The sequence below is a fragment of the Bidens hawaiensis genome, unplaced genomic scaffold, assembly GCF_021521415.1.
Source record: "Bidens hawaiensis isolate Kalapana, Puna unplaced genomic scaffold, B.hawaiensis_p1.1 tig00014899_1, whole genome shotgun sequence".
Lineage (NCBI taxonomy): Eukaryota > Viridiplantae > Streptophyta > Magnoliopsida > Asterales > Asteraceae > Bidens > Bidens hawaiensis.
In genome coordinates this window covers 1-57934 of record NW_027492318.1, presented here as the reverse complement: position 1 = coordinate 57934, position 57934 = coordinate 1, and the positions used below count along the sequence as shown (strand labels likewise).

The 57934-nt window shown below is 43.0% G+C and overlaps 1 protein-coding gene and 2 pseudogenes across 2 annotated transcripts; all 3 read left to right on the top strand.

Moving 5' to 3' along the window:
* Positions 1 to 20649: 20649 nt before the first annotated feature.
* On the top strand, positions 20650 to 22646 carry LOC143547987 (trehalose-phosphate phosphatase A-like). Its single transcript, XM_077039265.1, has 11 exons — positions 20650 to 20949; positions 21040 to 21180; positions 21250 to 21321; positions 21463 to 21561; positions 21640 to 21696; positions 21780 to 21881; positions 21971 to 22048; positions 22117 to 22186; positions 22275 to 22345; positions 22439 to 22535; positions 22612 to 22646. The coding sequence occupies exons 1-11, from the start codon at positions 20686 to 20688 to the stop codon at positions 22644 to 22646; spliced, it is 1086 nt and encodes a 361-aa protein (XP_076895380.1). The 5' UTR covers positions 20650 to 20685.
* A 2252-nt stretch (positions 22647 to 24898) lies between these two features.
* LOC143548011 (trehalose-phosphate phosphatase A-like) lies at positions 24899 to 26625 on the top strand (annotated as a pseudogene). Its single transcript, XR_013137874.1, has 10 exons — positions 24899 to 25051; positions 25161 to 25301; positions 25369 to 25440; positions 25513 to 25668; positions 25752 to 25853; positions 25922 to 25999; positions 26082 to 26151; positions 26226 to 26296; positions 26390 to 26482; positions 26566 to 26625. The product of XR_013137874.1 is annotated as a trehalose-phosphate phosphatase A-like (transcript).
* A 12781-nt stretch (positions 26626 to 39406) lies between these two features.
* On the top strand, positions 39407 to 52872 carry LOC143547975 (beta-fructofuranosidase, soluble isoenzyme I-like; annotated as a pseudogene).
* The last annotated feature ends 5062 nt before the right edge of the window (positions 52873 to 57934 follow it).

Sequence of the window (57934 nt, the reverse complement as noted above, 5' to 3'; positions counted from 1 at the left end):
CCTTGGCAACCAGAGCTTCTTGGAGGGCGGCTTGAGCTTCGCTTTTGTTAAGGTTGGCAAGTAGCACTTCCTTTGCAGCAGCCTCTTCAACACCTAGCTTCCGCTCGGTGTGATCAAGCACGCCCCTCTGGTCCAGGATCTCTTGGAGCTTCTTGGCATCTTCCATCGCCAAGGCATCATGAGCACGTTGGAGAGCCTCTAATTTGGCCTTGAGCTCCTCGTTCTCCACGCGTAAAGGCTCAGCAACGGCTTCAGCCTTGGTGGCCCTCTCGGTTGCGTTCCTCGCAGTCTCCTTAGCCAGCCGAAGCTGTTCGTTAACAGCTTGGGCAGCCTTGGAGCGGGCCTCGAGTCGCGCTTGAACCTCAACCTCGAGGGCCTTGAAGGCCTTCTCCTTCTCCGCAGCAACTGCGGCCAACTTTTGGTTCTCCTCCCGAAGAGCCCGCGCTTGAGATACTTCCTTGGCGCGAGCTGCTTTTAACTTGTCGTTTTCACGACAAAGCAGCTCGACACGCGGCTGCATCCGGGCCTGGAGAACCCGAAGCTCATTGGTTAGCCTACCCTCCTGGTAGCTAGCCATGGCTTCCCCCAACGCACCATGGGGAGCAGCGTGGCGAGCCCATTCCACGCACTCCACAGGGGTACGAAGGGTTGTTCCTCGGCATATGTTCCATTGCGGAACATACACTTCATTGGAATCCGACACTGCAAAAAACAAAAAAGCAGTTAGGAAAAAGATGAAAAATAAAAGTGAAAAAGGGCCAAAGGAACCCTACGCACCTGTAGGGTCTATAACAGGCCGATAGCCGCCGAACCCATCACCTGAACCCAAAGGAAACCCATCAAAAAGGTCAGGCAGATGGGAAGGTGGCAAAGATTGGCGAGTACTCCCATGCGTACCTGATGGGCCGGTTGTCGGTGCCGGTGGCGGGGGCATGGTGGCAGCCGCCGCAATCGCTGCCGCAGAATCCGCAGCAATCGTAACCGCCGGCTCGGTGAAGGATGCTGTAAAAATCGCACTCACGGCCGGCGGTGACGTCAACTCGGCTGGAACAGTCGGCTCAGAGTGAGCAACTGAACCAGCGGGAGCAGGCGCAGGCGCCTGGGTCGACGCCTCAGGTAGGCTGACCAAGCCTACCGTCATCGGCGGAGAGGTACTACTCGGCACTCCACCCTGGAATGCGTCAACATCCACGCCTGCACAGGAAGATAAGTGTTACAATAAATTTATAGTGATAAATCTACAAGAAGATAAGGATGTTTGTACTTACGGGTTTTCTTGAGCCTGAACGTACGTACGGGCGGGGATGAACCCGATGGAGCCGGTCTCTTGATGCCGGTCACCGTCGTCGTCGTTGGTTCTCCGGAGGTAACAGTCGTAGCCTCCGGAGCAGTGGTCTTCTCACCACCGGGGTTCCCCGCCACCTCTTCACTATCTGACTCGGTGTCAGATAGAAGCACCGGATCAGCTGTGGAGGTCACCTTCTCCTTCCCTTTCCCGCCGGCAGCCTTCTTCTTCCGCACCAGCGGAGGACCATCTGCGGATTCCTCAGAAGAAGACAGGATGTAAGGAATTCCAGCAGCGGGTACAGCATTGAGGGGTTGAGGATAGAATATCGCCTTACCTGGCCGCCGGTGGCTCAGGATCTCGTGGCCCAGCGGATAGACCTCCACAAACCGATCCGCCGTTTGCTCCAGGATGGGCAACTCATTCTCGTCTAGAGCACGAGTGCCCACCCGCACGGGACCGTCAGCTTCCCGCGGGTACAGGAGCGACTCCAAATCGTTCCCCTCTAAAAGAAAAGAAACAGTTAGAAGACAAACTCATATCAGCAAGAAAGACAAGACATACCATAAGGAATAGAGTTCAAACCGTATTCGAGAAGGATGGGAAACCGAGACGCCTCCTTCCATACCCGGCTCATCCCCAGCATCACCATCCCGGACTCCGCAAACCGGTAAACCGGAGATTGGACCCGGGATATCTTCGCGAACCATTCCGCCTCCTGGTAGCTGGAAGCGTGAAGGCTCGGAAGAGCTTGCCCCTTCTTAAACTTCATGGCAATGGGAATGGCGCGGGCAGAAATGTAGAAGAACTCCCGCTTCCACGATCGGAGACTGCGCTCGGTCACGCAAATCTTCAAACCCTTAATACGGGTTGTCAGGGTGTACCACCCCTGGATGCACCTCCAAGTATAGAAGGTCATCAGGCGGTCCACATAGGGCTCAATACCCAGAATCCGGCACACCCACTCGAAGTGCCGGATCTTGGCAATCGCCATCGGATGTACCTCGGTCAGGTGCACACCGTGCCTCTCCAGGACACGGTACACAAACTTTGTCAATGGGAACCTAAGGTTCCCATAAACAAAGAATGCAGCATATACCCCGATCTTGCCACTGGGGGCATCGTACACAGTCTGGTGGGGTTCAGGAAACTCAGGCTCAAGAGACTCAAGCATGAACTTCCTGACGACATACTGGTACTGATCGACAGGTAGAGCACACTGGCACTCGCCAGCAGTACTCCTATCGTCGGCTACAGCTTCAGCATCATGGGAAGACATTTTGCAGAAAGAAGAAAGCGATTTCGGGAAAATACTTGCCTGAAAAGGGGAGTATTTGCCGGAAATCGCTAAGAAGAAGAAGAGAGGTGAAAATGTGGATTACAAAGAGGCCTCTCCCCCATTATATACTAATCGCAATTAATGCGATGAATTTAATGCGGAGGAGAGAGAAATCGAAGGTGCAATGAAACTATGACACGTGGCAAAAAGCAGGCTGGCAACAGCTGTTGACAGGACGTGTGCCAGTAATTTCGCGGCCACGCGCCCGAAAAATCGCACCCACGCGCCGTAAAAAGCGTCTGGAATGACCATATAATGTCACGTCACCATAACTTCCTGCACGTCCTGACACAGTCAGAAGAAACCGTCGCACGACGTTTCAGAGGTTTGGACTGTTCCTATCTTTCCACCAACCTTTCGAATTTCAAAATTCAAAATTTAAAAATTTTTAAAAAGTAAGCGGGAAAACACCCCTTACCTTGGCAAACAAGTAACCGTAAGACGGATGCGGGTACAGTGTAAAGGCAAAACCCTTCACATACCTAGCACCCGCAGGGAATTGAAGCCAAGTAAACCTTAGCGAACAAGTAACCGTAAGACGGATGCGGGTACAGTGTAAAGGCAAAACCCTTCACATACCTAGCACCCGCAGAGAATTGAAGCCAAATATTCCTCGGCAACCAAGTAACTATAAGACGGGTGCGGGTACAGTGTAAAGGCAAAACCCTTCACATACCTAGCACCCACAGGGAATTGACGCCAGGAATACCTTGGAAGTAAAGTAACCGTAAGACGAGCGCTGGTACAGTGTTAAGGCAAAACCCTTCACATACCTAGCGCTCCGCTGGGAATTGAAACCAAGAAGGATCTTCTGGGCAATGCTTGCGGAAACGGAAATAACATCCCCGCATAGCGGGAACGTCGAGAACTACGTCGTTTGAAGCTCCAGGATGGAATTGGTGGTTTTAACATAATTGATCACTATGTTCAAAACTACCAAAACCTCATGGAGAGTCTACACAAGTGGGACTCAACGCTCCTGACTTGCGAGGAGGTTACAGACCTACCCGCATCATACCCAAAGACCAAGCAGGAAACTCGGGAATTTCTGCAAGTGACAAGGACTTCCGCGGGAAGAATCCCCATGGAAAACCTTAAAAAACCCTTTTCAAAACCCTTTGCTAAAGTCCAAAAGTTCACCTCACTTTATTAAACACGCATGAGAAGAACATTGGACTGGGGGGACTTGAAGAGGTAGGTCCCAGCAGAGCCCAGTTGGACCCGCAAGACTCACATTAAACAGGGACGTCTGCGCATAAACCAACTGGATCCGCAGGACCAACCATGCTCAGAGACGTGACGTCCTTACGCGCAGTACGCAAGCTGGTCCCGCAGGAAATGCCTCCCAATGGTGAAGGACTCCGCCTGTCCCCGCAGCCTCGGATACAAGCCATTAGGGAAGGCCACCCGCGCAGCAAGGCTACACGCACAAGGCACTTAGCTCTCAATCATTCAGTGTCACCTGAAGGAATGAGCGAAGCCGGGAACAATCCCGCACAAGGGCGGGAGGGGGAATACTCCCGCCCAAATAAGCCAGTCCGTACGATACGGGAAGATCTTCTGTACTGTACCTGACGAGGTATGGGAAAAAGATATGACTAAAGATACGACAGCTTATGGACAACAGTATGGCGAGCAGCATGCTCCTACACTGTATGTCACTATTAGCCGCTGCCTACTCACCAACTCTTGTCATACCACGTGCGTAGCCGGCAGTTGGTGGAAAAGGAATAGTATACAGCAGGCCTGGTCTCTATCAGCCGCTACCTACCCACCAACTACCAGCAGGGCACGTGCGTAGGCTACTGTTGGTGGAACAGGAACACTGTTGCAGCCGGCCATACCTCCTTGGAAACCTACCTTCGGCTATAAATACCACAAATGGTATGACCATCTCATCTTATCACATTATCATCATATCTTATCTTATATCATCATATTATACCTGATATCTGCCCTAGCAATCTCTTAATATACTTTTATATTTAAAGAGAAATCTAGTCTGATTCTCACGCCGGAGGGTGGTCACAAGGAGGAACCCCCCCCCCCTTCTCAGTGACGAGCTCACGGTGTCTGTTTTGCAGGTTATCAGAGGAACCATCTTCTAAGGGTCTAACCCCTCGTGGGAAACATCTATCTAACCCCCAGGTTACCAGTAATCTGTCCGGGGTCCGGTTAGTGTTTCTTCAATATGTGATAAACTATTTCATACTTATTAAATACTATACTTTGCTATTCCTTAAAAACATGATATGTGAATTTAATTAAATATTACATACAAACATGTTATGTTAATTTAATTAAACTTTTGATATTTTATGAAGTAGCATAGGAACCACTACTTTAAAATATTTCATACTTATTAATCACCTTTGTTAGATTCGTTCGTGAAAATGGTAATCACCTTTGCTTTATTTATATAAAAAGCCGACAATTAAGCAAAGCAAGACAACAAATAGTCTTTGTGGAGTGGAAAAGGAAAGAAAAAAAAAAGGAGATTCATTTTTTTCACCTCAAAGTCCAACTTTTACTCTTGTTTTTTCAAGCTTTACCATTTCGCATTTACACAACATCTAACAATATTATAGCAACTACATTTTTATTAAGTATACATAATGAAGAAACGTAATGTATGAGATCATGTAAGCCCGGTAAAAAGGACAGGACGTTGGGTAAAGTGCCAAAATGGTTTCGGGTTAGCTGTGGCGTTTAGAAAAAGGAATTTGGTTGATTAAAAACTAGAAACAAAGTGAGTTTAAGTTGAAATGAGTCGCTTTATCAAGCATAAAGTATCGAAATTATTTTAGCTACTACACTTGTTGTTATGGTGGTGACATGTGAAGGCGGTAGTGGTGGAGATGACGGAGGTAGCAACTATTATGGTGGCGGTTGTGGCAACACGTTAGGTGGCGGTAGCATATAGTGGCATTGTTGGTAATGGCCTGTTTGAATTCGTTTTAGGTTAATAGGTTTCATAAGAGTTAAGTATATTAATTAATACTGATTGCCAAGGGGCATTCTAATGGTTAAGTGGTACAACTTATAGTCAAAAGATCGGGGGTTTAAATCTTGAAAGACAGAGATAGTGGTGAATTTATACGTAGTAGAATTTGTAATCATTGATTAGTTTTATGATTAAAAATAGATATTTTTATTGACAATGATTCTTAAAATATTCATAACTTGTTCAATGTTTGAAAAATAAATTGAACACTTTCATTCATTTCAGTTTGTTCTTTAACCAAAAAGGCAAAAACACGTACGCAAATATGAAGATATTAATATAGAGGCTCTTTCGTGTAGAATACTTAATCAAAACTACATCAAAACGATATTTAACTGAATCTTAACACAATCACCTATTTATCTTCTAGTATTGTGTTGGGAAACATGAAAGAGGTTGATAAAACGGTTTTTTCAAGAATAGATTGCGAGTTTGCTCAACAAAGTCAAGAACCGGGTCAGGTAGGAACCAGTTTCAATATAATCGGGTTTTGACCGGTTTTCATTGGGTTTTGGCCGGTGGGTCCGGTCGGTTCCATGTAAGGATACAATTTCTCTAAGAAACTAAAATTGATTCGTGCCCACGGGTTTTATGCCTACCTACATGAAATGATGAAAATACAAAATTGGTAATTCTATTGGGCCTTTATGCTGCTGCCCTTAGCCCGTGTACTTTGTGGGTTCTAAAAGGGCTTCACTCAGACCCAAAAGTGAGGTCCAGTTAAGAATGGTTTAGTGTTGGAGTGTACTATTTTGGCAGGGTGTTGTAGTGTTGTACTATACCTAATTTACAATTTTAATTGGTAACTAAAGTTTTACATGATTCTTTCATTTTGTTTCAATATTTATTGTCTAATATTGCTTAAATTTTTTATGTACATCAGTTATTTATACATTCAGCATGTTTTTGTTAATCTCAAGCCTAGCTTAAAAGATAATAAAACAAACAAATAGCTTTATACTCATTAAAAACTTGGTTGTATTTGTTTTGAGGTTGTAGCTTTATAATCACTGCATTTGATTTTATGTTTAAACACAAGAAATATAATTCTAAAAATAGCATGGTCCTTTGTTCCTTCTGGTTTCTCTTTCTTGTATTTTTATTTTAAAACATTAAATTGTTAATTAAACTAGTGTTTATATATAGGTGTAACTTAGATAATACTACTCATCATTCATCACACAACCATCGGTACCACCATCGATGTCACCAGTCACCACCTCCGACACCGACACCACCACTAGCCCCACCTTGATGCTACCATCGGCCCACCATCACAGTTGCCCCAACAATTGCCACATTGCCGTCGTTGTCAAAATAAAATATAACATAGACACTTATATTCTAAAACCACTAATTTCATCTCAAGTTCATTTTGTTCGGAACCGGTTGTTTTAATTTGTACCAATTTTGCTCAAAGCCCGTCCTGACCCCAGTCTGTTTCTAATTTCATCTAAGTTTTTTTATTTCTTTATTAACTTATAAAATAATTTTTTTAACATAGCATTAAAAAACATATTCCCCACTTGTAGCCTAATGGTAAGAGGCGTGGATTCTCTAATGAAGACCCAAGTTCGATACCCACATGTGCCACTTTGGGTGAATATTGACAACGAAGGAATTGAGATGGACCTTGTGAGATTGTCAGTTCGAATCCCGAGCCAACCCGGGCTTTAGTCTCGTCATGTGTTACGTCAGAGAGTTTTGCTCTTGTGGTGGCACAACGCCCGCCAAGTGGCAGCCGGCGGTATGGTTTTTGAGGGAACGCCCAAGCAAAACTTTGAAGACAATGTGAGTCTGGTTAAGACAACATAATCTAGCAAAAATAGGACAACGAGACTCTCCAGATTAAAGAATGTAAGTGACCTAACACACAAAAAAATCCCCATTCTAAAAAAACATATGTTAAGTTCTATCATCTATGTTAAACATATACGTCAATTTATACACGAGTGACACCTTGTTAGTAAATAATACGATGAGACTATGTTAGTTGATTATTATCCGTCAAGTAGGACCAAGTCATACTCCTTTGCAAAGAAAAACAAAAACATTTTGTCAAAAACTGTGGGACCCTTTATTTTCCAAAAAATTTGGTAATGTTTGTTTTTTTGTTTTTTTGTTTTTTTATTGTTCGCGCGTCATCTCACACCCACCTCTGAATTTGGTATTACACAGATAAATGAATTATAATAATTTTACCATGTGAAGCTTTAATAATATTTTAAAAAACACGTTAATGACGAGCATGTTTTATATTAGGTCAAGGGTGGAAAGAACTAGAGGTGGACAACAAAACCGGTTCCTGGAACCGGTTCGGTCGGAACCGAACCGGTTCCTACCCGTTTTTCGTAGGAACCGGTTCGGTTCCGTTTCAACCCGACGATCCGGGACCGGTTTGACATTTTTGGAGGTGGACCGGGTAGGAACCGGAACCGAACCGGAAACGGTTCTGGAACCGGTTCGACCGGAACCGGTTCGGAACCGGTTCTAGCCGTTGGAGTAGTTCTAGCCGTTGGGAAACGGTTTTATGGCCGTTTTTTGACCGTTGGAGTCAAAAATGGCCGTTTTTTGGCTCCCCAAACACCCCACTACTAGTATAAATAGGTATTTGGTGTAATGGGTTCATCACAACACTCAAAACGCAAACCCGAACGCAAAAAAATACAAAAAAAACGCTATTACAACGTTCTGAGTTCTCTAATCTCTTGTTTTCTCTTCTTCTATATTCATATTTGTTGTTATGGCTGCCTCACAATCATCGGTTGGTCAAGGTTCCACCGCCGGACAAAGTTTCGTTCGTATTGTACCTCATAATCGTAATCAAGAGATTTGGTGCAATTGGGATTTGGTTGAATTGAGTGACCATTCATTGAAGGCTCGGTGCAAGTTTTGTGGGATTTATTTAAACCCACTTTCGAATTCAAATTTGAATAAACACATCGAAAGACCGTATTGCAGGGCGTTGAAACAGAACGTCGAGTCGCAACAAACGCAAATGGATAGTGAAGGCGGAATATTTACATACCAAATTGATTGAGTTCAAGATCGTATGGCGAAGTTTGTGATTCAAGAAGCTTTGCCGTTTAGCCACTTCGACAACCCTCGCTTAACCGCCATGATTCGAGATACGCTTCAACCACAATACACTCACGTAAGTCGTCATACTCTTAAACGTTATTGTTTAAAATTGTGGAAGAAGGCCAAAGAGGTACTAATTGCATATTTTGAAAATATAAATACGGGAATAAACTTAACTAGTGATGTTTGGTCGGCTCCACATGGTCTACCCGAATCTTATCTTTGTGTCACCGCTCATTGGGTAGACCCGTCATCGTGGGAAATGATGAAACGCACCATTGCTTTCGAACTCTTTGAGTATCCACATACAGGAGATAATTTGTTTGAAATTTTAGATTATATTATAAAAACTTATAAACTAGAAAATAAAATATTTTCAATTGCATTTGATAACGCGTCGAATAATACATCGGCGGTTGATAAATTAAAATTAAAATATACGCCGATTTGCAGTGGTGTATTTTTTCACTCAAGGTGTGTTGCACATATCATTAATTTAATCGTGCAAGACGGACTTGCTTCGGATGAGGTTACATCGGTTATAAACGATTTTAGAGTAATGCTACATTAAGTTTTTAAGAAAAGTAAAAAAAGACAAATGGATTATATAAAATTTTGTAAAGATACGGGAAGAAAAGTTTTGGGAGCTAATTGGGATGTACCTCGTCGACGGAATTCCACTTGCATAATGTTTCAAAGTGCTTTGAAACAAAGATAAACTTTACAAATGTTTCATTCTAGTCTTGCCGATAATGATTTGGCAATCCCCTTTTCAAATGAGAAATGGGAAATTATCAATGACTTATCGACTTTTTTTGAAGTTTTTAAAACATCAACTACGAAACTATCGGGAACGTATTATCCGACAAGTCCCTTGGTTCTTTCGGAGTTATTTTTAATCGTTAACAATCTTAAAGAATTTGAAAAAAGTCCAATGTTTTCAAACATCATATTACCAATGAAGTTTAAATTAAAAAAATACTTTCTTGAATTTCCACCGATTTTTACTTGCGCCGCCGCTTTAAACCCAATGTTAAATGTTACGGGGGTTGAATGTGTGATAGACGAAATTTTTTCAGCCTTAGATATGCATGAAGTTGACCCAAACTTTTCAACAGAGGCACAAAATGATTTTAACTTGAATTTTAAATTTATGTATGACTTTTATATAAATAAATACGGGTCAAAAATACACATGCCTACGCCGGGGGGGTCTTCATCAAGTTCAAGCGCTACTAGAGTACGAGACCCCATGATTAGCCTTATGAACACCGTTCGCAACGTAACGGCTAAAAAACAAAGGGGTAACACCACTTCAAGCGAACTAGGAAGGTATAGTGCATATGATTTCTCTACCGGTTTATCCGAAGAGGAATATGGCACTTTTGATGTTTTGGCTTGGTGGAAGGTAAATGAAACCGAGTTTCCGATTCTTGCCACCATGGCCCGTGATTTACTAACCGCCCAAGCTTCTACGGTAGCTTCGGAATCTGCCTTTTCTCTTAGTGGCAGGGTAATATCGGTGAGAAGAACAAGACTGAATTCGGAGTCGGTGGAGATGTGCATTTGCTTGAAGGATCACTTTGACTCAATCGATCGTGTTCAACACGTAACCACTCTGGAAGACGAAACACCACTTGATGTTCGAGTGCACGACGAACAAGAAGGCGTTTCTACAAGTAATTCTGATGAATAAGTCGCCACTCAATAATTACGACTAACAAGAAGGCTTTTCTATAAATAATATGTCACAACTTTATATTTATAAGTTTAATGTTTTGTTAGTTTGTTTTTGAATATTTTAAAACATGTAACCTTTTTTTTTTGAACTTCTTAAAGTAAATAAAATGAATTTTATGTTAATTGTTTTTTTTATTTAACATGTTATAAAAATACGAATCGTATAACACCGCTCTTGATTATAATTCAGCATTTGACTTGCGTAAGCCAAAAGACTATAATACATAGCAAACTCAACAAATGTAACACGATACAGATTTAAGTTCACCATTACACGATACACGATACAGACTAATCAATTCAAACACGCTGACACTCATAACATTAAGTTCAATATGTTGTTTACCATTGCTCTGTGGGTGAACAACAAAAGTAGCATGAGCCTCTTCAGAAATCAGAAGAACACAAATCATCACCTACACAAGCAGCGGAAACGAAAAACGAAAAAAAAATAATATTTTACACTGTAACCGGTTGGAACCGGTTACAGTGTAAGAACCGGTTTAGGAACCGGTCAGAACCGGTTCCACCGGTTCCGGGTCCGAGGGTTGGGGAACCGGTTCGGTTCCCTAACCGGTTCGACCATGGAACCGGGTTAAACAGTGATGTTGACTAATGGAACCGGTTCTGAACCGGTTCCGGTTCCTTTGACCAACCCGATTTGATCACCTGTAGAAAGAACATCTAGAATCATGTGTCGCACGACATCATTGGATACGTATGGCTGCTATAGAGATTATTATACACTTATAATAATAAATTAATAAGGAATATTTTGAAAAAAACAAAAAAACCAATGTATATAAGTTAGTTAGGTATATTGGTTTTTATTAATCCCAACTATCGTCTTTTGGTCACTGTTGCTCCTAACTAATGAATTAGTTAATAACAATCCCAACTTTTCACGTATTTGTTCCTAATGGTCCGTAACTAACAGAATCTTAACGTCGTTAGTTTCAGGTTGTCGGAAAAACGTTTTTGGCCGAAAAAGTCAACTTTGTTGCCGGAAAACACCACCTGAACACCGCAACCACCACCAATTGACTCACTGCCAACCAACCGCCACCACGTGAGCACTATCCACCGATTCTGACGATGGTTCTAGGGTTTCCGTCGACCATAATAATTGAGGCTTTTACTAGAAAAAAAGGTTCCTAAAGGTCCGATACAAAGTTACCAAGATGTTTGAGACGAAAATGTTGAGTTTTCGGGAACAAAATTGAGTTTTCCGGCCAAAAACGTTTTTCGGCGACATGAAACTAACGGTGTTAGGATTCTGTTAGTCGCGAACTGTTAGGGACAAATACGTTAAAAGTTAGGACCGTCAGCAACCAATTCGTTAGTTGGGACCGGTAGTGACCAAAAGACGATAGTTGGGATTAATAAAACCAATATACCTATAACTTATAACTATATTATTATAATGGTAGTATGTCACAACTCACAAGCAAAAACAAATGGACGTTTTTATAAAAATGTTGCATAGGATACGTAAAACAAAATATGGTTAGAGCATGACCGTGCGGTTAAGATTGAGATCATATCATTTATCTTGTGACGGTAAGATTTTACGCATGAATTAACGTATTTTTGTTGACCAAAATCATAAAATCTTGAAACTATGATTGAAACTTGTCCAAAGACAACGACATGTTAACATATTTATGAAATTGTCGTCCGGACCATTAGATGTAAACCATGTCAACATTTGTAATTAAGACCCAAGGCATGGTCCTAAGCTTGATGGGTCTACCTTGACGTGGATGTGTTGCATTAGGGGCCAATTATGCCTAATCACGGTTTAGTATATATATATTAACACACTCACTAGTCTCTATAGTGGTATTAGGTGAGATTTTGGTGGTACATTTGTTTACGTATTACAACACAACAAAATATTGATGGATCAAACTTCTTAGTGAGAGGGTCGTTACATAATTCACTCCTATTTTGACTACAATTAAATGGTCAAACGACAAAATACGATGATTACTGGCTAGTCCTCTTTAGTTCTCGCCGTTGATTTAAAATACCATACCTTTAATTTGTTAAAATGTGTTTTTAATGTTTTGCTAAGTTTATGTGTAATTTTGAGATTTAAAGTATTGTGATACGTGTATTTTCGAAGTTTAAGGTATCGTGCTATATATGTAGTTTAAAAGTGTAGTCTCAAGTTCTAGGTTTAACTGAAGACGTAAAATCAGTTTAACAATATTAAGTTTGTTAGACCAATCGTAGTGGCCACTTTATGGTGGCGTTTCGAGTCCAAAACACCGGGGCACACCACCCCCCTTCGGCGTTTTGGGTTAATTTTTTTCTCAAACATTATGTAGGAAACACTAGTTTGTGAGAGAAAAGGAATTAAGTGGTAATGATTGCATGAAAGTTATGAGCATTTTACCATTACACCACTTTTTACAAAACTCTCCAATACTGACCGGACCGTCACGTGTCGTAAAAAAACCTAAATGTGGAGAATTATAACCACGCATAGTCTTATGTCATATTTGTTGCTAATTTAGAACCATGCACATAGTTCACTGGTATAGAAAGTGATAAAAAGTGATTTTGATGTTTTGTAACTATTCATTTTTAAAACACATCAGCATCCTTAATGTTCCTATTAAAAGTTGACTATTAAAAGTTGACAGAATTACAAATTTTGTCCTTTAAAATAAGACGAATTACGGTTCGTGTCCTTTTCTAAGTTTCTTTGCAGGCGGTGTACTTTAAACTTTTTTTTCCTACAAGTTTTGTCCTTTACATTAACTGGGTTAGAAAAACTCAGTTAAGTATGACATGTGCCAGACATGTGATGGGCATAATTGTAATTTTAATAGGGGAATGTATTATATATATTTTCTTTTCTTTCTCTCTTCTTTCTCTCTAAGCCACCACCATCACCATAAATTCCGGCCACCATAAATTCCGTACTACCTCGACGCCATCGCCATCGGAGCTTACGGCGCCTCCGACCACGGCGTTTTTGTTTCTGCTTCTGCCGGAAACGGTGGTCCCGGCGGACTGACTGTTACGAACGTGGCGCCGTGGGTGGCTACTGTCTGCGCGGGAGCGATTGACCGTGACTTCCCCGCCGACGTGAAGTTAGGTAACGGGAAACTGATTCCAGGTGTGAGCGTCTACGGTGGGCCCGCATTGGTGCAACACCGTCTCTATCCGTTGATTTACGCCGGGAACGAAGGCGGAGATGGTTACTCGGCTTCCTTGTGCCTAGAAGGTTCGTTAAACCCGAATTCAGCTTGATCGACAACAGAATTCCACCTTCATCAATCACAAACCGCCTGATTTCATCAACACCGATCAAATTTCTCAACACCCCACACGTCAAACCGACCAACTCACCACCCGAACCAGACACAACAGCATCATCACAACCATTTTCACAAATCTTTAACAACGCAGACACACCACCGTGAGCAGAAACCGACCACGCGTTGTCACAGTTCGCCGTGACTTTCATCAAACACCTGGCAGACAACTCTTTATCCAAATCGCTTTCACTCTCCAAACCCTTAATCAACAAACCAATAACCCCAAATCCTACCAACACACTCTTATAACAATCAAACCCACAAATTACCGCCACCGATTTCAACACACTCTTATCCAAATCACTTTCTCCGTCGCCGGTGCCGGAATAAAATTCCGGCGGGAAGGAGTTGAGAACGTTGAGGATTTGCGTGCCGGGATTCGCGCGAAATGGGTTTCCAAATATGGCTCGATAGGTTCATGTGGGGTTTGGGAAATCGCAGATCGCAGATCTGAAAAATCGAAATCGTAGATCTGAATCCTACGATGGTGGTCACAGTCGGTTTTCCGGCCGCCAGTACGGCAGCATCTACGGCGGGGGTGTTTAGGGGGTGTACAGCAGCAGCTACAGTCGGTTTTCCGGCCACCACTCATGGCTATTGATTCCGGTGGTGGTGGTGGTGAGTCCGGCGGGGAACTCATCGACAGTGATGGATTTTGGCGCGGGCCACGTTCACCCGCAAAAAGCAATGGACCCGGGTTTAGTATATGACATTAGTTCATATGATTACTTTGATTTCCTGTGTAACTCAAATTACACAACCAAAAACATCCAGGTGATTACCAGGAAACACTCGGACTGTAGCCGTGCAAGAAAGGCAGGCTAGAGAGAAAGAAGAGAGAAAGAAAAGAAAATATATATAATACATTCCCCTGTTAAAATTACAATTATGCCCATCACATGTCTGGCACATGTCATACTTAACTGAGTTTTTCTAACTCAGTTAGCGTAAAGGACAAAACTTGTAGGAAAAAAAAGTTTAAAGTACACCGCCTGCAAGGAAACTTAGAAAAGGACACGAATCGTAATTCGTCTTATTTTAAAGGACAAAATTTGTAATTCTGTCTTAAAAGTTATTATCATGTTATTTTACGCAAAAAGAATATATATTTTAAAACTATTTTACACCAAATGATTGTCACTAAGAGCATTATTTTAAATACATTATTTTATAAACACATTATTTTATTTATTAATTTATAAACACGTTTTTGGTTAATTACTTTAAATCATCTGTGACAGTTTTATCATCATAAATGTAAATTGCCTAAAAGGTTGATAACTAAAAGACAACAAATAACTTAACTAAAACTAGAATGGTGGTTGCATTCACAAAAACAAAACCAGACACCAACCAACCCAACATGTACAAGTTGAACCTAAAAAAACCAGCAACTAATACCACGTGCGCTAGCATACTTTGAAGTCAATAAAAACATGTGAGATTATAAATATAGGGGAAGGTCGTGCATTTTAGTCTTAACATGAGAACGTAGGAAATAATACCAATTTATAAAAAAACGAGAACGCAATAAACAATACCAACTACAATACCAATCTACATAAACAATTATTTATAATAACAAAGAAAAAAAACCTAAAAATTACAACAAAAGAATCAAAATCAAGAACAAAATAATAACTGCAAATACCAACAAATACTTATATCAGTAAAAGTAAAAATCTAATAATAGCAACAAAATATAAATAAGCAAATACTTATAACGTCTCATAATCGAAAATTAGCAAATACGAACAAAAAATAATAGCAAACACTTATAAAAATAAACCTAATAATAACAGTAAATTAGTTCTCACTATTTTCATGTTAAGAATAAAATGTATTTGATCATGTTTCTATAAATATATTCATATACTTTTATTCTTTTAAAACTTTTAACTTAAACTTTGAAGTCTAGTGGTTTAACGAAAAGGCGAAAGAAAAAAAACACCGTGTCATGTACTTGGCACGTAGGCATTAGGTCTATCAGCAACTTTTCACTAAAAAGTTTGGTTTAACCGAAATTTAATCTTTTTTTTCTTTTACGTATAAAAATAAATGTGATTGGTTTGGTTAAAAATATGGCCCACCTCTTGAGTCCCTTGCGTGTTAACAGGAAAGGGTCTCCATGCCCTTAGCATAATGGTTTCACAGAGATACATCAAGCAGAGGATGGTCAGGTACCTTGGGGTACCACCCCGCTACAACCAGGCTTATTATGTAATAGTGTAAATAACATATGCAATATTCAAAAATTTCACAAATTGCTGTTACGTGAAAAATTACGACTTTAAGTTATATTGTTTGGTCAAACCGCATACTTGTCGTCCTTGCGATGGATGAACGTTATGGGTTTACATTATTTTTAAAGAATGTTCATTTTATCTCCGTGTTAAGAAACAAAGAGGCCGTGGCGTAGGTTCTCGGTTAAATTACAAAAACTCGTCTCATCTTCGTCACAAAATTGCCAGTTTTTATCTTCTTTTTTATATGAACCAAAGTTTTTTTTTTCTTTTTTGGCAAACCACGTTTTTCCAGCCACCTAATTTTTTTCACAAACAACGAGGCAATAAACCTCACTCCAACTATCTCCACTTCATAACCCTGTTTGGTGACTTTAGAATTGGAAGTTGGAACAAAAGGGCCCACACAAAACCCATATATGTGAAGTCTTTGGAAAATTAAATAGGCGGTGACGTAGGTTCTCGGTGCTTGGTAGAAGACTTGACGGGACAAAGATGCTCTGATACAATGTTAAAAAGGATTTTTCTAGGTAGATAGCGGCTGTTAGAGTTTGCGTGATACAAGGTTAAATTGGGATGTGGATGGCGTGAAGAATAAGATGATGGGGTATGTGGTTATTGTCACTTTGTGTTTTTGTTGCTATTTCTTTAGTCTTTTAGTTTATTGTTCTTACCTTTTGTGTGTTTGCCTTTTGATCTTTTATTTCAAGTGTAGAAATGTAATTTGGCACAAACTTAACTAGACTTTTTAAATACGAAAGATTAAGTTTTTGCATACTAAATAACGCGATCTAATAACACACATGCGTGCACACACGTGCATGAAAGAAGTTTAAGTTCATATAGGTCATATGGCCATATAGATCACTAAAAGATACTGTTTTTCACACAACTAGTTAAACTATTAATAAAAAATAAGTTATGGCCGATAAGAGTGAGGCTCGGTATGGAGAGGGACGAGAGGTGACAATGTTGAGGTGGAAGCTGATGTGGTGCTTCAATACCAACTGAAAAACCATTTCCACCCTTTGCATGATGTGGGACGGATACAATAGCAAGATACCACTTGCAAACAAGAAAACACATTGAAAATGATAGAAAATGAGGAGGTACACCGTGTCCATCTCTTGGGACAACGATGCCATGATGAAGAAGTGGGATAGCACCCTCCATCAAGACTATGTGGGCATTAGCCCCGACCATGTGATAAGTGTTGGTGCCAAACAGTAAACACCATTACACACAAGTGAAAGAGACGTTGCCCTTATGTACATGATCTTCTTCACATGACTAGGTCAGCCCTTTTAGAGGCCTAAACGAAACTTCTAAACTAGGGCCCTTTCCAAATTAAATGTAGTGTTAATAATAACCTTAACCAAATCTACAACTGATGTCACTAGATTAACTATTTCAAGAGAAAAATCTATTGAAATTTAAAAACTTATTCACCTATCTATATAAATCTATTGACAACTTTATTTACTTTTTAAATGATAATGATATCTTTTCACTTGTACCCACTGTTAAATGTAAAGCCCAAATCAACATATGTATATTTTTCTAAAAATCTATTGAAAGTTGAAAACTTATTTACCTATCTATATAAATCTACTGAAAACTTTATTTACCTTTTAAGTGATAACGATATTCTTTCACTTGTACCACTATTTTAAATGCAAAACCTAAATCAACATATGCATAACCTCTCTTTTTAAATAAAATTAAGAGCCTTGAAGACATTTCAAATTTCACCCAATCACGACACAATTTTTGTAATGCCAAATGTGAAATTGAAAACCCCAAATGCCCATGTGATGCTAACACATATTCTACTCCTTTTTACATGCATAATCACCTTTTTTTTATGTTGTCATATACGTACCATACAAGTCATGTAAGAGGCTGTTTGGTAGCCTCTTAACAGTAATTGAGAGGCTAACTATTAATGACTTATAACCTCTTAATGGTTATAAGAGGTAGCCTTAAGTATGGATGGTTAAAAGGCTACATCTTAATTAATTCAGATCTAAGTCTACTTCTTAGCCATTAAAAGATTACAAGCCACTAAAAAATAGTATCTTAATAACTGTTAACAGGCTATCAAACAGACTGGATTGGTATAACTAATGTTTGAATAGGCCAAATAATAATAAATGAAAGGAAGAAGTAGTTGAGAAAACTGTATCGAACCAACGAAAGGTCATGGTTTCCTTTCCTAACCGCCACCGACGTTCGTTTTCACCAATCCCCAATCCAGCTGTAACCGAAAGCGACCACACTTCTTCCAACTCAGATCTGACTGTATCACAGGTGTACTCATCTCCTTCCACGTGTCACCACGTTTGGTCCACTTCCTCCACTCTCTCACGCGCCACCTAACCGCGACTCTTATTCAAATAATAATAATAATAATAATAAATCATCTCTATTTAAACCTCTTCATTAACCCTCCTTTACTCTCCTTTCTTTCTTTCTTTCTTTCTTTATTCATCTTCTTACGTATACGCGTTTTGTACGGATATATATCTTCTTCATTTCTGCTTGTTTTCTAGGGTTTATTTGTTAAAGTTAAAGCTAATTGGACTCCAAGGTAATGCCGTTTCATTCTCTTCATCATCATCATCATCATCATATTATTATTATTATTACTATTGTTATTATTGTTGTTGTTATTGTTAATTAGTTTGTTGACGACTCGTTGTCTGGCATTTGAAGGTTAATTATAATTACACGTTCGATTTAGAGAGTTGAATCGAAGCTTCAGAATATACTGTTTATAGAACGTATGTGAGTATGTGACGTAACGCGGTAACGTTGATCTAATTTGATGTATAATCGTATGAAAAAGAGGTCGAAACGAAGCCGAGATCGAAACGTGTTAGTTAGCTTCGTGTTACGAGAGCTCGAGCTTTAGAAAAAGAGCCTTGAAACGAGCCAAGATTGAGCTCTCGTAAGTTAAAGTGAACTCGAGCTATAAAAAGTCAAAAGGAGCCGAGCTTGAGCTTAATGAAGCTCGGCTCGGCGACGGCTTGGCTAGTTGTCTACGCGTAGGATGAGATCGATACTGTACCGGTAGTGAACCGGAAAATACCGGTAGTCTAGCCTAGTCGAGCTCAAGCTCTTGTAAGTCAAAATGAGCCGAACTCGAGTTTGTGTTTGAACTCTCGAAAGTCGAAACGAGCCGAGCTCAAGCCTAGTCAAGCTCGGCTTGGCTCGGCTTGCCTACACATAGGGATGAGATTTGTGGTACTGTACCGGTAGTGAACCGAAAAACACTGATGCCCTTGCCTAGTCGAGCTCAAGCTCTCGTAAGTCAAAACAAATGGCTCCGTGTTCGAGCTCTCGAAAGTCAAAACTAGCCGAGCTCGGGCATAGGCTAGTTTGGCTCGTCTACACCCTGGGATAAGATCAGTACCATACCTGTAGTGACTGAAAAATAGTGATGGTCTGGTCGAGCTCATGCTTTTGTAAGTCGTAAGTCAAAACGAGCCTAGTCGAGCTTGGGCTCAGCTCGGCTCGGCTCGGCTCAGCTTGTTAACACCTAGGGTCTAGGGATGAGATTGGTACCGAACTGGTACTGAACCAAAAAATACCGATACCGAAAACGATTAAAAAAATATATCGGATACTGTGCTGATTTTTTCGGTTTGGTACCGGTACCATTGGAATACCGATACTGAAAACATGAAAAGACAAATACCTGTACTGATACCAATTGTGTTCTGTTGGTACCGGTATTCGGCAAATGGTCATCCCTATAATAATTTGTTTACAGTTTTGAGTAGGTGTTTTTAGAACTGATTGTGTTGTAAAAGTATTTGATCTTATTTTTGTGGACCTATTCATGGGTTTTTGAATGGTAGGAAATGAATGCTGGGCTAAAATCTGATATTTTGGTACCTATTTTTCTGGTACTGAAAATTTTATAAATGTATGATTGAGATATTGTTTAGGTCTAGCAGTTTATTATTTACCATTGATTCAATGAAATTATGTGTTGTTCTTATTTGTCTATTATTGAAGCTATATGTAGTTCATGATCTGTGTAGTTTTATACTTGTATTTGCATTGCAAAGAAATTTTAGCAATCTGCATGACTAAAAGAAAACTGATCTTTCAATGGTATTTATAAGAAGAATTGCCTATAAGTTTCTTGTATTTTGCAAATGGATTCTATGCTGATTTATTAATATTTGTTTGTTTATTTCACTTTTTTTAGTTTTGAATTTTTGTGATTTTTTTTTGGTTCAGTTCTGTAATTTGTACTCATTTGCTTAGTTCTCTTTCATCATAACTGGAACACTGACTCATTCTTCCTTTTTATTAAAGCACTTACAATGGTTTTTCTTATTGTATTTACTCATTATGGTTGTTGTTATGTTGTTAGTTGTTTGTATGTGTTTTAAATGATACATTAAGTAGTTATGCTTAGAAAGCTAAGTCTACATATGCTTAGTTGTATTAAATATGGGTATGTAGTTGGCAAGCTAATTCATTATAACTTTATAAGTCTATATTCATTTCACTTTTTGTTGGTATATATAATATACTCTTGTGACTTGTCCTATTCAATGCTTCCCAAACATTGGACCATATTATACAGTTCCATATGCTGTTACACCATCTAATTAAATTCTTATACTGAACATCTACAGAACATAATGGATCTTAAGGCTAACCACAGCGCCCCGATACTGACTGACCCCACACCCGTTAACAAACCAAGATTAGGAGTTCATGATTCATTACCGCCATACTCATCCTCTGGAGTCTTTTCTCAAGCTCTGTTACGGAAAAAACCGGGACTGCTTGATGATTTCCGTTCTACTAACTTGTTGGATGCCATGAAATCTTCTTCTCCAAGGAATATTATTAAAAACAGCGGCTCTGATTTGTCAAATGAAGTTGCTTACCGCAACTGGATGGTATATTCCTATTTTCGTTTGTCACTTTCTTTTTAAACATGTAATCCAAATTAGATATTAAGTTTTTTTTATATTGCTTTTGTTTTGCAGCTTAAGTATCCATCTGCACTTATCTCTATTGAACCGATTGCAACTAATGCAATGGGAAAGAGGATAGCATTGTTTCTTGACTATGATGGAACGTTAGCCCCGATTGTTGACAATCCAGATCACGCCTTTATGTCAAATGCTGTGAGAATCTAATATCTAATTTAACTAATGCAATATGGTCCAATGTTTTTAACACCTACTTGTAACCAGATGCGTGCTGCAGTGAGAAATGTGTCAAAATACATTCCAACCGCAATTATTAGTGGCAGAAGTCGTGCTAAGGTACTTTACTGTCGTTAGCTTTACCATTAACTTTTATGAAGTCGTGCTAAGGTACTTTACTGTCGTTAGCTTTACCATTAACTTTTATGAAGAGCTAGGTTGATAATCTGTTATATTTAATATCTTGCTATGTTTTCGCAGGTTCACAAATTTGTAGGCTTGAAAGAACTATATTATGCCGGTAGTCACGGCATGGATATATTGGGGCCCGCTCAGTCTCTAGCTGATCAAACCACTGAGGTAGCAAAAGTTATGACATTTTTGCATAAATAATTATGTGAATCATACATCTAAATCTTGTTACTTTGTTTAACTTAGGTTACAGAAGGAAACTTGTACCAGCCTGCTACCGAATTTCTTCCAATAATCAACGAGGTTAATATTTCTAACTTGCTTTAAGTTCTGTAGCCCTAGATTCCCGTTTTATAATACTTGCAACACTTTCATATTCGAAGCAGGTTTTTGTGTCACTTGTTGAGATAATGAAGAGCATAGAAGGGGCAACAGTTGAAGACAACAAGTTCTGTGTCTCGGTGCACTATCGTAATGTGGACGAAAAGGTAATATTTCAACATTATTTGCTTACATAGATATTTCTTCAATCTTCAATCTTCAATGCCTTACTTTTTTTTTTTGTTTTAAAATACAGGATTGGGAAACGGTAGCACAGCATGTTAATGACACTTTGGAAAAGTATCCACGTCTGAGATTGACGCACGGGCGAATGGTATGAAGCTTATTTCACAGAAAATAAATTTAATAAAATTGAGCTCGCTTAACTTTTGTATTGTTTAGGTTTTAGAGGTCCGCCCCGTGCTTAAGTGGGACAAGGGGAAGGCTGTTGAGTTCGTACTTGAATCACTCGGTTAGTAAAAACTAAAAAGCTCAGTTAACATGAAAAGTTATCGTCTTTAACATAATACCAATACCTAATCGTGACGGTGTTTTTGTAGGCTTAAGTAACTGTGATGACGTGCTCCCTATATATGTAGGGGATGACAGAACCGATGAAGATGCATTCAAGGTAAACTTAATTACTATAATACCGACTAATGGTGACCCGTTTACACAATGCATAAAACTTTCTAAATCATTTTATTAAAAAACATTAAAACAGTATTTAAGAGAGGGTGGTTGCGGTTATGGGATCTTGGTGACTCCTGCTCCGAAAGAAAGCAGTGCATATTATTCTCTTAGGGATCCATCAGAGGTTTGTTTGTTGTCAGCTTGGCATGCCTATAAATATATAAATATTAACTAAATGTATATAAATTTGGTATGCATGTACAGGTGATGGAGTTTATCAACTTACTAGCGATGCATAAGAAGTCCGTTTTATGATCCGCTGACTTGTAATATATTAACAATGTGAACAAAGACGGTTATTATTATTATGAAGAATAAATTTAAGGAATTACGTGAGCCCTTCTTTATCCGCCAATTGTAAATCTTTCAGTTTATATATTGTAAATTTTATTAGTTTACATGGCAATTCTATTTGTCTATGAATTTATCTTGTGTTTTAACTTTTGCTTACTATTTGTGTGTTAGAAAACAAGCATTTTTTTTTATTTCTCCTTTTTATTCATTTATGATTAAATAATTCAGTATAGAACCGTTTTAAAAACTGAATACCTCAAAAGGTATACGTGTTAAATATGTATTTTGATCCATCACTCTTTATGTAATGTTAAAAGACAAGGAAATGGTGTTGTAAACCCGTGTTAAGTAAGTTGGTAAACGAGACGAATTGAGTTTGAGCTTAAGCTAGCTTGTTAAAAGCTAGATATCTTGAAAGGTTCTGCTTTGGGCCAAATACGGGGCCTTGTTTACAGTCCCCAATGAGCCGAGTTTGAGACTTTGAGCTATCATAAGTCAAAATGAGCCGAGTTTGAGACTTGTTGAGCTTGAAACTAATAAGAGCTTAAGCTCTCGTAAGTCAAAATGATCCAGGCTCAATTCTAGTCGAACTTGTGCTTGGCTTGTTTACATGGCACTAGGAATGAGATCGGTACCAAACCGGTACCGTAACAAAAAAATAGCGATACCGAAAAGATGTAAAGTTGTAAACCATATACAAATACCGTATTGATTTTTCCGTTCGGTGCCGATCGACATCGGTACCATTGAAAATACCGAAACTGAATAGTACCGACACCAAAAACATGAAAAGACAAATACCAGTATAGGTACCGACTGTGTTTGGTTGGTACCGGTTTGAGACGTGTTAGCTAGCTTCGAGCTCTCGTATGTCAAAACGAGCCGAGCTCAAGTTTAGTTGACCTCGGCTAAGCTCGTTTACACCTAGGAATGAAATTGATATCTTACTAGTACCAAAAACGAGTAAAACCATATACCAAATAATGTATTGATTTTTTGTTTCGGAATCGATCAGTACCGGTACCATTAAAAATACCTAAATCGAATGGTACCGATACTGAAAACATGAAAAAACAAATACCCATACCACTACCGACCGGCGACCGTGCTCGGTTGGTATTGGTACGGTACCGATATTCGGTAATAAATGCCCATCCCTGTTTACACCCCTAATGCTAATTAACATGATTTCTTTATCGTGTTGACTGTTGAGTATGTTTATCTAGAACTGATTAATATGATATATATTTAGCACATATTGAACTATATCACACGTTATCTCTATTATTAGAACATATTTTGTATATCTTTGTATTTATGTATAATAATTATAATTAGAGATTTATCGAATATCTCCACTAGAATAGGTTGTATCTTTGTATATTTTTCAATGAATAAAATCAACTTTTTGAATATCAATGTTGTAAAAATCGCTAGTTGCTAGTAGGACGGTGAGTTGCGGAATTAATCATATCAGACTTTAATGTATAATTTTCAATTTTATTTATACACGTAAACATTTTTATATGTAATTTTCAGTTTGATACATACACAAACACATTTTGGTCGGAAATTGGCTTGATTTTGCTGGAAATCAATGGTTTTTGCTGAAATCTCGTCAGAAACCGTTGATTTTGGCTGGAATTTCGACCGAAATTGCCAATTTTGGCCAGAACCTCACCAGAAAAAGCCGATTAATCCTGATTTTGGCCGTATTTGACCATTGACCGGTTAATTGACCGACTAGCCAAAAATTAATCAGTAAAGTGGGGAATAGCAATTAATCGAGGATTAATCGACGCATAGTCGGGATTTTTGCAACACTGGTGAATACCATAGACTTTCACTTTCTTTCATGCTATATGCAAATTATATTTAAATTTAAAATTTACCATTTTGCACTAAAAAAAATATATTTAAAATCATAATTACCTATTTCGAGATAGTAAATCAATAATTATAAGGTAATAAATATATGCTAAATATAAAATGTTTGATCTTATATATGTTGAGCTATTCCTGAATTTTTTAATTGTTACAAACGAAAGCTGTGTTAGAATCTGATTATATTGGTACCTATTTTTCCATTATTTGTGCTGTTATATGTTCTTATTTTTCTATGTTATATTGTTGCACATACTGTTAGTTGTTAATTACCATCTAGTTAAATTCTTATATTGAACAGTTACATAACATAATGGATCTTAAGGCTAGTCACATTGCCCCGATACTAATCGACCCGACACCCGTTAGCTGGTTGGATGCCATGAAATCTTCTTCACCAAGGAAAAATATTAATAAAAACAACGGCTCTGAGTTTTCGAATGAACTAGCTTACCGCGACTGGATGGTATTGTATTTCATTTGTCACTTTCTTCACATTCGTTTTTAATATTTGACACAAATTAATAAATTACCTGTTAATGTTAACTTTTTTTTAAATTGTTTTTGTTTTGTAGGTTAAGTATCCGTCTGCGCTTACTTCCATCGTACAAATTGTGACTAGTGCAAAAGGAAAGCCGATAGCATTGTTTCTAGATTACGATGGAACGTTAGCCCCGATTGTGGACAATCCAGATCATGCCTTTATGTCAGAAGCGGTACGAATCTAATATCTAGTTTGGTTCATTATTTTATATAATGTTTTTAACACCTACTCTTAAACAGATGCGTGCTGCTGTTCGAAACGTCGCAAAGTGCATTCCAACAGCAATTGTTAGTGGCAGAAGCCGCGCAAAGGTACTTTATAGTCGTTAGCTTTACCATTAACTTTAATAAAAATTTAGTTTTAATCGGTTATATGTTTTTCAGGTATACAACTTTGTAGGATTGAAAGAACTATATTATGCGGGTAGCCATGGCATGGATATATTGCGTCCGGTCCAGTCTCTAGCCGATCAAACAACCGAGGTTACTGAAGGAAGCTTGTACGAGCCTGCTACCGAGTTTTTACCAATGATCAAAGAGGTTAATATTTCAAGCTTGCTTTAAGTTTTGTAGCAATAGCTTCCCGTTTTATAATACTTATAGCGCGTGCATATTTGAAATAGGTTTTCGTGTCACTTGTTGAGATAATGAAGAACATAGAAGGAGCAAAAGTTGAAGACAACAAGTTTTGTGTCTCGGTGCACTATCGCAACGTGGATGAAAAGGTAACGCTTCGCTATTATTAGCTTAATAATTTTTTTTAGTATCTAATTGTTTTTTTATATAATTACAGAATTGGGAAACAGTTGCACAATATGTTAAAGACACTATGAAAAATTATCCATGTCTGTGACTGACACACGGGCGAATGGTATTGTAACTTCTATTTCATACGAATTAAGTTTGATGAAATTCAGTTTCCTTAACTTTTGTTTTGTTTTTATATTTTTTAGGTATTAGAGATCCGCCCCGTGATTAAGTGGGACAAGGGGAAGGCTGTTGAGTTCCTACTTAAATCACTAGGTTAGTAAAGAATTCAGTTTTCATGAAAGTAATATATTTTATAACATAATAGCTAAGCGTGACGTGTTTTGTAGGCTTAAGTAACCGTGATGATGTGCTCCCTATATACATAGGGGATGACAAAACCGATGAAGATGCATTCAAGGTAAACTTAATTACTATAATACCGACTAATGGTGACCCGTTTACACAATGCATAAAACTTTCTAAATCATTTTATTAAAAAACATTAAAACAGTATTTAAGAGAGGGTGGTCGCGGTTATGGGATCTTGGTGACTCCTGCTCCGAAAGAAAGCACTGCATATTATTCTCTTAGGGATACATCAGAGGTTTGTTTGTTGTCATGCGTATATTATTTAAACCTCATTATTGTTTGAATGAATAAATAGATTTATAAATTTGGTATGCACAGGTGATGGAGTTTATCAACTTACTAGCGAAATACAATGCGGCTGTTTTGTGATCTGCTGACTCAAATATATTAAAAATATTTTTCTTTTAGATTATATTTTTTGTGAAGTTTATTAACTTATGACAGTTTTATTTTTCTATGCATTAATCTTGTTTCTTGAGTTTGCCTATTATTTGTGTATGTTAGAAAATAGTCTTGTTTATATATATAGGGTAAGGTTAAAATGAAAACCCATTTGAGTTGTGAAAACTCGCGAAAACCCTAAGTAACATCGTTTTTTTTGTTACATGTAATATATGTTGTAACATTTAATACAAAACATCGAAACATCAAAAAAAATGTTTTGCTATTTTTTAACTAATTTTTATATATGTTTTCAGGAGAGAGAAAAAGTTATATTTATATTTACATTTTTATTCACTTTAATTGTGAACCACAAGATTTAAACATTAATTAAAAACATGTGGTTGAGAATATGTTTATGGAGTTTTCACAACTCAAGTGGGTTTTCATTTTATACTTAGCCTATATATATATATATATATATATATATATATATATATATATATATATATTCTTGCTTTTTTATTCATTAAAGATTCAAAAGAGAACCTTGCTTAAAACTAGATGCCCCAAAGTATACTTATTAAAATATATGTATTTACAATCAAGATTCGTCACTCTATTGTCCATGTTAAGTTAAAAGACAGGAAATGCAACTCGTGTTAAGTAAATGAGACAAGCTAAGTTTGAGCTCAAGCTGGCTTGATTAACTTAAGACAGCTCGAGTAGGCGTGCTTGACGCTTTAGTCCAACTTGGATTTAAATGCCATCAACTTTCACTCGTTACACAAACTTTGTTAGTATTCTTGTTGATTTGACATTTTTTTAGTAATATGATATATTTGTGACATTTAAAAAAAAAAAGTGTGGTCCCATACCATGACTTCCTATTTTCTTTTTTATAAAACTCTAACCTGGATCAATAAATAATCACCGCCACCCACCTAGGCCTTAGTCACCTCCACCTCAACAACCAAAGCCAGTGTCGTCACACCATCATCTATTGCCACAAACAGCCTCGACACATACTAGAGGCAAATTGAACTTGAGCTGGCTTCTTTAACTTAAGACAACTAAAGCAGGCTTGCTTGACGCTTTATTTTATTTACTATTTATTTTGTTGTTTTATTTTCATTTTAAATTACCAAATTAGCCCTTCATCATTATTTATTTATTTATTTATTTTTATGTGTATTTCTGTTTGCCAGTTGTGTGGCAATCTAGCCTACAACTAATTGGCCATTTTTGAGTTGTACCATATTTTTGTAATAAATTGTTAAAACAGGCATCACGTGAGCACGTGGTAAATTGACTAAAGTTGGCCCACGTAGATCGTTGGGTTAAAATCTCTGTTCTTTGTGGTTGAGAATCGACACCGTGTTTCTATCTCTGTTAATGAAATAATAATTATTTTTATAATTAAAATGAAAATACGATGCTCGAAGTAACAACGGTCCTAAGACTGTAAAAGAACCGAACGAATATGACAAGAGCTTTGAAGAAACACCAGTCGAACCCCGACAGATTACGAGTAACCTGAGGGTTAGATAGACGTTTCCCACGAGGGGTTAATTCCGGCAAGACGGTTCTTCCGATAACCTGCAAAACAGACACCGTGAGCTCGTCACTAAGAAAGGGGGGGGGGGGGGGGGGTTCCTCCTTGTGACCACCCTCCGGCGTGAGAATCAGTCTATATTACTCTTTGAATATAAAAGTATATTAAGAATACTAGAGCAGTTATCAGGTAAATTATACAAGATATTAGATGATATAAGATGATGAAATGATAATATCATTTGATGTCTTTTATAGCCGAAGGTGGGTTTCCGAGGAGGTTTAGCCGGCCTAGTACTCTGCCAACTGTGGCCTACACACGTGCTCTGCTGGTAATTGGTGGATAGGCAGCGACTGACAGTGACCAGGCGTGCTGTTCACTTTTCCTTTTCCACCAACTACAGGCTAGGCACGTGGTATGGCAGGAGTTGGTGAGTAGGCGGCGGCTATTGGTCACAGTGCTGTGGCGTGTTGTCTGCCATGCTGCTGTCAGTGAGCTGTCGTATCCTTGGTCAGATCTTTTGTCCATACCTCGTCAGGTATCACACTAAAGATCCTCCATTATTATACGGACTGGCTCATTTAGGCGGGAGTTTTCCCCCTCCCGCCTTTATGCGGGAATGTTCCCGACTTTGCTCATTCCTTCTTCAGGTGACTACTGAATTATTACGAGTTTGAGCCTTATGCGTGTAGCCATGCTGCGCGGGTGGCCAGTCCCTAATGGCGGGTATCCACACCTGCGGGAACAGGCGAATACTTGGAAACCATAGGGAGGCATTTCCTGCGGGACCAGCTTGCGTACTGCATGTGAGGTCGTCACAACTCTGAGCGTGGTGGGTCCTGCGGGTTTGGTAGGTCGCGGCGCAGACGTCCCTATGGTGAAGTCTGCGGGTTCAACTGCGCAGACGTCCGTTTAAGGAGTCTTGCGTGTTCAACTGCGCAGACGTCTCCTTTTAAGGGAGTCTTGCGGGTCCTAACCACCTCTGCTGGGACCTACCTCTTCAAGTCCCCCCAGTCCAATGTTCTTCTCATGAATGTTTAATAAAGTGAGGTGAACTTTTGGACTTAAGCAAGGGGTTTTTGAAAAGGGTTTAGTTTTATGGGTTTTCCGCGGGAAGTCTTACCCACGGGTTTCCCAATGTCACGCAGAATTTCCCAATGTTCTGCTTGATCTCTGGGATGATGCGGATAGGTCTGTAACCTCCCCGCAAGTCAGGAGCGTTTAGAACCTTTTGTGTAGATTCTCCATGAGGTCTTGGTGGTTTTGAACATAGTGAACAATCATGTTATAACCACCAATTCCATCCTGAAGTTTCAAACAATCTAGTTCTTGACGTTCCTGCTATGCGGGGATGTTAATCCCGTTTCTGCAAGCATGGCCCAGAAGATCCTTCTTGGTTTCAATTCCCGTGGAGTGCTCGGTATGCGAAGGGTTTTGCCTTGACGCTGTACCCGCACTTCGTCTTATTAGTTACTTTACTCCCAAGGTATCCCTGGCGTTAAATCCCTGCAGGGCTAGGTGCGTGAAGGGTTTTGCCTTAACACTGTACCCGCACCTGACTTATGGTTGCCGAGGTGTTCCTGGCGTTTAAACTCCTGCGGGCGCTAGGTATGTGAAGGGTTTTGCCTTAACACTGTACCCGCGCCCGACTTACAATTGGGTGCCGAGGTATGACTTTTTACGGGTGTTAGGTATGTGGAGGGTTTTGCCTTAACACTGTACCTGTGCCCGTTTTGTAGTTGGGTGGAATGCCAAGATATTCTCGGCTTCACTTCCCTGTGGGTGCTAGGTATGTGAAGGGTTTTGCCTTAACACTGTACCCGCACCCGGCTTTATAGTCGGGTTTTTTCCGGTTTCCGTTCCCTGCGGGTGCCAGGTATGTGAAGGGTTTTGCCTTAACACTGTACCCGCACCCGACTTCATAGTTGGGTTTTTCCGGTTTCCGTGCCCTGCGGGTGCTAGGTATGCGAAGGGTTTTGCCTTAACACTGTACCCGCATCCGGCTTCATAATTGGGTACTCTTGGCTTCTGTTCCCTGCGGGTGCTAGGTATGTGAAGGGTTTTGCCTTAACACTGTACCCGCAGCCGTCTTACGGTGAACTGGATAGCCAGGGTAAGGGGTTTTTCCCGCGTACTTTTCGAATCTTTTTGAATCTTTGAAATTTGAAGTTGGTGAAAGGATAAGAACAGTCGTCGTGCGCCGGTTTCTTCTGACTGTGTCAGGACGTGCAGGAAGTTATGGCGACGTGACATCATATGGTCATTCCAGACGCTTTTTACGGCGCGTGGGTGCGATTTTTCGGGCGCGTGGCCGCGAAATTAATGACACTCGTCCTGTCAACAGCTGTTGCCAGCTTGCCTGGTGCCACATGTCACGGTTTCATTGCATCTTCAATTTCTCTCTCCTTCGCATTAAATTCACCGCATTAATTGCGATCACTATATAAAGGGGGAGAGGGTCCTTTGTAATTCACACCTTCACTTCTTCTCTTCATCTCTAAGGCGATTTCTGGTGAATACTCCCTTATTCAGTTGAGCATTCCTCCGAAATCGTTTCTTCTTCCTCTGCAATATGTCTTCCCATGATGCTGAAGCTGTAGCCGACGATAGGAGTACTGCTGGCGAGTGCCAGTGTGCTCTACCTGTCGATCTGTACCAGTATGTCGTCAGGAAATTCATGCTTGAGTCTCTTGAGCCTGAGTTTCCTGAACCCCACCAGACTGTGTACGATGCCCCCAGCGGCAAGATCGGGGTATATGCTGCATTCTTTGTTTATGGGAACCTTAGGTTCCCATTGACAAAGTTTGTGTACCGTGTCCTGGAGAGGCACGGTGTGCACCTGACCGAGGTGCATCCGATGGCGATTGCCAAGATCCGGCACTTAGAGGGGTGTGCCGGATTCTGGGTATTTAGCCCTATGTGGACCGCCTGATGACCTTCTATACTTGGAGGTGCATCCAGGGGTGGTACACCCTGACAACCCGTATTAAGGGTTTGAAGATTTGCGCGACCGAGCGCAGTCTCCGATCGTGGAAGCGGGAGTTCTTCTACATTTCTGCCCGCGCCATCCCCATTGCCATGAAGTTTAAAAATGGCCAAGCAATTCCGAGCCTTCACGCCACCAACTACCAGGAGGCGGAATGGTTTTCGAAGATATCTCGGGTCCAATCTCCGGTTTACCGGTTTGCGGAGTCCGGGATGGTGATGCTGGGGATGAGCCGGGTATGGAAGGAGGCGTCTCAGGTTCCCATCCTTCTCGAATACGGTTTGAACTCTACTCCTTATGGTATGTCTTGTCTTTCTTGCTGATACGAGTTTGTCTTCTAACTGTTTCTTTTCTTTCAGAGGGGAACGATTTGGAGTCGCTCCTGTACCCCCGGGAAGCTGACGGTCCCGTGCGGGTGGGTACTCGTGCTCTAGACGAGAACGAGTTGCCCATCCTGGAACAAACAGCGGATCGGTTTGTGGAGGTCTATCCGCTGGGCCACGAGATCCTGAGCCACCGGCGGCCAGGTAAGGCGATACTCTATCCTCAACCCCTCAATGCTGTACCCGCTGCTGGAATTCCTGACATCCTGTCTTCTTCTGAGGAATCCGCAGATGGTCCTCCGCAGGTGCGGAAGAAGAAGGCTGCCGGCGGGAAAGGGAAGGAGAAGGTGGCCTCCACAGCTGATCCGGTGCTTCTATCTGACACCGAGTCAGATAGTGAAGAGGTGGCGGGGAACCCCGGTGGTGAGAAGACCACTGCTCCGGAGGCTACGACTGTTACCTCCAGAGAACCAACGACGACGACGGTGACCGGCATCAAGAGACCGGCTCCATCGGGCTCATCCCCGCCCGTCCGTACGTTCAGGCTCAAGAAAACCCGTAAGTACAAACATCCTTATCTTTGTAGATTTATCATACTTCATGAATTTATTGAAACACTTATCTTCTTGTGCAGGCGTGGATGTTGACGCATTCCAGGGTGGAGCGCAGAGGAGTACCCCTCCGCCGATGACGGTAGGCTCGGTCAGCCTACCTGAGGCGACGACCCAGGCGCCCGCGCCTGCTTCCGCTGGATCAGTTGCTCGCTCCCTTGAGCCGACTGTTCCAGCTGAGATGACGTCACCGCCGGTGGTAAGTGCGATTTTTACAGCATCTTTCACCGAACCGGCGGTTACGATTGCTGCGGATTCTGCGGCGGTGACCGCGGGCAGCGACCACGGCGGCCGCTACTATGCCTCCGCCACCGGCCCCGACGGCCGGCCCATCAGGTACGCGCGGGCTTCTCGCCAATCTTTGTCACCTTCCCATCTGCCCGACCTTCTGGATGGATTTCCTCTAGGTTCAGGCGATGGGTTCGGTGGCTATCGGCTTGTGATCGACCCTACAGGTGCTTAGGGTTTTTTTTTTTTTTTTTTTTTTTTTTTTTTTGGCCTTTAGATTTTTCTTCATCTTTTCCTAACTGCTTTGTTTCTTTTGCAGTGCCGGATTCCAATGAAGTGTATGTTCCGCGATGGAACATCCGCCTAGGAACAACCCTTCGTACCCCTGCGGAGTGCGTGGAATGGGCTCGCCACGCTGCTCCCCATGGTGCGTTGGGGGAAGCCATGGCTAGCTACCAGGAGGGTAGGCTAACCAATGAGCTTCGGGTTCTCCAGGCCCGGATGCAGCTGCGCGTCGAGCTGCTTTGTCGTGAAAACGACAAGTTGAAAGCAGCTCGCGCCAAGGAAGTATCTCAAGCGTGGGCTCTTCGGGAGGAGAACCAACAGTTGGCCGCAGCTGCTGCGGAGAAGGAGAAGGCCTTCAAGGCCCTCGAGGTTGAGGTTCAAGCGCGACTCGAGGCCCGCTCCAAGGCTGCCCAAGCTGTTAATGAACAGCTTCGGCTGGCTAAGGAGACTGCGAGGAACGCAACCGAGAGGGCCACCAAGGTTGAAGCCGTTGCTGAGCCTTTACGCGTGGAGAACGAGGAGCTCAAGGCCAAATTAGAGGCTCTCCAACGTGCTCATGATGCCTTGGCGATGGAAGATGCCAAGAAGCTCCAAGAGATCCTGGACCAGAGGGGCGTGCTTGACCATACCGAGCGGAAGCTTAAGGGCGTCGAAGAGGCTGCCGCAAAGGAAGTGCTACTTGCCAACCTTAACAAAAGCGAAGCCGAACGCGCCTGCACCCAAGCTCAAGCCGCCCTTAAAGAAGCTCTGGTTGCCAAGGAATGGCTTCTTCGAGAAGCGTTGTCTCAGGTATGTTTAGCTTTATGTCTTCACGCTTTCCCTTGTACATAGAAAAGGTGTTTGACACTTGTATTTTCTTTGTAGGTTGTGCATCGGGTCTTCTCAGAGACTACTTACGATGACGCCATGAGCGCAGCCCTCAACGCTTCTCATGAGGATGGGGAAAAGGCCGGCTTCCTGCTTGGTCTAGGGTTCGTTGAGAAAGGCGTCCCGCCTTCCAACTTCCCTTTGTTCGTTGTGGACACCGAAGCTGCATATGACCAAGCGGTGAACCAATATGCCGCCTTCCCGCATCCGGTGGTGGAGAAGGTGAAGGAAGTCGCTGCTGCTGATGATGGACTTGCTATCCTCAAGGCTTTCCTTGAACCGCCACGCTCTACTGATGGGGCGGGTCCAAGTGGAAGTGGTCCTGAAGCTTGATTCTGAAGATCCCTTCCCGCTGCTAGGATAGACTATAGATTTTGTTTTGTAGGCGGGTAGTTACCCGGCCATTCTTGTAATATATCTTTTGTGAAATACAAATCTTTTTGCGGATAAGACTGTTACTTCCTTTGGGTTCATTGCTTTATAAACCTTATATGACTTGCATACTTAGTTTAAATTAGCGATTTCCCAAGTGTTTAGAATAAGTTAACCTTGAATGTGGTTGACAGTAGGTTGAAGTTTTGCTTCCCCTTTGTGAGTGTGCGGATAGCACCGGCACTTGCACTTGGTAGGATGGCTAAACTTTACCTATGTCTGACCTGTGCATAGGTTTTTCCTTATCCTTTCAGAATGACTTTTAACCGTTCGACGCGCGGTTGTTAATGAGTTAGTGTTCAGCTTCCGCTACCAGGATTCATGCGGGTATACCGGCACTTTCACATAGTGGGATGGCTGAACTCTTTCCCTTTAACTGTCCTGCGTGAAGGTCTTGTCATTTTCTGGGTTTATGCGGGTTTGGCCGCCTTCCCCACGCAACGATTCTTCACTTGATGCGGTGAATACCGGCATTAGTGTTCGAATCGACCGTTCAACGCGTGGTTGTTAATAGGTTAGTGTTCAGCTTCCTCTACCAGGATTCATGCGGATATACCGGCACTTTCACATAGTGGGATGGCTGAACCTTTCCCCTTTAACTAACCTGCGTGAAGGTCCTGTCGTATTTTGGGTTTATGCGGGTTTTGCCGCCTTCCCTGCGCAACGACTCTTGACTTGATGCGATGACTACCGGCATTAGTGTTCGAATCGACCGTTCAACGCGTGGTTGTTAATAGGTTAGTGTTCAGCTTCCTCTACCAGGATTCATGCGGATATACCGGCACTTTCACATAGTGGGATGGCTGAACCTTTCCCCTTTAACTGACCTGCGTGAAGGTTTGATGCTTTTGGGTTTGTGCGTGTTTTGCCGCCTTCCCTGCGCAACGATTCTTCACTTGATGCGGCGGATACCGGCATCTCCATGTGCAAAGTTCATAAAATATAAATGTAAAATCATCAGCTTCAATTTAAAGGAGAATCGTTTCCATTAGAAGTGGCTCTAGGCCTTTTCTTTACAAATTTGGAATTGATCTACATACAAACTGTGTAATTGAGCTCCCATTAGACGTGGCTTGGATGGGAGCACCATCGAGCCGACATGTATCTTGTTCGGGATCTCGTTGTTTACGCAGTATGTAGTCTCCGTTGAAGCTGCGATTTTATTCATGCGTTTCCCCAGCTGGGGTTCACGCATCAGCCTGCTCGACGCTCACTTCGCCACAAGGTGCGCGAGTGTCCCATCCTTGACAAATGCTTCGACCAAGTCCTTTACGTCTAAGCATTCTTCAGTGTTGTGACCTTTGGTTTTGTGAAAATCACAATACTTTCTCCGGTCAGCATTGTGGCGATGTCGGATGTACGGAGCCTTCGGCCACGGGAGCTCCTCCGTGGCGAATATCTCGGACACGCTCTTTGTGAGTGGCGTCCACCTGGAGTTCTTCTCCGGTTTCACGTTATCTCTTCCGCCCAACCGATGTTGGAAGCCAGACGGGGTGTCAAAGTTTACCCTTGACTGCCAAATGCCCAGCTTCCGTTTTTTGTTCAATCGGGCCGTAAGGACGTTGTTTTCCCTCGTCTTCTGGGTGTAGATGTTCGTGCTCTGCGGAAGATCTCTGCCCAGTTGCCTCTCAGTTTCCGCAAAGCGTTTAGCTGCGGTCATGATGGCATCCCATGTGGATGGCATGCCATCTTTGCCCGTTAGGGTGCGGATGAGCTCCGGATCGTTTGCGCCCTGGATGAAAGCGGCGCGAACGAGATCTTCGCTAACGTTGCCCAGGCTTAGCTTCTTTGAGTTGAAGCGAGTGATGAAGTCAGGCAAAGATTCTTCCTCCTCTCGGACACACTTGAGGATTGTCCAATGCTCCTCAGTGTACTTTCTTTGCTGACTAAAGTGTTGGCTGAACTTCTGTTGGAAGTCTGCCCAATCGTAGATGTGGTGGACCGGCAGACGGTCGAACCACACTCTAGCTGCCCCGACCAGCGTCATTTGGAACATATAACACCACGTGGGTTCCGTCCAGTTACTGACGGTCGCCCCCGCGATGAATCTGTTCAAGTGATCGTCATGGTCAGAAATACCATCGTACGTGCCTATGTTAGACATTTGTTTGGCACTTCTTGGGGCGATTGCTTCCGCAATGTCCCTTGCGAATTTGGACCTTCCCGCCCTTGCCGCGGTTGGCGTGAATGTTTTGGAGAAGTCCCGTGGGCTGTTGCCCACGTTTATTGGACTGAATGCTTCTCCAAAACGCCTTCTCGGTTGGGAATCCGTTTCTTTACGCTTCCCTTTCGCCCTATGGCGAGGGTTCGCGTCTTTCTCGGATTCCTCCGAATCATCGTCGTATTCGAATTCTTCCACTTGTTGGAGTGAACGTAAACGTTCATCCAACTCAGCTTGGAACTCTCTTTGACGTGCTTCGGCCCACGCTTTAACCTCATCGAGTGTTTGGCAGGGGAGCTTCGTCTGTTGATTTTCTAACTGGGTATCGGTGAATCCCAGTGTCTGATTATTTACTTCACTTGCCCCGGCTTGGGTAGCTGGGGTAGTGTTCGTAAAGTTTGTGTACTCGGTATTCCCCCTTATAGCTGGGGTCGTGATAACCGGAGTCTCTTGGTTACTCGGTTTTGGGACCGGAGTGTCCTTAACCATCTTTTCAGAAATTTTGAAAAAACTGGAGAAAAATAAAGTTCTAGCTTTATGCACGGATGGCGCCAATGAAGAAACACCAGTCGAACCCCGACAGATTACGAGTAACCTGAGGGTTAGATAGACGTTTCCCACGAGGGGTTAATTCCGGCAAGATGGTTCTTCCGATAACCTGCAAAACAGACACCGTGAGCTCGTCACTAAGAAAGGGGGGGTTCCTCCTTGTGACCACCCTCCGGCGTGAGAATCAGTCTATATTACTCTTTGAATATAAAAGTATATTAAGAATACTAGAGCAGTTATCAGGTAAATTATACAAGATATTAGATGATATAAGATGATGAAATGATAATACCATTTGATGTCTTTTATAGCCGAAGGTGGGTTTCCGAGGAGGTTTAGCCGGCCTAGTACTCTGCCAACTGTGGCCTACACACGTGCTCTGCTGGTAATTGGTGGATAGGCAGCGGCTGACAGTGACCAGGCGTGCTGTTCACTTTTCCTTTTCCACCAACTACAGGCTAGGCACGTGGTATGGCAGGAGTTGGTGAGTAGGCGGCGGCTATTGGTCACAGTGCTGTGGCGTGTTGTCTGCCATGCTGCTGTCAGTGAGCTGTCGTATCCTTGGTCAGATCTTTTGTCCATACCTCGTCAGGTATCACACTAAAGATCCTCCATTATTATACGGACTGGCTCATTTAGGCGGGAGTTTTCCCCCTCCCGCCTTTATGCGGGAATGTTCCCGACTTTGCTCATTCCTTCTTCAGGTGACTACTGAATTATTACGAGTTTGAGCCTTATGCGTGTAGCCATGCTGCGCGGGTGGCCAGTCCCTAATGGCGGGTATCCACACCTGCGGGAACAGGCGAATACTTGGAAACCATAGGGAGGCATTTCCTGCGGGACCAGCTTGCGTACTGCATGTGAGGTCGTCACAACTCTGAGCGTGGTGGGTCCTGCGGGTTTGGTAGGTCGCGGCGCAGACGTCCCTATGGTGAAGTCTGCGGGTTCAATTGCGCAGACGTCCGTTTAAGGAGTCTTGCGTGTTCAACTGCGCAGACGTCTCCTTTTAAGGGAGTCTTGCGGGTCCTAACCACCTCTGCTGGGACCTACCTCTTCAAGCTTGTTCATGTTCGTTTGTTAAGAAAATAATGTGTTTACGAACGATTCTCAAACACTTACCGAACGAGATTTTATGTTCGTGTTCGTTCATTAAGGAAATTATTGTATTCACGAACGGTTCATGAACACAAACGAACACAAATAAAATCGCTAGAGTCTAGAGATTGAGACCGATGTATTCATCAATATGAATAATGAAAGTCTGTAAACGAATCGAATGAAGATGAACAAGGGCAAGTTCGTGGTCATTCATTTAACTTTAAAAGAATATGGACACTTAATCGAACAAATATTTATGTTCATGTTCGTTTATTTAAAAATGGAACGAACATGTATGAACAAATGTAAATGAACACAAATATAAACGAACTTAAATAAAAACACTTAAATGAACACAACTTAACAAATATAAAACCGTTAAGCACATGACCTATCCAGGTAATATTTAATTATTTTCTATTAATACATAAACAAACATAAACGAACGTTCATGAACATAATGAACTAACGGAACATGTGTTTATACTCGTTCGCTTAATTAAACCAATACAAATTTTTTGTTCATGTTCGTTCGTTTATTAAATAAGCGAACTTCCCGCCGAACGGTTCACGAATAGTTCACCGAATGTTTCATAGAGGAAGATTTTGAGGAACCACTAGAGCAAGCACGGTTTATAATGTTCATGATGTTCGAACCACGACTTCTCTTCCACAATAGTTACAATTGTTGAGCTTGAGGAACAACTCGAGTTTTTTAAACGGTTAAATTAATTAGGTAAACAGTCAAACGAAGGAAGAAGAAGGAACACAAGAAAAATTTTCAAAATCGTAACGTCTAAAATGGGCTCATATGAGATAATTACCTGTTCAAAATAAGCACTCGTCCATTCAAGTAAACAAAGGCGTAGGAATGAGTAACCCGTCGAAACCATATATGTAATTAATAAAAGGTTGAAATTAAATGCGATATCGTGACTTAACTTAAAAAACGTGTAATTCACTCTTAAATTCCTAATTCAAACTCGAACAACCAAATTATAAACATTTAAAAGACATACAATGGAGAGGTTAAACTTGCTTAACAACTTGAACAAAGAAAAGTCCTAATTCTTAAGTGAATTTGACTAAGTATGCTTATTATTCATTAGAGATTTCAAAGTAGTATCAGGGGTGTATTAATCATGGGTGAACAAAGAATAGTCCTACGGATTACGAGAGCTTGAGCTTGGCTCGTTTCAAGTTCTTTTTCTAAAGCTCAAGCTTGGCTTGTAAGTCGATTTTCAAGCTCGAGCTTGAATCAAACTCGACTCGCTTGTATAAAATGATTTTTATATATTTTGGGAAAAACCCTAACGAGCCTAAACTCGGCTCTATCTCGGCATTGCATTGTGACACAAATACATAGAAGTCCAAAAGAGTTAAAACTTAAAAATACACTAATCTCGACAAACCTAAACAATCTTCTCATACAAGGCTCGAGCTCTGGCTCTATAACTAAACGGGCTTTCTCTGAGGCTCAAGTTCGAGCACAATGTTCAACTCGTTTTGTAATTTTCATCTATCCGATATCAAGTAACTTGCGAACAACTCCTCTCATTCACACCCTAGATAAAACACCATAAAAGTACAACACCACCACCCATAAATACAACCCTATGAAAGTATTTGATAAAAAAAAAAAAATAAGTAGCACCCACCAACCGTGCCAATGGGCTACCCATGGCCCAAGCCATATTTCCATCCAACATATACTAGAACTGTCCATATTGTTGTTTAAATACTCCAAACCATACTCTCCATCAACACCACCACCATAATGAATGTTAACAATATTAATCTTCAACATGCAACATACTCCCCTTTGCCGGACTCCCACCACCACCACCACCATCCACCGTCACGCCGCCGCCAACCGATCATCCTCCTATCCACAATCTTTCTTTCCATGCTATTATTTTCATCTTTCATAGCTCTCATGTTAAACCAACAAGGTCAACCACATGGTCCATATATTGACAACTCCGGTAATGAAAAGTCAACGCAGGCGAAGCCCATGTCTAGAGGGGTGTCACAAGGGGTGTCCGAGAAGAGTAATAATATTATGTCATTCTCCGGTGAGGAGACATACCCTTGGACCAATGCTATGCTTTCTTGGCAAAGAACTGGCTTTCATTTTCAACCTCCAAAAAATTGGATGAATGGTAATTAATATCAAAGTTTAATATAATTAATTAAAGGGTCATGTTATAAGTTATAATGTCGTCCCATCTAAGTTCACACTATAAAACGGTCGTCCACAGGCATTCTGGCTAGTTGCTTCTCCTATGAGAGAGTGCTTGTTCAAGCCTTTGAGCCTAGGCGCCTACGTCCGCAGGCATACCCGGTTGTTGGGGTTTCCACCTACAGGTTTTTGAGTCTGACTGAAGCGCCTGATAACCGGGGACGATTGAAATTCCGTCACAAGTTGACTTAGGAAAAAACGTTGTTAAGAAAATAACCGTCCGTAAAACACTCAGACGACTGTTTTGATTAAAAAAGTCAAACTTTGAAAATTGTCAGTCAAAACGGTGTTTGAATAATATTCAGACGATCAAAGTTTGAATATTTTTGGTCAAAACGAACATTTGATTGACCTTTATTCGAACGACCGTTTATAATGGTGTGGGATTAAATGTTAGATTCTGTGTGTAGTTGGCCCCTTAATTAAAATTCCATTTATATTTTCATTGTTCTTCACTAATATGGTTTTTTTCCTTTTGTTCGCCGTTGACTTTTGCTGATTTCGTTGACTTTTGCTGATCGATACATGAATTTCTTATATAGATCCCAACGGTATGCTCCTCCTCACTCTTATTCTCATTGTTTAATCATTATTTTTTGTGACAGTTATACTTGGAAAAAACGATTAATTAATTAAGACATTGAATTAGCACTAGATATCTTAAAAATTATGTGGTCAACTCTTTTGTCTGCCAATATTTGTGGAAAAGTAAGATGAAGAAACACTAACCGGACCCCGGGCAGATTATGGATAACCTGGGGGTTAGATAGATGTTTCCCACGAGGGGTTAGACCCAGAGAAGATGGTTCTTCTGATAACCTGCAAAACAGACACCGTGAGCTTGTCACTGAGAAGGGGGGGGGGGGGGGTTCCTCCTTGTGACCACCCTCCGGCGTGAGAATCAGACTAGATTGCTCTTTAAATATAAATGTATATTAAGAGATTGCTAGAGTAGATATCAGGTATAATATGATGATAATATGATATGTTAAGATAAGATGGTCATACCATTTGTGGTATTTATAGCCGAAGGTAGGTTTCCAAGGAGGTGTGGCCGGCTGCAACAGTGTTCCTGTTCCACCAACAGTGGCCTACGCACGTGCCCTGCTGGTAGTTGGTGGGTAGGCAGCGGCTGATAGTGACCAGGCCTGCTGTGTACTATTCCTTTCCCACCAACTGCCGGCTACGCACGTGGTATGGCAGTAGTTGGTGAGTAGGCAGCGGCTAATAGTGACACAGTACAGGAGCATGCTGCTCGCCATACTGTGGTCAATAAGCTGTCGTATCTTTAGTCAGATCTTTTTCCCATACCTCGTCAGGTACAGTACAGAAGATCTTCCCGTATCGTACGGACTGGCTTATTTGGGCGGGAGTATTCCCCCTCCCGCCCTTGTGCGGGATTGTTCCCGGCTTTGCTCATTCCTTCAGGTGACACTGAGTGATTGAGAGCTAAGTGCCTTGTGCGTGTAGCCTTGCTGCGCGGGTGGCCTTCCCTGATGGCTTGTATCCGAGGCTGCGGGGACAGGCGGAGTCCTTCACCATTGGGAGGCATTTCCTACGGGAACAGCTTGCGTACTGCGCGTAAGGACGTCACGTCTCTGAGCATGGTTGGTCCTGCGGATCCAGTTGGTTTCTGCGCAGACGTCCCTCTTCAAGGTGAGTCTTGCGGGTCCAACTGGGCTCTGCTGGGACCTACCTCTTCAAGTCCCCCCAGTCCAATGTTCTTCTCATGAGTGTTAAATAAAGTGAGGTGAACTTTTGGACTTAAGCAAAGGGTTTTTGAAAAGGGTTTTTTTTATGGTTTTCCATGGGGATTCTTCCCGCGGAAGTCTTTGTCACTTGCAGAAATTCCCGAGTTTCCTGTTGGTCTTTGGGTATGATGCGGGTAGGTCTGTAACCTCCTCGCAAGTCAGGAGCGTTGAGTCCCACTTGTGTGGATTCTCCATGAGGTTTTGGTAGTTTTGAACATAGTGATCAATTATGTTAAAACCACCAATTCCATCCTGAAGCTTCAAACAACGTAGTTCTCGACGTTCCCGCTATGCGGGGATGTTATTTCCGTTTCCGCAAGCATTGCCCAGAAGATCCTTCTTGGTTTCAATTCCCAGCGGAGCGCTAGGTATGTGAAGGGTTTTGCCTTAACACTGTACCTGCGCTCGTCTTACGGTTACTTTACTTCCAAGGTATTCCTGGCGTCAATTCCCTGCGGGTGCTGGGTATGTGAAGGGTTTTGCCTTTACACTGTACCCGCATCCGTCTTACGGTTACTTGTTTGCCAAGGTTTACTTGGCTTCAATTCCCTGCGGGTGCTAGGTATGTGAAGGGTTTTGCCTTAACACTGTACCCGCATCCGTCTTACGGTTACTTGTTTGCCAAGGTTTTCTTGGCTTCAATTCCCTGCGGGTGCTAGGTATGTGAAGGGTTTTGCTTTAACACTGTACCCGCATCCGTCTTACGGTTACTTGTTTGCCAAGGTTTACTTGGCTTCAATTCCCTGCGGGTGCTAGGTATGTGAAGGGTTTTGCATTAACACTGTACCCGCATCCGTCTTACGGTTACTTGTTTGCCAAGGTTTTTTTGGCTTCAATTCCCTGCGGGTGCTAGGTATGTGAAGGGTTTTGCCTTAACACTGTACCCGCATCCGTCTTACGGTTACTTGTTTGCCAAGGTTTTCTTGGCTTCAATTCCCTGCGGGTGCTAGGTATGTGAAGGGTTTTGCCTTAACACTGTACCCGCATCCGTCTTACGGTTACTTGTTTGCCAAGGTAAGGGGTATTTTCCCGCTTTTTAATATTTTTGAATTTTGAATTTTGAAATTCGAAGAGTTGGTGAAAGGATAAGAACAGTCCAAACCTCTGAAACGTCGTGCGACGGTTTCTTCTGACTGTGTCAGGACGTGCAGGAAGTTATGGTGACGTGACAGTACATGGTCATTCCAGACGCTTTTTCAGGCGCGTGGGCCCGATTTTTCGGGCGCGTGGCCGCGAAATTAATGGTATGCGTCCTGTCAACAGCTGTTGCCAGTTTGCTTTTTGCCACGTGTCATAGTTTCATTGCACCTTCGTTTTCTCTCTCTTCCGCATTAATTTCATCGCATTAATTGCGATTAGTATATAAAGGGGGAGAGGGTTCTTTGTAACCCACACTTTCACTCTTCTCTTCATCTTCTAAGCGATTTCCGGCGAGTACTCACTCTTTCAGGCAAGCATTCTCCCGAAATCGTTTTCTTATTCTTTTACAAGATGTCTCGTGATCTCGAATCTACAGCTGATGACAAGAGTACTGCTGGCGAGTGCCAGTGTGCTCTACCTGGCGATCTGTATCGGTACGTCGTCAGGAAGTTCATGCTCGAGTCTCCCGAGCCTGAGTTTCCTGAACCCCATCAGACGGTGTACGATGCCCCCAGAGGCAAGATCGGGGTTTATGCTGCATTCTTTGTTTATGGGAATCTTAGGTTCCCATTGACAAAGTTGTTTACCGTGTCCTTGAGAGGCACGGTGTTCATTTGACCGAGTTGCACCCCATGGCGATCGCCAAGATTCGCCACTTTGAGTGGGTGTGCCGGCTTTTGGGCATTGAGCCCTATGTTGACCGCCTGATGACCTTCTATACTTGGAGGTGCATCCAGGGGTGGTATACCCTGACAACCCGAATCAAGGGTTTGAAGATTTGCGCGACCGAGCGCAGTCTTCGCGCGTGGAAGCGGGAGTTCTTCTTCATCTCCACTCGCGCCATCTCCCTTGCCATGAAGTTTAAGAATGGGCAAGCTCTCCCAAGCCTTCACGCCTCCAACTACCAGGAGGCGGAATGGTTCTCGAAGATATCTCGGGTCCAATCTCTAGTTTACCGGTTTGCGGAGTCCGGGATGGTGATGCTGGGGATGAGCCGGGTGTGGAAGGCTGCCGATGCGCAAAAGATCCCAATCGTCCTCGAATACGGTTCGAACTCTGTTCCTTACGGTATGCTTTGTTTCTTTTTGTTAATTCTGAATTTCTTCTAACTTTTTTCCTGTTTATTTCAGAGGGGAACGACCTGCAGTCGCTCCTGAACCCGCGGGAGGCTGACGGTCCCGCTCGGATGGGTACTCGCGCTCTAGACGAGAACGAGTTGCCCATCCTAGAACAAACTGCGGATCGGTTCGTGGAGGTCTACCCGCTAGGCCACGAGATCCTGAGCGCCAGGCGGCCAGGTAAGGCGCTCTTCAACCCTCGACCCCTCAATGTTGAAACCTCTGCTGGAATTCCTCTAATCGTATGTTCTGATGAGGAATCCGCAGATGGTCCTCCGTTGGTGCGGAAGAAGAAGGCTGCCGGCGGGAAGGGGAAGGAGAAGGTGGCCTCCACTGCCGACCCGGCGCCTCGGTCTGATTCGGATACCGAGAGCGAAGAGGTGGCGGGGAATCTTGGTGGTGATAAGATCACCATTCCGGAGGCTGTGACAACTGTCACCGAAGAGCCCAGGATGACAACGGTGACCGGCGTGAAGAGGCCGGCTCCATCGGGTTCATCCCCGCCCGTCCGTACTTTCAGGCTCAAGAAAACCCGTAAGTACAAATTTCCTTTGTCTTTAGCTTCATAGTTTAATATCGTTAACACTTATCTTCTTTACGCAGGCGTGGATGTTGACGCATTCCAGGGTGGAGCGCAGAGTGGTACCTCCCCGCCAATGACGGTAGGACCGGTCAGCCTACCTGAGGCGACGACCCAGGCGGCTGCGCCTGCGCCTGCATCCGCTGGTTCAGTTGCTCCCTCCTTTGAGCCGACTGTTCCAGCTGTGATGACGTCACCGCCGGCTGTGAGTGCTATTTTTACAGCATCCTTCACCGAGCCGGCGGTTACTATTGCTGCGGATTCCGCGGCGGCGACCGCGGCGGCTGCTACCATGCCCCCGCCATCGGCAACGACGGCCGATCCATCAGGTACGCATGGGGCTTCTCGCAAATCTCTGCCACCTTCCCATCTGCCTGACCTCTTGGATGGATTTCCCTTGGGTTCAGGTGATGGGTTCGGCGGCTATCGGCCTGTTATTGACCCTACAGGTGCGTAGGGTTCTTTTGGCCCTCTTTTTTTTTATCATCTTTTCCTAACTGCTTTATGTTTTTTGCAGTGTCGGATTCCAATGAAGTGTATGTTCCACGATGGAACATTCGCCGAGGAACAACCCTTCGCACCCCTGTGGAGTGCGTGGAATGGGCTCGTCACGCTGCTCCTAGTGGTGCGTTGGGGGAAGCCATGGCTAGCTACCAGGAGGGTAGGCTAACCAATGAGCTTCGGGTTCTCCTGGCCCGGATGCAGCCGCGCGTCGAGCTGCTTTGTCGTGAAAACGATAAGTTAAAAGCAGCTCACCTTAAAGAAGTAGCTCAGGCGCGGGCTGTCCGGGAGGAGAACCAAAGACTTACCGCAGTGGCTGCGGAGAAGGAGAAGGCCTTCAAGGCCCTCGAGGTTGAAGTTCAGGCTCGACTCGAGGCCCGTTCCAAGGCTGCCCAAGCTGTTAATGAACAGCTTCGGCTGGCTAAGGAGACTGCGAGGAACGCAACCGAGAGGGCCACCAAGGCTGAAGCTGTTGCTGAGCCTCTACGCGTGGAGAATGAAGAGCTTAAAGCCAAATTAGAGGCTCTCCAGCAGGCTCATGATGCCTTGGCGATGGAAGACGCCAAAAAGCTCCAGGAGATCTTGGACCAGAGGGGGGTGCTTGACCATACTGAGCGGAAGCTAAAGGGCGTCGAAGAGGCTGCGGCTAAAGAAGTGTTGCTTGCCAACCTTAACAAGAGTGAAGCCGAACGCGCCCGTAACGAAGCTCAAGCTGCCCTCCAAGAAGCTCTGGTTGCCAAGGAATGGCTTCTTCGAGAAGCGTTGTCTCATGTATGCTTTTTATTTCTTTACGCTTTTCTTTGTAGATACGAAAAGGTTTTGATACTTGTATTTTTTTTTCTTTATAGGTTGTGCATCGGGTCTTTGCTGAGACCTCTTATGATGATGCTATGAGCGCAGCCCTCAACGCTTCTCATGAGGATGGGGAAAAGGCCGGCTTCCTGCTTGGTCTAGGGTTCGTTGAGAAAGGCATCTCGCCTTCCAACTTCCCTTTGTACAATGTTGATACTGAAGTTGTTTACGACCAAGCAGTGAATCAGTACGCCGCCTTCCCGCATCCGGTGGTGGAGAAGGTGAATGAAGTTGCTGCTGCTGATGATGGGCTAGCTATCCTTAAGGCTTTCCTTGAACTGCCTCGCTCTACTGACGGTGCTGGTCCAAGTGGAAGTGGCCCTGAAGCCTGATCCTGAAGATCCCTTCCCACTGCTAGGATAGATTTAGCTTGTATAGATTTATTTTCTTTTAGGCGGGTAGTTACCCGGCCATTCTTGTAATGAGTCATTGTGAAATATAAATCTTTGTGCGGGTAAGACCGCTATCTTCTTTGGATTCCTTGCTTTATAAACGTTATATGACTTGCATACTTTAGTTTAAATTAGCAATTTTCCAAGTGTAGAATAAGTTAACCTTTGAACGTGGTAGATAATAGGTTGAAGTTTTGCTTCCTCTTTCGTGATTGTGCGGGTAGGACCGTCACTTGCACTTAGTAGGATGGCTAAACTTTACCTATATCTGACCTGCGTGTAGGTTTTCCTCATATTTTTATGAAATTTCTAAGTGTTTAGGATAAGTTAACCTTTGAACGTGGCAGATAATAGGTGTGAAGTTTTGCTTCCTCTTTCGTGATTGTGCGGGTAGGACCGTCACTTGCACTTAGTAGGATGGCTAAACTTTACCTATATCTGACCTGCGTGTAGGTTTTTCTCATCCTTTAGGATAAGTTAACCTTTGAACGTGGCAGATAATAGGTGTGAAGTTTCGCTTCCTCATTCGTGATTGTGCGGGTAGGACCGTCACTTGCACTTGGATGGCTAAACTTTACCTATATCTGACGTGCGTGTAGCTTTTCCTCATCCTTTAGGATAAGTTAACCGTTCGACGCGCGGTTGTTAATAGGTTACTGTTCAGTTTCATCTTATCATGATTCATGCGGATAGACCGGCACTTTCATTTATTGGGATTACTGAACTTTTCCCCTTTAACTGACCTGCGTGAAGGTTTGCCGTTTTTTGGGTTTATGCGGGTTTTGCCGCCTTCCCCATGCAACGACTTTCCACGTAATTATGCGGTGAAAACCGGCATACTAGTGTTTAATAAATTAACCGTTCGACGCGCGGTTGTTGATAGGTTAGTGTTCAGTTTCCTCTCATGATTCATGCGGATAGACCGGCATTTTCATTTAGTGGGATAACTGAACCTTTCCCCGTCAACTGACCTGCGTGAAGGTTTCCCGTTTTTTGGGTTTATGCGGGTTTTGCCGCCTTCCCCATGCAACGACTTTCCACGTAATTATGCGGTGAAAACCGGCATATCCGTGTTGATAGTTCATAAAGTATAAATGTAAAATCATCAGCATCGATGTTTTAAGGAGAATCATTTCCATTAGAAGTGGCTCTTGGCCTTTTCTTTACAAATTTGGAATTGATTTACATGCAAGCTGTGTAAATGAGCTCCCTTCCATATTGTTGGGATGGGAGTGCCATCGAGCCGATACGCACCTGGTTCGGGGTCTCGTTCTTTACGCAGCATGTAGTCTCCATATTGAAGCTGGAATTTTATTCGTGTTTTCCCCAGCTGGGGTTCTACACGCATCAGCCTGCTCAGCGTTCATTGCGCCACGAGGTGCGCGAGCGTCCCATCTCTGACAAATGCTTCGACCATGTCTTTTACGTCTATGCATTCTTCGGTGTTGTGGCCTTTTGTCCTGTGAAAGTCACAGTATTTGCTCCGATCAGCATTGTGACGATGTCGGATTATTGGAGGCTTTGGCCATGGGAGCTCCTCAGTGGCGAATATCTCGGTGACGCTTTTGGTGAGCGGCGTCCATCTGGAGTTCTGGTTCGACCGTACGTTATCCCTTCCGCCTAACCAATGTTGCAAGCCGGATGAGGTGTCAAAGTTTACCCTTGACTGCCAAATGCCTAGCTTTCGCTTTTTGTTTAATCGGGCGGTAAGGACGTTGTCTTCCCTTGTTTTCTGGGTGTAGAGGTTTGTGCTCTGTGGGAGATCTCTACCCAATTGCTTCTCCGTGTCCGCAAAGCGTTTAGCTGCTGTCATGATGGCATCCCATGTGGATGGCATGCCATCTTTACCCGTTAAGGTGCGGATGAGCTGGGTCGTTCGCGCCCTGAATAAAAGCAGCGCGAACAAGATCTTCGCTAATGTTGCCCAGACTTAGCTTCTTCGAGTTGAAGCGAGTGATGAAGTCTAGCAAAGATTCATCTTTCTCCCGAATGCATTTGAGGATTGTCCATTGCTCCTCGGTATACTTTCTTTGCTGGCTGAAGTGTTGGCTAAACTTCTGTTGGAAGTCCGCCCAGTCGTAGATGTGGTTGACCGGTAGACGATTGAACCACGCTCTAGCAGCCCCCACTAGTGTCATTTGGAACATGTAACACCACGTAGGTTCCGTCCAACTACTGACGGTTACCCCCGCTATGAACCTGTTCAAATGATCGTCTGGATCAGATATACCATCATATGTGCCTATGCTGGACATTTGTTTGGCACTTTTTGGGGCGATTGCTTCCGCAATGTCCCTTGCAAATTTGGACGTTCCCGCATTTGCAACGTTTGGTCTGAATGTTTTGGAGAAGTCACGTGGACTTCCACCTGTGTTTTTTGGTTTGAAGGCTTCTCCAAAATGCCTTCTCGGTTGGGAGTCCGTTTCCTTACGCTTCCCTTTCGCCCTATGGCGAGGGTTCGCGTCGGAGTCGGATTCCTCCGAGTCATCGTCCAAGTATTCGAATTCGTCGGCCTGTTGGACGGAACGCAAGCGTTCGTCCAACTCAGCTTGGAATTCCTTTTGTCGTGCCTCCGCCCATGCCTTAACTTCATCGAGAGTTTGGCGGGGGAGTCTTGTTCGTTTCTCAAACTGGGTATCGGTGAGTCCCAGTGAGCGATTATTTACCGCACTTGCCCCAGCTTGGGTAACTGGGGTAGTGTTCGTAATATTTACTTCACTTGCCCCGGCTTGGGTAACCGGGGTAGTGTTTGTAAAGACTGTGTAGCCGGTATTCCCCCCAGTAGCTGGGGTTGTGGTTACCGGAGTTTCTTTAACCATCTTTCTAGATGTTTGAAAAAACTGGAGAAAAATGTAGTTCTAGCTTTATGCACGGATGGCGCCAATGAAGAAACACTAACCGGACCCCGGGCAGATTATGGATAACCTGGGGGTTAGATAGATGTTTCCCACGAGGGGTTAGACCCAGAGAAGATGGTTCTTCTGATAACCTGCAAAACAGACACCGTGAGCTTGTCACTGAGAAGGGGGGGTTCCTCCTTGTGACCACCCTCCGGCGTGAGAATCAGACTAGATTGCTCTTTAAATATAAATGTATATTAAGAGATTGCTAGAGCAGATATCAGGTATAATATGATGATAATATGATATGTTAAGATAAGATGGTCATACCATTTGTGGTATTTATAGCCGAAGGTAGGTTTACAAGGAGGTGTGGCCGGCTGCGACAGTGTTCCTGTTCCACCAACAGTGGCCTACACACGTGCCCTGCTGGTAGTTGGTGGGTAGGCAGCGGCTGATAGTGACCAGGCCTGCTGTGTACTATTCCTTTCCCACCAACTGCCGGCTACGCACGTGGTATGACAGTAGTTGGTGAGTAGGCAGCGGCTAATAGTGACACAGTACAGGAGCATGCTGCTCGCCATACTGTGGTCAATAAGCTGTCGTATCTTTAGTCAGATCTTTTTCCCATACCTCGTCAGGTACAGTACAGAAGATCTTCCCGTATCGTACGGACTGGCTTATTTGGGCGGGAGTATTCCCCCTCCCGCCCTTGTGCGGGATTGTTCCCGGCTTTGCTCATTCCTTCAGGTGACACTGAGTGATTGAGAGCTAAGTGCCTTGTGCGTGTAGCCTTGCTGCGCGGGTGGCCTTCCCTGATGGCTTGTATCCGAGGCTGCGGGGACAGGCGGAGTCCTTCACCATTGGGAGGCATTTCCTGCGGGAACAGCTTGCGTACTGCGCGTAAGGACGTCACGTCTCTGAGCATGGTTGGTCCTGCGGATCCAGTTGGTTTCTGCGCAGACGTCCCTCTTCAAGGTGAGTCTTGCGGGTCCAACTGGGCTCTGCTGGGACCTACCTCTTCAAGAAGGTATTAATAAAAGGTATTTTATTTAATAGGAATGCAAGAGTAGATAAATGTCGTTTTAGGTTATAAATCGATGAAAAATGGGTGGCTTGTAAAGACCCTAACGTACCCTTCTTACTTCTTAGCCTTAAGAAAGAAAAGTCCAAAACATATATTGTTATGTCCAAATGTCATAGAATATACTGTTGTGTTTATATTTTATTATATAACACGTTTGTTAGAGGTTGAAAAACGTACCAGCTTGCATTTCGTGCATCTTTATTAGCATATAGTAAATCTACATATTCTTCTTCTTTTTATTTTTAAATGATTGCATATTTACATGTCTAGTAAAACAACAAATTTTATGTTAAATTGCATATCAACTAGATAGTTGCAAATTTGCAACATTTGTTCAATTATTTGGGGAGATATACAAGTCTATGCGCACTTTTGGGGTTCTAGTTTAGGAAAAAAGCTATTCAGTTAAAGTCGTCATCCAATATTTTGTCAAACGATATTTAATATACGTTTTTTTTGAGGGAAAATGATGGGGCCCACCCTTAATTTGTGAGATAAGTGTATGCTTAGCAACACCAAAAACTTTTAAATATGAAGATTGAACGTATTATACTATGAATCAATGTATATCTTTACATGTGATTACTTGCTTAAAGTTGATTTTACACATAAATATAAAGGTGCAATATCAAATGGAGACCCACCAATGGATTTGGAAGTGACGTGGATAAATTGTGTACAACTGTACAAGCATCATGAATGATGTGGCTACGTGTTGTACATTAACTAGCCTAACATATTATAACACGTGTCATACGAAATTATTGGGTTTACCGTTTATGTGAATGAGCTGTTTGTTTACGACTTGTAAAAAGTTAACCACCGTATACGATAACCCATTCTCATTGTTTATTGTAATTGTTTTGAATTTAATAAATACATTTAAAATCAAATAAATAAATAAATAAAGATAATAATTAGAAATCACATGCAGAAAATTCTAGATTATGAACAAAATTCGTAGATAAAGAGAGATGATGATAGAGAATTCACTGTGAATGTTTTTACACGCTTATTAATATTCTAAAATTTAATTTTCATGTGTTGATTTGACAGACATTTAACGCCTTGTACGATAATTCTTTTATGACGTTTAGGATTTTCTTAAATTCGTCGTGGTTAAATATAATATTTGTAAAGTAGTAACACAAACAGCAATTAACTATTCTAGTAACTAGTAATTATAGGTTTGTTACAAAATAGCAATAAAAATTTTTATTTTGATAGTATTTAATTATTTATCGTGACAGTTGATGTATTGGTAGCTAATGTAACTCAGGTCCATTATATCACATGGGTTGGTACCATTTGTTCTACCAATACAATCCTGATTCTGCTATTTGGGGTAACATCACATGGGGACATGCCGTTTCAAAGGACCTGATTAACTGGTTTCATCTCCCTTTTGCTATGGTCCGAGATCAATGGTACGATATTAATGGCGTTTGGACAGGATCCGCTACAATCCTCCCTGACGGGAGGATCATTATGCTTTACACCGGGGACACTAACGAAGAAGTACAAGTCCAAAACTTAGCGTACCCTGCCAACTTATCTGACCCCCTTCTTTTGGACTGGATCAAGTATCCAGATAACCCGGTTTTGACTCCTCCACCCGGTATTGGCACTAAGGATTTTAGGATCCAACGACAGCATGGCTCGGACCAAATGGAAAATGGCGTGTTGCATTAGGGTCAAAGGTTAATAAAACCGGTATAACACTAGTTTACGAAACAACAAATTTCACGAGCTGTGAGTTATTAGATGAGGTGATGCATGCTGTTCCGGGTACTGGTATGTGGGAATGTGTCGACTTTTATCCAGTGTCAACAATCGAGTCAAATGGGTTGGACACATCGGTTAATGGACCTGGTATTAAGCATGTGTTGAAATCGAGCTTGGATAACGATAAACATGATTATTATGCACTAGGAACGTATGACTCGATTAGTAACAAATGGACACCCGATGATCCGGATTAAGATGTGGGTGTCGGGTTACGAGTTGATTATGGAAAGTATTATGCATCTAAAACATTTTATGACCAAAGTACGCAAAGACGACTTCTTTGGGGTTGGATTGGAGAAACGGATAGTGAAGCTACTGACATCTTGAAGGGATGGGCCTCTGTTCAGGTAAAATCAAATAATGTATTTGTAGGACGTGAGTCATGATTTTATTAAACAAAATTAAATTAAAAAAAAATAAAGATACTCTCTTTATTCAATTTGGGAAATTGTAGCGCATATAGTGTATAGTATTATACTTGTGTAATTTATGTTACGCAGACCATACCGAGAGAAGTAGTGTTTGACAAAAAGACGGGGACGAATGTTCTTCAATGGCTGATTAAAGAGGTAGAGAAGTTAAGGTTCAAAAGTACCGTATTCAAGAAAGTGGTTCTTGAACCGGGATCTCTTGTGCCACTTGACGTAGGCTTAGCTACGCAGGTGATGCCCGCTTTAAAATAGTAAAGTATATATTATTTGCACGCGAGTAGATTATTATTTATTAATGCTATCCTTAAAAATGATTTGATGTGCACAGCTAGATATATTAGCGACATTTGAAATCGATAAAGAAGTAGTAAAGACATCAGTAGAAGCAGATGTGGGTTACAATTGCACCACAAGTGGTGGTGCCTGAAGAGGTATGTACCCGCCTCAACACCGAGCGAGGCGGGTCAACCCACAAGATATGGACAAGAGGCTTGAAATCAAGACATTATGAAGGCACAAAGCCAAAACCTATGCGCATGGCGCATATCACATATGCTCACGCATATCACATATGCTCAGGCATCATATGCCCAGGCACCACAGATGCTCAGGCATCACATATGCTCACGCATCACATATGCTCACGCATCACATATTCTCGCGCGTATCACATATGCGCGTGGCGCATCAGCGCGTGGCGCATATCACATGCTCGTGCATATCACATCTGCGCATGAAACATCTGCGCGTGAGAATAAAGAGAAGACCTCGCGCATCCTCAGGATTGGCGCATATCACACATGCACATAATCAACCTCGTCCTTATCCAAATCAGGATTAGGGCAACCTTGATTGTGCACGTCAGACAACCTTCCAGAAGGTATCTTTTTAAGGAATAAGAATATGCTGATGTTGACAGCTGCCAATGAAAGGTGGACAACTCAGCAAAACCCATGTGCTACCACGTGATTATAACCAATGAAAAAGCACCAGGTGTCCCAAAGGACACGTGGCGCAAAGCAACTGGAAGAGGCCAACAAAACCCTAATTGGGTCTGAGCCCAATCATTGGAAACCCTAGCACTATAAATACCACATCCAATTATATCCAATAACACAGAATTACAGAGTATTCAGCTATTAAGCAATACATTCCATTTCCTTACTCTCATATCATTATCTTCTCCTACAAATACTTATTCTCACACCGGAGGGTTACCCCAAAGAGGACCCCTCTGTCCCTTTCTGAGGGGTAAGTTTACGGTGCTGTTCATTTTGTAGGTGGAAGAGTCCAGATCCAAGAGAACCATCAGTGAAATAGCGTAATCACACCCGAGGAAAGTAGATCGTCTACCAGTGAGTCGATCCACGCTTCTTCATTGGCGCCATCCACTGTTACAACGGCAACAAGATCTCATCAGATCTCTAAACAAAAAACAAATTTTCACCATGGTTTCTGGCGTTCGTAACGTTGATCAAGTTCAGGAGGATATTGAACGTGAGGATGTTAATGAGGGACGACAGTTTCTGAGGGTGCCGCGTGATTCTACGCGCACCACTAGTAACCGTCCCTTCATCACAACTCCTCATGGCCAGACTGAAACTCCTCAAGACGATCTCACGTTACAAAATCTTGCCGGCGCGAAACAAAAAGGACCAATGGGTCCAGAAGATGAAACCAATGATCCCAAGGAATGGCTCATAAACGAGCAAAGACGTCTAATGGACAAGTACAACGAGATGGTCAAACACAAAAAGGCAGCCGACTTAACACAAAGGCTAGCGTTTGACAAGCAAAACGTTCATGGAACAAAAAGGGCGCGCGCGCCGGAAGATGGTCATTCGGTTCACACTGCAAACGCTGAGTTTAGTGATGAAGAAGTGCACAGCATGAGGAAGACGCGAGATACTCATGCAGGAGGCTCACAGCTCCGCGCGCACGTGAACATGGCGCTTGGATCCAGAGCCGATCTGGATCTGCACACACCATACAGCCCACCAGTGAGAGGGCAAGTGGATGTAACCACAACGTACAGACCAGCCATCTTGGTGAAACATTCAAAGTTCACTGAGCGCATCGCGAAGGCCCCCATTCAGCACAAAACCAAGATGCCAAGTGGTTTGGGCAAATATGACGGCACAACAGATCCAGACGATTTCTTACAAGGGTTTTACAACACTGGAAACCTAGAAAGCTGGACGATGCCAACATGGTGTCACATGTTTGCTCGCTGCCTCACGGGCGCGGCGCGTGTCTGGTTCGAGAGCTTGCCGACTGGGCAGATCGATGGGTTCGAGGAACTATTGGAAAAGTTCCAAGCCCACTTCGTACAGCAGCGCAGACACACGCGCGATCCTGATGACATCATGCACTGCGTGCGCAAGAATGATGAAACGATTGAAGACTACATAACTCGTTTCAATCAGGAGTCTCTGGCAATCGGAGGTATCACGGAGCAACTCTTGCGCGTGGCCTTTATACAAGGCGCGCGCAGTGATCAACTCCGCCGAGCTCTCGTAAGCAGAGATGGCATGCCAACCACTTGGGCCAAACTAATGGAAGCATCGCGAGTCTTCGCGAGAAATGAAAAACAAATTGCCCAAGATAGGGCAAGAGAGAGAGCGCATCAAGCTGAGACACCGCGCAGCAATGAAAGAAGGGGCAAACAGAACTCTGTATGGTCCAGGTTGCAACCAACCAGCTTTTCTTCCGCAGAAAAGCAGGCGCAACCAAGCTCACCCAGCCCCAAAAAGACGTTCGTAATCGCGGGGAGGGTGACAAGAGGGAAGGCGGCAGAGATCCTAACAGACCTCTGCCAAGAATATGGACTCCCCTCACTAAAACGCCTTCACATGTGTTAAGCACTGAGAATGTCCAATTCAAAAGCCCCAAGCCACTACACTACAAGGGACCATCAGACAGTGGCAAGTACTGTGAGTTTCACAAGTCCACAGGACACAACACTGATGCATGCCACCACTTGAAGGATGCAATTGAAAAAGATGTGAAATCAGGCAAGCTGGCTCACCTGGTGAAAAACTCAAGACCAGAAAATGAACAATCAGGAGCCTCAGCCAGCAAAAAGTACAAAAGAATTTGTGTAGCCGAGGGAGGAACGCAAGGGCAAAGATCAAGAAAGAGAAGCGCGCAAATACAAGGAGATTGGCGCGAGCAGCAAGTAATCTTCCCAAGAATCAGGGGAGGCCCTTCAATCAGCAGTCCTCTGGTCATCACTATACACATTGCTCATTATGAAGTGTCGAAAGTCCTGGTGGACACTGGCAGCGAATCAGACATCATGTATGAGCAATGTTTCAGGAAACTGGATCCGGCAGACCAAGCAAGGCTTGAAATTGTGAATGCACCAATCTCTGGTGTTTCGAATGAAATCATTCATCCCCTAGGTCAAATACAATTTGAACTAACCATGGGGGATGAGAAACATAAGAGAGCCGAAGTTGTTAACTTCTTGGTCTTGCCCACCACTTCTTGCCACAATATGATCTTGGGTAGGGAAACGATTGCCCAATTCAACGCCATACCGTCGCCAGCGCACGGCGCATTGGGGTTCCCAACACCAACAGGTGTAACTTTTGTATACCGAGATCATTTGTGTGCAGTGACAAGTACTCCGCGGGAAGGGAGAATGAAACTTCCAATGGCAGACAACGCGCCAGAGGAATGGATTCTCAACCCGAAATTCCCGGAGCAAAAAATCACAATTGGCGCTACGATATCAGACGACACGAGGTTGAGAATGAAAAGGTTGCTCACAGAATATATGTCGGTCTTCGCGTGGCAACACTCTGATATGACTGGGGTTCCGCGAGACCTGGCGCAACATTCCCTCAACACGTTCAAATCTGTAGAGCCAATTGCTCAAAAGAAGAGAGTCATGGGGGATGAGAAGGCGAGGGCCATGAATGAGCAAGTTGAGGATCTATTGCGCGCAAACATCATCCGCCCGATACGATACCAGACATGGGTAGCCAATCCTGTGATGGTAAAGAAAAGTAACGGGTCGTGGAGGATGTGCATTGACTTCAAAGACCTCAACAAAGCATGCCCAAAAGATTGTTACCCCCTCCCAAACATCGACGCAAAGGTGGACTCCGTGGCGCCATTCAAACTCAAATGTTTCCTGGATGCCTACAAGGGCTATCACCAGATTCAAATGGCACCACAAGACGAGGACAAGACCGCATTTAGAACCGACAAGGGTGTTTTTTGCTACACAAAAATGCCCTTTGGCTTGAAGAATGCGGGCGCCACCTACCAAAGACTTATGGATGCCGTTTTCAGCGAGCAAATTGGAAGAAACCTAGAAGTCTATGTGGATGATTTGGTGATCAAAAGCAGGGAGGAAAAACAAATGCTCAAAGACATCGAAGAAACCCTTGGGCGCCTAAAGGAAGTTAACATGAAGCTCAATCCGAGCAAATGCACTTTCGGCGTACAGGAGGGAAAATTTCTAGGTGTAATGGTCACCAAGGATGGTTTTAAGGTGAACCCAGAAAAGGTGGAGGCCATCCTTGACATGCCCTCGCCATCCACCATGAAAGAAGTCCAGAAGCTGAATGGTAGATTGGTTTCAATCAACAGGTTCCTAGCGAACCATGCAAGCAAATCTACCCCATTTGTCAACACATTGAGGAATTGCTTAAAGAAAAGCCAATTCAAATGGACTCCTGAGGCCGAGCAAGCTTTCAGTGAGATAAAAGAATGTTTGATGAATCTGCCCGCGCTCACAGCTCCACTTCCTGGTGAAACTTTGACATTATACCTATCAGCAGGAGAGCGCGCCATCGGCGCAGTATTATTGGTGGATCGCAAGGGAATCCAAACGCCGATATACTATGTGAGTCGGGTGCTGACAGATCCTGAGACGCGCTACTCCATCATGGAAAAGTTAGTTTTGTCACTAACACACGCGTCGCGCAAGCTTCATAGATATTTCAATGGTCATCCCATTGAAGTTCTGACTGGTTACAACATCCAGCAAGTTTTGCGGCGCCCCGCGCTCTCGGGAAGGCTGACAAAGTGGGCGCTGGAATTAGGTGAGCACACGATCGCCTATAAGCCCCGTCCAGCAATAAAGGGACAAGTCTTGGCTGATTTCATTGCCGAGGTCCCCGAAGGAAAAATTGAAGAGGCTCAGCGCGAGGTAGACCCTCCGCGAGCCAATGATGAAGAAAATGTGTGGAGATTATTCACCGACGGAGCTTCAAACAACGAAGGATCCGGCGCAGGCCTCAAGCTGGTGGATCCAGAGAATCAGGAATATACTTACGCCATCAGGTTGGACTTCAAGAGCACCAACAATGAAGCTGAGTATGAAGCCCTGCTGGCTGGCCTGCGCATCGCGCACAAATTCGGAGTTAAAAAGCTAGAGGCCCATGTTGATTCATACTTGGTAGCAGCACAGGTCAATGGCCTTTATGATGCCAAGGAGAACACCATGCCTCTGTATCTAGAGCAGGCGAAAAAGC

Excerpts from the sequence above, each read along its gene's own strand:
- LOC143547987 (XM_077039265.1), top strand. The coding sequence starts at position 20,686 with ATGGATCTTAAGGCTAACCACAGCGCCCCGATACTGACTGACCCCACA. Across the intron at positions 21,181-21,249 it reads ACGCCTTTATGTCAAATGCT|ATGCGTGCTGCAGTGAGAAA; the intron begins GTGAGAATCTAA and ends ACTTGTAACCAG. Across the intron at positions 22,536-22,611 it reads TAGGGATCCATCAGAGGTTT|GTGATGGAGTTTATCAACTT; the intron begins GTTTGTTGTCAG and ends ATGCATGTACAG.